Genomic DNA, 71,745 nt, shown 5'->3' with positions numbered 1-71,745 from the left:
GAGCCATGATCTGGCTCTACTCGTGAAGAAGTTCCAAAAGTTCTCAAGACGTGGTCGCCTTGGAAGATCCTCAAGGAGCAATGATTCTTCATCCAGTGACTACAAGAAGAGGCTCTGTCACAAGTGCAAGAAACCTGGACATTTCATTCAAGATTTTCCTCAGTGGGAAAAGGAATCAAAGAAGAAGAAATACAAGGATTACAGTTCTGATGATGCAAAGAAAAATAAGAAATCCACAAAATCCTCATCATCAAAATCCTCAAAGCCTTCATATCACAAGAAGAGAAGCTCCAAGAAGGCCAGGGCATTCATTGGCAAGGAAATGGACTGTGAGGCTGAATCTGAAGAAAATGAGGAAGAGGAGTCATCTGAGGAGTCCGAATCCGGAGTGGCGAGCCTTGCTCTCGCCACTGCATTCGTCAGCAAGTCTATCTTTAACATTGAGGAAAATGACCTCACCAACAAGGATGATGAAGGGGATGATGACTACGCTCCCACCTATTGCTTCATGGCAAAGGGTGCCAAGGTACTCAAATATACCTCCTCTGAATCAAGTGAGAATGAATCTGATGAAAACCTTAAGCCCAGCTATTCTAAACTTGCTAAGATTGCTATAAAACAACAAAGGGCTCTAGAAAAGGTTCAAAACATGCTAAATAAAAGTGATGATATGTTGGGTGAAGAAATGGATCGCACTGAAACTTTGACTGAAAATCTTCAGAGACTTCAGTCTAAGCTTGACAAACTTCAAAGTCATCATAACACTCTCTTATCGGATCATGAGAAGCTTTCTTATGAATTTCTTCAAAGAAAGCAAGACCTTGAGAAGCTAAGAGTAAGTTATGAAGATCTTCAGAAGGAGCGCGATTCATTACTTGCTCAACAAATCAGCGCATCTCAGGAAGAATTTGTTCCTCCATGCTTGAAGTGCATTGAACATGAATCTGCTAATTCTTCACCTGAATGTTCAAATGCTGCTAATGTTTCAAATTCTTCACATGCCTCTGCTATCACTAATTCCTCATCTGAGGACATTGCTAGTATCACTGACAATGCAGGGCTGAAGGAATTGTACACGACAGGCATGTACAAAAGCCTCAAAGGGCATCAGGCTCTTTGTGATGTGCTTAAAGGGCAAATCCTCAACAGGAACCCTAGGAAAGAGGGTATCGCCTTTGAGAGGAAACTCAATGCTGATGGTACATATTGGAAGCCTGAGAAGTACCCCAAAACTACATGGGTTGCTGCAAAGGGACCTCCAGTTGATCCATCTAACTTATCTGGATTTGCATGTGAATCTCCTCATTCTGATGATGAGTCAATTGACTCCAACTATAAGCTATTCAAAAATCAGAATGGTGAAGTATTTGCTAGATATGTTGGCACTAACTACAGGAACGGCTCCCCTGTGAAGAAAATCTGGGTTCCCAAAAGATGCCTTGAAAATCTTCAGGTGAATGTCATCATGACGCCACCTGTGAAGAATAGGAACCCCAAATCAAATTCTTCATATTGACCAAATTCTTCATATGGATCAAAGTCCTCATATGAACATCATCGTGCTAACCCGTCTGTTTCGCAGGGAAGATCTAAGGATTATGGCTATGTGCATTATTCTTCAAATCATTATGTCCATAAGTCCTCGAAGAATTTCTCTTCTTACTCTTATGCTTACTCTAACCCCTCTTATGTGAAACGAAATGGACTGGCTTCTATGCCATCCTTCTCGTATGGAGCTCGCAGAATGATGAACTCTTTGCCGCCCCTTCAGATGTGGGTGGTGAAGAAAAAGAACTAATCTCTTCTGCAGGGTCAGGTCTCCAGACGCACGTAATCGTCTGAAGAATTTGCTGGAGACCTAAGCATGCCTGAAAGGACGCAAGCTAATCATGAAGAAATGAACTTTCATTTCTCACGTCCTCATATTGCTTTATCAGTTCTTTTACTTGATGAAATTGATCTGATGAATTGATGTCATATTCTTCACTGGTGAAGTATATGAGTTTGTAAGCTGCACTAATTCATCTGCAGGATGATCAACCCATAGCCACTGAGTGGGTCCTCGATAGTGGATGTACAAACCACATGACTGGTGACAAGAATCTATTGATGGATGCTCCATTATCACCGTCACATCTGAAGCATATCATCTTTGCTGACAAAGGCAAAAGTCAGGTATTGGGTCTAGGTAAGGTTGCGATTACAAAGGATCGACACATGGAAAAAGTCATGCTTGTTGAGTCCTTAGGATACAACCTTATGTCTGTCTCAATGCTTTGTGATCTTGATATGGTTGTTGTCTTTGGCAAGTACCGTTGTGTTGTGGTTATGGAAGCTGACAATTCCAAAGTCTTCAAAGGCTTTAGGAGAGGAGACCTGTATATTGTTGACTTCTCTACAGGACCACAACCAGCCGTGTGCTTACTTGCAAAAGCTTCAGAAGGCTGGCTCTGGCATCGACGACTTGGTCATGCAGGCATGAGGAATTTGCACACGCTTGCAAAGAAGAAGCATGTCATTGGCATCGAGAATGTCAAATTTATCAAGGATCACCTATGCGGAGCCTGTGAAGCTGGGAAGATGACCAAGGCCAAGCATCCAGCGAAGACTATCATGACCACCACTCGCCCATTTGAATTGCTTCACATGGATCTCTTTGGTCCTAATCATTATTCTTCTATCTCAAATGAAGCATCTCAATATGGCTTTGTTATTGTTGATGATTATTCTCGTTACACATGGGTACACCTTGTTACTTACAAACATGAAGTGCAGGAAGTCTTCAAACGATTTTCCTCGAGGGCTTCAACCAACTTTGGTGTGAAGATCAAGCACATCAGAAGTGACAATGGCACTGAGTTCAAGAATTCTGGTCTCGATGACTATCTTGATGAACTTGGTATTACTCATGAGTTATCTGCTCCTTACACCCCTTAGCAGAACGGCGTCGTGGAGCGCAAGAACAGGACTCTTGCTGAGATGGCTCGCACTATGCTTGATGAATACAAAACGCCTCGTCGTTTCTGGACTGAGGCAATTGATACCGCGTGCCACATCATCAACAGAGTATATCTTCACAAATTCTTCAAAAAGACTGCCTATGAACTCCTCACTGATAAGAAACCCAATGTAAGTTATTTCAAAGTCTTCGATGCTAAATGTTGGATTAGAGATCCTCATCATAACTCAAAATTTGCACCGAAAGCACATGAAGGTTTTATGCTTGGTTATGGAAAGGACTCGCACACCTACAGAGTCTTCAACAACGTTCTTCACAAAGTTGTTGAAACTATAGATGTGCGGTTCGATGAAACTAATGGCTCGCAAAGAGAGCACCTACCTACTGTGATAGATGAACCAGCACCTGAGGAAACTATCAAGTTCAAGGCTACTGAGGATGTCATTCCTACTAAAGAATCTGCTGAAGAATTCATTCCAGAACATGAAGAACATCGAGCTAATGCACCTGAAGAAAATGGTGCTGAAGAAAATGCTGATCAAACTCTTCAACGACAACCAGCTCATCCTCGCATTGCAAAAGAAGTGCAAGTTGAAAAGATCATCAATGACATCAAAGCGCCAGGTCCTCTCACACGCTCAAAAGCTTCACATTTGTCTAACTTTTGTGGGCAGTATGCTTTTTTCTCTATTACAGAGCCCACTTAGATGAAGCATTTCTGGAGCCTGAGTGGATTCAGGCCATGCAAGAAGAATTACATCAGTTCGAGCTCAACAATGTCTGGGAACTGGTCAAACGTCCAGATCCTCTCAAGCACAATATCATTGGCACAAAGTGGATCTACCGCAACAAGCAAGATGAAAATGGCCTTGTTGTGAGGAATAAGGCACGGCTTGTAGCTCAAGGCTACACACAGGTTGAAGGAATTGATTTCGATGAAACTTTTGCACCTGTTGCTAGACTTGAGGCTATTCACATATTACTTGCTTATGCTAACCATCATGATATCACTCTATATCAAATGGATGTGAAAAGTGCATTCCTCAATGGTAAGCTTGAGGAAGAAGTATATGTTGCTCAACCCCCAGGTTTTGAAGATCCAAAGAATCCCGACAAAGTCTTCAGACTCAACAAGACCCTCTATGGCCTCAAGAAGGCCCCACGGGCTTGGTATGATACTTTGAAGGAACTCTTCATGAAGAAAGGCTTCAAACCCGGTTCACTCGACCCTACTCTTTTCACTAAATTTTATGATGGTGAATTGTTTGTGTGCCAAGTATATGTTGATGATATTATCTTTGGCTGTACTGACCAACGCTATAGTGATGAACTTGCCTATATGATGAGTGAAGAATATCAAATGTCTAGTATGGGAGAGTTGAAATTCTTCTTGGGTCTTCAAATTCGTCAACAACACAATGGCATATTCATATCTCAGGAGAAATACCTCAAGGATGTAGTGAGGAAGTTCGACATGCAAGATTGCAAAGGCGTCAAAATTCCTATGCCCACAAATGGCCATCTGTGCACTGATGAAAATGGTATTGACTTCGATCATAAGGTATACCGCTCCATGATAGGTTCCTTATTATACTTATGTGCATCTAGGCCAGATATAATGCTTAGTGTTTGCATGTGTGCCCGATTTCAAGCTGCACCGAAGGAATCACACCATAAGGCTGTGAAGCATATTCTTCGATATCTAGCTCACACACCAACACTTGAATTATGGTACCCCAAGGGCTCGGCTTTTGATCTTGTTGGATATTCTGACTCTGACTATGCTGGTGATCGTGTGGATCGCAAGTCAACATCTGGTACATGTCATTTCCTCAGACGATCTTTGGTCTGTTGGTCCTCGAAGAAACAGAACTGCGTATCACTATCTACTGCTGAAGCTGAGTACATTGCCGCTGGTTCTTGCTGTGCCCAATTGCTATGGATGAAGCAAACTCTCAAGGACTACGGCGTCAACATGAAGAATGTGCCTCTCTTATGTGATAATGAGAGTGCCATCAAGATTGCTCACAACCCAGTTCAGCACTCGAAGACAAAGCACATTCAGATTCGTCATCATTTTCTTCATGATCATGTGTTGAAGGGCGACATTTCTATTGATCATGTGAAGACTGAAGAACAGCTAGCCGATATCTTCACAAAGCCCTTGGATGAGAAGAGATTTAGCCAGTTGCGGTGTGAGCTAAATATCCTAGAATCTTCGAATGTTCTTTGAAAAGGACACTCATCCTAACACTTATGCAAAATTGATGACTTAGATGTGCAACACATGAAGAAACGTTTTACTTCAATCAATGAAGAATAACACTCTTAGTGTGAAGAAATTAATGAAGAATTCGATTCTCAGAACCCTACGATAATTGTACGCGGTGTCTGAAATCATCATTCTTATACGGTGGGTCACGCCACCACCAAAAGTTGAAATTCCTCAAATTATTCATATTCTTCAACTTTGCATAGTCTTCACTGGTTCCGTTGTTTTTCTTCATTGGCTATATATATATGAGTTTATGTCCTCTACAGCATTCACTTATTGCTATTTCTTCAAGTTGGTTTTCTGCTAAGTGAATGTGATCGGACCCTTCCCCTCTATGCTATACTCAACCCAATCTGTTCACAAATTCTTCATGTGCGTTCTATTTGAAACTCGTTCAAAATCCTCACTGTGTCCTTGTCAGCTGAAGAAATTGAGAACGGAACTTTAAAACTAATCTTATCCAAATTTTCGGCTTTGCCGCTCAAATCATTCCGCATCCCACAATAAATTTTTTAATTCACCCACGATCTTACACGATCTCCACTACACAGTACGTGGGTGACACATGTCATGCGAAGGAAAAGGGTCAGGGGCATGTTCGTCCCAAATCTTCGGGCGAACAGTTTTTCACTGCTACTATAAATACCCCCTCATCCCTTCCTCACTTCCTTTACTCCGCTCGATCTCTCTCTCCCACTCGAGCTTCCCAAACCCTAGCGCCACCGCTACTCCATCATCACCGGTGAGGAAGAGCTTCACTGCCTCGACCTTGTCGTCGTCGTACTTGCGCCGACCACGGAAATCTTCACCTCCGCTGCCGCCATAGATGTCTTCCTCCGCCAAGTTAGGGCGTGGAAGATCTACACCGACGAACTCCACTGTTTCACCTCACTGTTCGTCGTGTTCTTCATTCAGGGTAATTAAAAGTTACTTTTACTGCCCTCTTTGATTCGAAGTTTCTCTATAAAATCTTCAAAGGTGTTTTATTCTTCAATCTTCACACAATAAACACCCCACATGTCATCTGTTCTTGATTCGTTTCTCTAAGCATCATTTTTCTTCAAGATTCCTCAATTGTGTGGATCCTCGATCTATACAACTCTGGAACCTAAGACAAAAAAACGCTTAGTGAAAATCTTCAAGACTCATCTGGTCAAATTCCTCAAACTTGTTCTTTTTGAAAAACCTTCTGAGAACGCATATGACCTCTCCAAATTCCTCGCAACTATACTCTATTCAAAGGTACACATGTCAGCTGTTGAATCACTAGGTTCTCATCAACTTAACTCATTTGCAGCGTTCCTCGAAGAAAAGTTGCATACTTCTTCAGAGAATTCGATTGTTCAAATTCCTCAACTGAAGAAAATGGCTGATGGTAAAAGGCCACAGAAGGGAGGAAAGAGGCGTGAGGTAAATACAGCGTTTGAGATCCCTGATGACATATATGCTGGGTACTGCACACCTACTGAGGAAACCAAGAATGAGCGCAAAGCGCGCAAACAGAGGATGGAGAGGAGATGGGTAAGAGAATGGAGGGAGTACAGATATGTCACTCCTAAGTACATGAGAAATTCGCACTCAATCCTCCATGCCCAAGAGCTCCATTGGCACCTGGCCAAGTAGCAGATCCCACTAGCCTTAAGCGTGGTGAGGACTATCTTGATGAATGGGCCAAGCGCCAAGGCAAGTTGGCCAAGCAAGCCAGAGAAGCAGTGAGGAAATTCAATGAAGACTCTGTTGTGGCTGCTGCTACCTCTACTGAGGCCTCTGTCAAAGGACTACAGGCATCTCCATTGCCTCTGGTGTCTCAGCAAGCTCCTCAGCTGCACCAAATTCTTCATCTGGCCCCACTCTGATGAAGACCAAGGCAACTGCTGGACGAGGTCCTCGGCCAAGTCCTCAAAAGAAGCAAGTCGCTTTCCAAGTGCCATCTGAAGAAGATGAAGCTGATGATGATGAACTTGCAGAAATCATCAGAGACAGACAAGTTAGGGCCGCTAGAGCCAAAGGCACACTTGTGCCACTGCTTTTGGATCCCAAGTTGATCCTCGACTACATTGATCTCTGGCACAAGGACCCAAATACTCCTATGCCTGACTTCAAGCTGACGCCTGGTCAAAATCACATGCTGACTCATTTCATCCAAGAGGATAAATGGAAATATGATCAGGCCAGACAGATCATGAAGGCCCAGTACAGAAAGGAGAAGTACCTGAAGAACAACGTTGTCACTATGACCACTGATGAACTTGTAAAAATCCAATCTGAAATCAAAACCCTCAGCGATGACTTCCAAGCCTACTATGTTGATTGGCAAGGAGCCAAAGTTAGATTTGTAAAGATAACTGAACAGTTCACTTCAAATGTTGTTGCCCCAACGCAACAGGAAATTCCTCAGGCTGAAGCATCTGCTCAGCCGACTGAAGAACATGCCAGCACCGCTGATGACAATCAGGTTGCTGAAGAAAATGTGAGTTCCAGGGCTGATGACTGCATTCCAGCCACTGAAGAAATTTCCAGGGCACCCACTAGTGGTGTGCCTGAAGAAACTAAAGAACTCAGGGCAACTGCATCAGTTGTGACTGAAGAAAACCAACCAGATTCCTCAGCTGCTCCTGCACCAACTTCAACTGCAATCCTTCCATCTGCATCATATGTGAAGAAGACCAAGGCTGCAGAGCGTGCTACAGTGAAGAAAAGGAAAGCATCAGCTGCTTCAGATTCTTCAGCTCCGAAGAAAATGAAGCCTATGACAAGCTCATTTGCACATCCGATTGATGTTGTTCCCATCTCAACCAGGCCATCAAAGGACCTTGTTCCTTTTGATGAAGAATATGTGATCCCCAGCGGATCTGATGAAGAAACTCCTTCTACTGCTTCGTCTGAACCGTTGGGTGAAGAAATTGAAGTGGATGCGATCCCTTCAACACCTATCATCTCCTCGCCTATGCCTCAGTTCACAGCTGAAGAGGCTGGCATTGAAGAAATGGAAGATGAAGATGTGGACATTGGCTGCTCCACACCCGTAATCAGTGATGAATTCTGGAAAAGTCAGCATCCAAACTCTCCAATGTTCACCCCTCTACAGCAAATTCCTCAGCCCCCCACACAAACTGTTCACATGGGCTCTGAAGAAACTCATCCCACTGCATCTATCCATGAGGAAATTCCAGCCACTAGCGCTGAAGAAACTGCTGCTGCTGAACAACCAACTACGCAGACTGTCACTGAGGAAGAACCAGAAATTCCTCAGCCCGAAGAACCTGCAATTCAGATTCTTGAGGTCGTGATGCAACTCACTGACACTCCTCTGCCAAAGCCAAAGGATCCATTCTCACGCAAGCAAAAGTTCAAGGCTGATGATTTCTTCGGCGAGCACGTATTCTTCGAAGATTATAACCCATATGACTCTGCTCGCATTAGGAAGAGGCATTTCTGGACTGCTAGTCAAGCCAATTTCTATTCCTCAGTGCTGTTCAACAAGGAGAAGATTTTCTACCATGAGCATATTCCTCACGTGGATATGGAATCTCTGCCATGCTTCGCACCAGTCCTCAGTGTTCTTCACGATGCTGGACTGCTCAATTTTTGCTCTGACATCTGCGATTGGAATGAAGAACCGATTCTTCAATTCTATGCAACGCTGCACATCACCGGAAATCCTGAAGATGTGAATTCATGGGTGCTAGACTGGATGTCTGAAAACACTCACTACACTGCACCAGCCTCTAAATTGCTTCGTGCTCTACCACTCAGTCCTCCCCTTGAAGAAGCTCGCCGCATCTATAGTGAACCTGACCTCACACATCATTACATGCAAGTGCTGATGAAGCCTTTGAAACCAGGTCAGGCACCATGAACAAAATTCCTCGTGAAGGAATTGTTGTACGTGCCCAGAACTGTCTATCGTATTCTTACGAGGACAATCAGTCCTATCAAAGGCCATGACTCATCTGATGAGGAAATTGTTGGCATCATGAAGAATCTGGTATTCAACATCGTTCATGGCATTCCTGCCAACTATCACGATTTCTTCATGAGGACTATGGCAAATGTTGCACTATCTCCGTTTGAGCTGAAGCCTTATGCACCTTGGATCATGAGATTCCTCAGGACCAGGTCTTCACTCAACTACAAAGCTGATTTCCAAAATCATCTCAGCTACTTGCCCCCAATTGAAGTCCTCAAGCAGACATATTCCTCAGTTGATGAAAAGGGCAAGGCACCAGCTGTAATTGATGAAGGCATTCGTCCATTGGATGGTCAGTTTCGCAAAGCTGCATCTTATTCCACCAATGATGACTCTGCCACACATGACTCTGTCAATGCTCCCAAGTCCACTCCTCAAGCCACTGCTCCGCGCGTGATGACAGACCGTGAACTTCTGCTTAGTCTTCACCAGAAGGTGGATCGAAATCACAAATGGGTTAAGCATCAGTTTGGTTCACTTCTTCACAACATGACTGCCACACACAATGCAGTGAAGAAAAACCACTACTACCTCCATCAAGTCTTCGGTCGCACCTGGGCAATCCTGTCACATCTGTATGGTGAAGAAGATCTGAAGAACATGGGTCTTAATGAAGATTTTGACTGGTCTGCACCTCCACCGAAGAAATTCAAGAAGGTCAAGGTTCCTTCTCTGGTGGCCAGCTCATATTCTTCATCGCGCGACACTGATGAACATGAAGATTTAGATGACACTGCGGCAGGCCCTACATCAACCAACGACCCCAACAACGCTGGCGCTCCTTCATCAACTTGATTATCTTCAGGGGCGTTAGTTCTCAGTTTCGATCCTTTTGGTCATTTGATGACAAAGGGGGAGAAATTTGAGTTAGTCTTCAAGCGGGTCTATTTTATCGCCCATATACAACATTTTTTTTGCTAAGTTACAACTCTCGTTCTTCTGAAACTTTATTGGATCGAGTTGTAATCTTAAACTTGATGGTGCTCTGATAGTTTTGATGCACTATGCTCTGATACTCTTTTCTGCATGCTTATTCCTCGTTAATATTATTGCACGCATGCTGAATTTCATCAGGCACCATATTTCATCATGCATTTCAAATTCTTCATATTATATGTTAAATGCGTGTATGAATTACAAGATATAGGGGGAGATCTCCATGATTCAACTCTTCAAGTGTGCATTGCTTCAAAAGCAAATTCCTCACTATGCACATCTTCAGGGGGAGTTCTTCTATATCTTGCAATCAAATTCCTCAATATCAGTATTTACACTTCATATGTTTATCCCCGTTGAAAACTTAACCTATATTGTCATCAATCACCAAAAAGGGGGAGATTGTAAGTGCATCTAGTGCCCCTTAGTGATTTTGGTGTATTGAAGACTTATAGGTTAAGGGACTAATGCGTGTGTGAGTGTACACATGTCTATAAGTCTATGAGGAGTTTGATATTTACAGGAAAAGTCGACCCCTAAAAATGAATATCTTCGACTGAAGATTTTGGTATTTCTGAAGACCTTCATGAAGACTTTGAAAGTGAAGAAATTGGTGTGTCCGTGAAGACTTGATATTCATGCGAGGAATATGAAGCTTGAAGACTTTCATTTTCATAGTTTTGTTTTTCTCTTTCTTGAGTCATAGGAAACACCGTACTGTTAAAGGGGGTCGAGGAAATACTAAGGAAAAATTTCCATGTGATGCTCAACTCAAAATCCTACACCTACCAATCCCTTCGAGTGAAGCCATTGGAAATCTCATACAGTTCAGTCAATTTCTTCAGTGACAGAGGCGAAGTTCTTCTGGTCTCTGAGGAATTTGTCCTGACTGAGGAGTTAGGAATTCGCCTGTGCGGATTGCCTACACAGTGAGGAACATGATAGCCCTGAGGATTTTGCTACTCGAAATTCCGCCCGTTGCTGTGCTATGTGCCAGCTGTTCCAAAATATCTATCCACCTAACGGTCATATCATTGAAGGGCATTTATGTCTTATCATGTAGGGCTGCTCCCTAGGCTATAAATAGCTGCCCCCACAACCACTAGCTGGTTGGCTGCTCCAAGAGAAGCTGACACTTGTCATTTGAGAGCAACCCATCCTCCGAGGACTTTGAGCGAAAATCATCAAGTGAGGAAAAACCAAAAACCCAAAACCCAAACACCTACAAACCCCAAGTGATTGAGCATCACTGAAGAGATTGATCCTGAGTGGATCCGACGCTTGTTACCTTTGAAGACTATGCTTCTTCCAGATGGTTAGGCGTCATGGTCTAGAGCATCCAAGAGGAATTGTGGATCGCCGGGTGACCAAGTTTGTGAAGGTTTGGAAGTCGCCTAAAGACTTACCACGAGTGATTGGACGAGGTCTGTGTGACCTTAGTTCAAGGAGAATACAGTGAGGACTGGGTGTCTTGGACTAAGTGTCCTTGACTGGGTGTCCGGGACTGTGTGTCCTCGAGTTTAAATACTCAACCGCTCCAACCAGACGTACAACTGAGACAGCAGTTGGAACTGGTCTACCAAATCATTGTCTTCACCAAGCTTACTGGTTCTATTTCCTCAACTCTTTCATTTCCTCATAAATGTGATGTATGTTTGTTCATATCTATGTTTGAAGACTTTAACTGAAGACTTTCTCAATTTCCTCAGTTCAATTTCTTCAGTCTGTTTGTCTTCATCCTGTGTTATCCTGTGATTACGCTTCCTGTACTCTGTGCCTGTCTTCATTTCATCATGATGACTATGCTTGTATTCTGTTATGTTTACCTTTGAGTACTTATTCCGCTGCTAGTAGTTCTTCGCTAAGGAATTTCCTCACCGGCAAATTCCTCAGTGAAGAATTTCATAAAAATCGCCTATTCACCCCCCTCTAGTCGATATAACGCACTTTCACTTCTCGATCCCCATCTCACTCTCTCCCTCTCGATCCTGAGCACCTCCTGCAGCAGCCCTCGCACCCGCGCCTGGCCCGAGCGCCTCTCCTCTCATGCGCCTCGTCCCCGGCTCCGTCCAGCCGCACCGCGCCCCAAGTGCCCCGCCTCCCACCTCCCGCAGCCGTGCCCGAACCTCCATGGCACGCCGCCCCAAGCTCCGCCACCGGTCGCCTCAACCTCTAGGTCCGGCGACACCTCGGGGTCCATGCCGGTGTCCAGTTTCGTCCCCGACCTGGCCTCCTCCTCGACCTTGCTTCGCTACAGCGCCACCGGTGACCTGTCGGACGGGCAAAGAGCTCCACCACCATCTCCAGCCGCCTGCATCGTTGCCTTCCTCTGCCCCGAGTGGCTCCTTGTTGTGCCGCCCTCCTCCATGACGCCGGCCTCCTCCTCGACCGCGTCCCTGCAGGTCCTCCTTGCTCCACGCCAAGTCTGCCCGCCATGCCTCATTACGCCTCGGCCTCAACCGAGGAGGATGAGCAGCGCTGCTGCCTGCTCGATCACCCCGCGCGTTGTCCGTGTCCAGCTCCATGCCCGAGCGAGCACGCTCCTCTTCTTGATGCCCAGCATCGCCCAAGTCTCCTATGTTGCTGTCGCTGGACATCGAGTACCAATCATCGTGTTCCGTTTCGTCTATGTCAAGGCCGAGAGGGCGCCAGGATACCAAGTACGACGGCGTCGACGACTGTCAAGTTCAACTACATTGACTACGAACGGTGATGACCACGAACATCTACGTACGTGTACGACTATCGTTGCCGAAGAACCGCGGTTCACAAGCGCCGTGAACAACTACCGTCGCCGAAGACCTATGAACCAAAAACTTCAAGTTTGACTACCGTCACAAGGACGAGACCGGCAAGTCCGAAGACCCCAAGTACCACGACAACCTCGAAGAGATTCAAGTCCGTCAAGTTCCTCTACCGATGACTCGAACGCCTTCGAAAACGTGTACCACTGCCGTCGCCGAGATTGCGAGAACCTCTACCGACGACCTCGGAGCGTGTACGATGACCGTTGTCGAAGACCTTTACCTCGACCGCTTCCCGAACATGAACGACTACCTCCAATATGAACGTCCCGAGAACGTCTTCTTCCTCTACTTTGCACCGAACCCGGACCGCTCCGAGTATGCACCCTTCGAAGGTATAACCGCCGAGACGATGACCCGTGGAACGAATGCATATGCTGTATGAAATGCTCGTGTTTGCTCCGTGTCAGAGTTGTTCGTTGCACGAAGCCCCTCTTTTGCCTTGTCACCGTCATGTGGGACACCCGGTATCTGGGAGCACCCCATCTCCTTGCATGACACACTCACACCCACTTCCTTTTGCACTGGTATCCCCGTAAGCTACCGGATCATCGGAATGTTGCCGCGGCATCATTTCTGTTTCGTCGCTGTGGCACCCCTTTCGTTTCCTCCACGAGGACAAATGCTTCATAACATGCTCTTTTCAACATTTTCATAAACTTGCATAAAACTTGCACATGTCATCCGCATCATGATAACAACATCAAGAATGTTTAAATTGTTGTTTGCGTTAATTTGCTAAATGCATATGGGGATTTATCGGATTTGTTGTTTGTTATATACGACCCCATTTAAATTGTTTATATAGTATAGTTTTGTTATGCTTCACCTCTTGCCATGTTAACCAACATTTAATATTGGAGTACCTAACTGGGAGTGAACTAAATAATTGATGTGGTGTCTCGTCAATATGCAACTCGTTGCATATTGAGCTCCACTTAACTTGTAGTTTTGTTTGTGCACTTTGCCATGCCATGCATATTTAAAACCGGACATGCATCATACTTGGTTGTGTATCATGCCATGTTTATGTGATGGTTGTTTACCATGTTGTTTGCTTCTTTCCGGTATTGCTTCTTCGGGTTAGTTCCGATAACGTCGCATTTGTGAGGATCCGTTCGACTACGTCCATTTGTCTTCTTCATGGACTCGTTCTTCTTCCTTGCAGGATTGATGACCATACCCTCGAAATCACTTCTATCTTTGCTTGCTAGTTGCTTGCTCTTTTGCTATGCTGCGATACCTACCACTTGCTATATCATGCCTCCCATATTGCCATGTCAAGCCTCTAACCCACCTTTCCTAGCAAACCGTTGTTTGGCTATGTTACCGCTTTTGCTCAGCCCCTCTTATAGCGTTGCTAGTTGCGGGTGAAGTTGAAGTTTGTTCCATGTTGGAACATGGTTATTGTTGGGATATCATTATTATCTGTTATTTACTTTAATGCATCTATATACTTGGTAAAGGGTGGAAGGCTCGGCCTTATGCCTGGTGTTTTGTTCCACTCTTGCCGCCCTAGTTTCCGTCATACCGGTGTTATGTTCCTTGATTTTGCGTTCCTTACACGGTTGGGTGTTATGGGAACCCCTTGACAGTTCGCTTTGAATAAAACTCCACCAGCAAGGCCCAACCTTGGTTTTACCATTTGCCTCACCACCTACTACTTTTCCCTTGGGAGTCGCTCTCCCGAGGGTCATCTTTATTTTAGCCCCCCCCGGGCCAGTGCTTGTCTAAGTGTTGGTCCGAACCGAGTAGACTGCGGGGCCACCTCGGGGAAACTTGAGGTTTGGTTTTACTCGTAGGATGTCTCATCCGGTGTTGCCCTGAGAACGAGATATGTGCAGCTCCTATCGAGATGTCGGCGCATCGGGCGGTTTTGCTGGTCTTGTTTTACCATTGTCGAATGGTCTTGTAACCGGGATTCCGAGTCTAATCGGGTCTTCCTGGAAGAAGGAATGTCCTTCGTTGACCATGAGAGCTTGTGATGGGCTAAGTTTGGACACCCCTGCAGGGTTTGAACTTTCGAAAGTCGTGCCCGCGGTTATGGGAATATGGGAATTTGTTAATATCCGGTTGTAGAGAACTTGACACTTAACTTAATTAAAATGCATCAACCGCGTGTGTAGCCGTGATGGTCTCTTTTCGGCGGAATCCGGGAAGTGAACACGGTTCTTGTGTTATGCTTGAACGTAAGTAGTTTCAGGATCACTTCTTGATCACATCTAGTTCACGCCCGTGCATTGCTTCTCTTCTCGCTCTTATTTGCGTATGTTAGCCACCATATATGCTTAGTGCTTGCTGCAGCTCCACCTCATTACCCCTTTCCTACCCATAAGCTTAAATAGTCTTGAGCTCGCGGGTGTGAGATTGTTGAGTCCTCGTGGCTCACAGATACTTCCAAACAGTTGCAGGTGCCGATGATACCAGTGCAGGTGACGCAACCCAGCTCAAGTGGGAGCTCGATGAAGATTGTGTTCGTTGTGTTGTTTCGTTTTCAGTTGATCAGTAGTGGAGCCCAGTTGGGACGATCGGGGATCTAGCAATTGGGGTTTTCTTCTTTTATTTTGGTTCTATAGTCGGACCTTGATTGTATTCTGGATGATGTAATGCTATATTTATGTATTGTGTGAAGTGGCGATTGTAAGCCAACTCTTTATCCCTTTCATTTCAGTACATGGGATGTGTAAAGATTACCCCTCTTGCGACATGCCTACTGTGCGGTTATGCCTCTAAGTCATGCTCCGACACGTGGGAGATATAGCCGCATCGCGGGTGTTACACAATGAGTGTTGAGGCTCGCGGCGGGTATCATTATTTTGTGACCTTCACAAATGATTTGAGCAGATATGGGTATATCTACTTAATGAAACATAAGTCTGAAACATTTGAAAAAGTTCAAAGAATTTTCAGAGTGAAGTGGGAAATCATCGTAACAAGAGAATAAAGTTTCTATGATTTGATCGTGGAAGCGAATATTTGAGTTACGAGTTTGGTCTTCATTTGAAATAGTGTGGAATAGTTTCGCAACTCACGCCACCTGGAACACCACATCATAATGGTGTGTCCGAACATCGTAACCATACTTTATTAGATATGGTGCGATCTATGATGTCTCATACTGATTTACCACTATTGTTTTGGGGTTATACATTAGAGACAACTGCATTCACGTTAAATAGGGCACCATCTAAATCCCTTGAGACGACGCCGCATGAACTATGGTTTGGCAAGAAACCTAAGTTGTCGTTTCTTAAAGTTTGGGGCTGTGATGCTTATGTGAAAAAGCTTCAACCTCATAAGCTCGAACCCAAATCAAAGAATGCGTCTTCATAGGATACCCAAAGGAAACTGTTGGGTACACCTTCTATCACAGATCCGAAGGCAAGATATTCATTGCTAAGAATGGATCCTTTCTAGAGAAGGAGTTTCTCTTGAAAGAAGTGAGTGGGAGGAAAGTAGAACTTGATGAGGTAATTGTACCTTCTCCCAAATTGGAAAATGTTCATCACATAAATTAGTTCTAGTGATGCCTACACCAATTAGTGAGGAAGTTGATGATGATGATCATGAAACTTCAGATCAAGTTACTACCGAACCTCGTAGGTCAACTAGAGTACGATCCACACCAGAGTGGTACGGTAATCCTGTTCTGGAGGTCATGTTACTAGACCTAGATGAACCTACGAACTATGAGGAAGTGATGATGAGCCCAGATTCTGCGGAATGGCTTGATGCCATAAAATCTGAGATGGGATCCATGTATGAGAACAAAGTGTGGACTTTGGTTGTCTTGCCCGATGATCGGCAGGTCATAGAGAATAAATGGATCTTCAAGAGGAAGATGGACGCTGATGGTAGTGTTACTATCTACAAAGCTTGACTTGTCGCAAAAGATTTTTGACAAGTTCAAGGTGTTGACTACAATGAGATTTTCTCACTCATAGCGATGCTTAAGTCTATCCGAATCATGTTAGCAATTGCCACATTTTATGAAATCTGGAAAATGGATGTCAAAAATGCATTCCTTAATGGATTTCCTAAAGAAGAGTTGAATATGATGCAACCAGAAGGTTTTGTCAATCCTAAAGGTGCTAACAAAGTGTGCAAGCTCCAGCGATCCATTTATGGACTGGTGCAAGCCTTTCGGAGTTGGAATATACGCTTTGATAGTGTGATCAAAGCATATAGTTTTATACAGACTTGTGATGAAGCCTGTATTTACAAGAAAGTGAGTGGGAGCACTACAACCTTTCTAATAAGTATATGTGAGTGACAAATTGTTGATCGGAAATGATGTAGAATTCTCTGGAATCCATAAAGGAGTGTTTGAAAGGAGTTTTTCAAAGAAAGATCTCGGTGAAGCTGCTTACACATTGAGCATCAAGATCTATAGAGATAGATCAAGACGGTTGATAAGATTTTTCAATGAGTACATACCTTGACAGGATTTTGAAGTAGTTCAAAATGGAACAGTCAAAGAAGGAGTTCTTGCCTGTGTTGCAAGGTGTGAAGTTGAGTAAGACTTAAAACCCGACCATGGCAGAAAATAGGAAGAGAATGAAAGTCATTCCCTATGCCTCAGTCATAGGTTCTATAAAGTATGCTATGTTGTGTACCAGACCTATTGTGTACCTCACCATGAGTTTGGCAAGAGGGTACAATGGATCACTGGACAATGGTCAAAATTATCCTTAGTGGAATAAGGATATGTTTCTCGGTTATGGAGGTGACAAAGAGTTCGTCGTAAAGGGTTACATCGATGCAAGATTTGACACTGATCCAAATGACTCTAAATCTCAATCTGGATACATATTGAAAGTAGGAGCAATTAGCTAGAGTAGCTCCGTGCAGAGCATTGTAGACATAGGAAATTTTCAAAATACATACGGCTCTGAATATGGCAGACCCGTTGACTAAACTTCTCTCAGAAGCAAAACATGATCACACCTTAGTACTCTTTGGGTGTTAATCACACAACGATGTGAACTAGATTATTGACTCTAATAAACCCTTTGGGTGTTAGTCACATGGAGATGTGAACCAATCACATAAAGATGTGAACTATTGATGTTAAAACACATGACGATGTGAACTAGATTATTGACTCTAGTGCAAGTGGGAGACTGAAGGAAATATGCCCTAGAGGCAATAATAAAGTTGTTATTTTATATTTCCTTATATCATGATAAATGTTTATTATCCATGCTAGAATTGTATTAACCGGAAACTTGATACATGTGTGGATACATAGACGAAACACAGTGTCCCTAGTAAGCCTCTACTAGACTAGCTCGTTAATCAAAGATGGTTCAGTTTCCTGACCATAGACATGTGTTGTCATTTGATAAACAGGATCACATCATTAGAGAATGATGTGATGGACAAGACCCATCCGTTAGCTTAGCATAATGATCGTTAAGTTTTATTGCTATTGCTTTCTTCATGACTTATACATATTCCTCTAACTATGAGATTATGCAACTCCCGAATACTGGAGGAACACCTTATGTGATATCAAACGTCACAACGTAACTGGGTGATTATAAAGATTCTCTACAGGTGTCTCCGAAGGTGTTTGTTGGGTTGGCATAGATCAAGATTAGGATTTGTCACTCTGAGTATCGGAGAGGTATCTGGGCCCTCTCGGTAATGCACATCACTATAAGCCTTGCAAGCAATGTGACTAAAGAGTTAGTTACGGGATGATGCATTACGGAATGAATAAAGAGACTTGCCAATAACGAGTTTGAACTAGGTATGATGATACCGACGATTGAATCTCGGGCAAGTAACATACCGATGACAAAGGGAACAACATATGTTGTTATGCGGTTTGACCAATAAAGATCTTTGTAGAATATGTAGGAGCCAATATGAGCATCTAGGTTCCGCTATTGGTTATTGATCGGAGATGTGTCTCGGTCATGTCTACATAGTTCTCGAACCCGCAGGGTCTGCATGCTTAACGTTCGATGACGATTTGTATTATGAGTTATGTGATTTGATGAACCGAAGTTTGCTCGTAGTCCTAGATGAGATCACGGACATGACGAGGAGTATTGAAATGGTCGAGACATAAAGATTGGTATATTGGAAGGTTATGTTTGGACACCGGAATGGTTTCGGAAAGGTTCGGGCATTTTCCGGAGTACCGGGGGTTATCGGAACCCCCTCGGGGAGTTAATGGGCCTTCATGGGCCCTAGTGGAGAGAGGAGGCGGCGGCCAGGTGGCGGCGCACCCTCCCCCCAAGCCCAAACCGAAGTGGACTAGGGTTGGAGGGCGACCCCCCTTTCCTTCTCTCCTCCTCCTTCCCTCCTTCTCCTAGTGGGAATAGGAAAGGGGGGGGGGGCGAATCCTACTTGGACCGGGAGTCCAAGTAGGACTCCCCCCATGGCGCGCCCCCTTGGGCCGGCCACCTCTCCTCCCCCCTTTATATACGTGGGAGGGGGGCATCCCAAAGGCACACCAAGTCTTCTCTTAGCCGTGTGCGGTGCCCTCCTCCAAAGTTACACACCTCGGTCATATCATCGTAGTGCTTAGGGGAAGTGATATGTCTCCATCATATCTACTTTTCCAAACACTTTTGCCCTTGTTTTGGACTCTAACTTGTATGATTTGAATGGAACTAACCTGGACTGACGTTGTTTTCAGTAGAATTACCATGGTGTTGTTTTATGCGCAGAAAACAAATATCCTCGGAATGACCTGAAACTCCACGGGAGGTCTTAGAAAAAACAATAAAAATCCTCGCCAAATATGAAGACCAGGGGGCCCACACCCTTTCCATGAGGGTGGGGGGTGCCCCCCTAGGGCGCGCCCCCTACCTCGTGGGCCCCATGTTGACCCTCCGACGCCAACTCCAACTCTATATATTTGCTTTCGGAGAGAAAAAAATCAGAAAGAAGAAATCATCACGTTTTACGATACGGAGCCGCCACCAAGCCCTAAAACCTCTCGGGAGGGCTGACCTGGAGTCCGTTCAGGGCTCCGGAGAGGGGGATTTGTCGTCGTCGTCATCATCAACCATCCTCCATCACCAATTTCATGATGCTCACCACCATGCGTGAGTAATTCCATCGTAGGCTTGCTGGACGGTGATGGGTTGGATGAGATTTATCATGTAATCAAGTTAGTTTTGTTAGGGTTTGATCCCTAGTATCCACTGTGTTCTGAGATTGATGTTGCTATGACTTTGCTATGCTTAATGCTTGTCACTAGGGCCCGAGTGCCATGATTTCAGATCTGAACCTATTATGTTTTCATGAATATATGTGAGTTCTTGATCCTATCTTGCAAGTCTATAGTCACCTACTATGTGTTATGATCCGGCAACCCCGAAGTGACAATAATCGGGACCACTCCCGGTGATGACCATAGTTTGAGGAGTTCATGTATTCACTATGTGCTAATGCTTTGTTCCGGTTCTCTATTAAAAGTAGGCCTTAATATCCCTTAGTTTCCAATAGGACCCCGCTGCCACGGGAGGGTAGGACAAAATATGTCATGCAAGTTCTTTTCCATAAGCATGTATGACTATATACGGAATACATGCCTACATTACATTGATGAATTGGAGCTAGTTCTGTGTCACCCTATGTTATGACTGTTACATGATGAACCGCATCCGGCATAATTATCCATCACTAATCCGGTGCCTACGAGTTTTCCATATACTGGTTTACGCTTATTTACTTTCCCGCTGCTACTGTTACAACCACTACAAAATACCAAAAACATTACTTTTGCTGTCTTTACTTTTGTTGCCGTTACCACCACTATCATATTACTGTGCTACTAAACACTTTGCTGCAGATACTAAGTTTCCAAGTGTGGTTGAATTGACAACTCAGCTGCTAATACTTGAGGATATTCTTTGGCTCCCCTTGTGTCGAATCAATAAATTTGGGTTAAATAATCTACCCTCGAAAACTGTTGCGATCCCCTATACTTGTGGGTTATCAAGACCTTTTTCTGGCGCCGTTGCCGGGGAGCATAGCTCTATTCTTTGAGTCACTTGGGATTTATATCTGCTGGACACTATGAAGAACTTGAGAGATCCAAAAACCAAGATCTATCCCTCAACTACGAGGGGAGGTAAGGAACTGCCATCTAGCTCTGCACTTGATTCACCTTCTGTTATGAGTAAGTTTGCGACACCTACATCTGCTTCTGCTATTCGTTCCGATATGTCGCATGTTATTGATGATGCCACTTCTACTATGCATGATACTTATGATGAAACTGCTTCTATGCCTGATACTACCGTGCCCCTTAGTGAATTTCTTGAAGAACAAATTGCTAGGGCTAGAGAAAGAGAAATTGATGAAACTGAATACGATGATGATAGTGATGATGAAAATATGCCTGTTATTCCTGAAGGTTATGTTTTTGATAAAGATTCTTCTTTAGCTATTTTAGCCTGCAGAGATAGATACGAGCTTAAGAGGTTATTGATTAAATGGAACAAAGAATCACTTAGAGATAAAATGAAACCTGATCCTGCTTTTGCAACTTCACCTATCTGTGTTCCTGATAAGGATTATGAATTCTCTGTTGATCCATATATAATTACTTTGGTTGAATCTGATCCTTTTTATGGCTATGAATCTGAAACTGTTGTGGCACATTTTACTAAGTTAAATGACATAGTTGCCCTATTCACTAATAATGAGAGATCACGTTACCTCTATTTACTCAAAATATTTCCGTTCTCATTAAAGGGTGATGCTAAGATATGGTTTAATTCTCTTGATCCTGGTTGTGTGCGTAGTCCCCAGGATATGATTTATTACTTCTTTGCTAAATATTTCCCTGCTCATAAGAAACAAGCTGCTTTGAGGGAAATATACAATTTCATGCAAATTAAAGAAGAGAGTCTCCCACAAGCTTGGGGGAGGCTTCTCAAGTTACTTAATGCTTTGCCTGATCATCCTCTTAAGAAACCTAAAATACTTGATATCTTTTATTATGGACTAACCGATGCTTCCAGAGATTACCTGGATACTTGTGCTGGTTCTCTTTTCAGGGAAAGAACACCGGATGAAGCTGAAATTCTATTGAATAATATGTTGACAAATGAAAATAATTGGGCACCTCCTGAGCCAGATCCCGCTCCAATTAATGATCCTATTCCTAAACCAACTCCGAAGAAGAGAGGTGTTCTATTTCTCAATCCCGAAGATATGCAAGAGGCAAAGAAATCTATGAAAGAAAAAGGTATTAAAGCTGAAGATGTTAAGAATTTACCTCCTATTGAAGAAATACATGGTCTTAATATACCGCCTGTTGACGAAGTATATGATCTTAATCCTTTATTCATTGAAGAACCTCTCGATATCCCGACACAGGTAGTAAAGGTAAATTCTCTCTATAGATATGATAAAGCTGAATTCCCTCCTACTAAAATTGCTAGTCCGTGCTTGGATGAGTTTGATGACTTTATGTTTAAGCAAGACGACTTCAATGCTTATTTTGGTAGACAATTAAAAGAGAATGCTTATAAGATTAGATGCTTGGGTGATTATATGGCTAATATTAGAGGTGAACTTAAACTTGTTAGCAAACATGCTTCTATGGTTACGACTCAAGTATAACAAGTACTTAAAGCTCAAAAAGAATTGCTCCATGAAATGAATAGTAAGAAAAATGATTATGCTGTTAGAGTGGCTACTAGAACTGGTAAAATGACTTAGGAACCTTTGTATCCTGAAGGCCACCCTAAGAGAATCGAGCAAGATTCTCAAAGAAATAATATTGATGTTCCTAGTTCTTCTAAAAAGAAGAAGAAGAAAAATGATAGAACTGTGCAAACTTCTAGTGAACCTATTGCTGAACCACCTGATAATCCAAATGATATTTCTATGTCTGATGCTGAAACACAATCTGGTAATGAACATGAACCTAGTAAAAATATTAATGATGATGTTCATGATGATGCTCAACCTAGTAATGATAATGATGTAGAAATTGAACCTGCTGTTGATCTTGATAACCCACAATCAAAGAATCAACGTTATGATAAAAGAGACTTTGTTGCTAGGAAACATGGGAAAGAAAGAGAACCTTGGGTTCAGAAACCCATGCCTTTTCCTCCGAACCCATCCAATAAGAAGGATGATGAGGATTTTGAGCGCTTTGCTGAAATGATTAGACCTATCTTTTTACGTATGCGATTAACTGATGTGCTCAAAACAAATCCTTATGCTAAATATATGAAGGATATCATTACTAATAAAAGAAAGATACCGGAAGCTGAAATTTCCACCATGCTTGCTAATTATACTTTTAAGGGTGGAATACCAAAGAAACTTGGAGATCCCGGAGTACCTACTATACCTTGCTCCATTAAAAGAAATTATATTAAAACTGCTTTATGTGATCTTGGAGCCGGTGTTAGTGTTATGCCTCTCTCTTTATATCATAGACTTGACTTGAATAAGTTGACACCTACTGAAATATCTTTGCAAATGGCTGATAAATCAACTGCTATACCTATCGGTATTTGTGAGGACGTGCCCGTTGTGGTTGCAAACGTTACTATTTTAACGGACTTTGTTATTCTTGATATTCCCGAGGATGATAGTATGTCTATTATTCTTGGAAGACCTTTTCTTAATAATGCAGGGGCTGTTATTGATTGCAACAAAGGCAATGTCACTTTTCATGTTAATGGTAATGAGCATACGGTACACTTTCCGAGGAAAAAACCTCAAGTTCATAGTATCAACTCCATTGGAAAAATTCCATCGATTATAATTGGAGGTTTTGAATTTCCTCTTCCTACGGTCAAAAAGAAATATGGTATACTTATTATAGGGGATGTGCATATCCCCGTTGAGGTAACTTAGTGTTATTTGAAATTTCTCTGGTTTTGTGATTATCGGAATGAATTTGTTAACAAGACGTGATCAACCTTGTTAGTGGATTCTTTTTTATGAGCATGAGATGGATGAAACTAGAAGCACAACCTTCTGTATCCTCTTTATATTTTCTATTAATTAGTAGAAATAAAGTAAAATTAGTATTTTTCTGTCTGTTTCCTGGCTTATCCGTGTAATATAAAAATATCCCGAAAATAAAAGTCCTCAGAATGCCATGCCAATTTAATATGATTTTTTCGGGAATATTTGAGGATTTACTGTGCAAAAATTACCACGGGAGGAGCTGCCACCTGGCCACGAGGGTGGTGGGCGCGCCCCCCTGCCTCGTGGGCCCACAGTGGCCCTCCTCCACTTATCCCAGCACCCATCTTCTTCCTCTGCCTCACACAAACCCGAAAAACCAACTCAAGCGCGAGTTCCAGCCACTTTTGCTGTGATTTTCGATCTCCTTGCTCAAAGCACCTCTCGCAAAACTGCTTGGGGAGATTGTTCCTTGAAAATGATGAGGAGATTATTGAGGGGCTCATCGAGCCAAAGCTCGAAGGAAAAGGCACCGAAGCCTAAGTATAATTTGCCGCACACCATGGAGATTCGGGCGTGTGAATGGCCTTCTGATGATTTCTTGAGAGTAGCCGGTATCTATGAAGATTTTCATGAATTAGCTCACAATGCAGGCCTCACCGCTTTCCTCCACAACCAATGCGATCAGTATCTCTTACTCACAAATACCTTTGTGCAAAACTTTTATTTTCATCCTAGGAACTCACCACCTACGGTGGAATTTCATTTATATGATGAGCATAAGGAGATGTCACTTTTTGATTTCTGTCGTATTTGTTTAGTCCCTTTTGAGGGAAACACAGAAGAACCACACCATGATGATGTGGAGGGATTTATTAATAATATCACTGTAGGAGAAACCAGGAAGGTTTCCGATGCACGAATCACTAGCATACATTTTCCTGTTTTACGTTACTTTGCATTATTTGCTAGTCGTTGTTTAATTGGACCCGGAAAGTGTGGAAACCTTAGTATCCCTGATATAATTATTCTACTCCAAGGTTTATACAGTGATAACACTTTTAGTATGGGCGGTATTATTGCCAAACGGTTAAATATGAACCGTACTAAGGGCCCCATCTTTGGAGGCATTTATGCTACACGCATAGCCGCACATTTTAACATACCTATTAGGCATGCTGAGAAGGAAGAAAAGGTGCTGCCCCGTGTTTATCTAGATCATAAAAGTATGGTAGCACATGATTTTATTGTTAAGAATAGGGCAGGGGAGCTTAGATATCAATTGTTCTTTAATAAACATCATCCTGAGACTATCACCCTGCCTGCTCCTTCTTTGTTTGATTTGACTGCAGGCACATACCTTGTTCCGTTGACGGCTATTCACGCCTACCGGAACCCTGCACCTACCGAGGAGCCAGAACAGGAACCACACGATGAGCCTCCACAACAATCTGTTTATTCTTGGGATCCGGAGATGACTGTCAGCCAGTGGCAGTCAGAGTCTTCATCTTCAACACAGTATGATCCCAACTATTCCTCCTCATCACAGTACGACCCCAACAACTATTATTATGGATATCCGCCAGGCCAGCCGTGGCCATAGACCAACTTAGGCCAAAAGCCTAAGCTTGGGGGAGTACGTATTTCTCACTGACATTACATTTATGTTCACACACACTCTTTGCTAGATGTCGGTGCTCATACTTTTTCACTGTAATATCCATGCTAGTTTATTTTCCTTTTCCTGCTTTCTTCTTGTGTGTTTGTTAAACCTTAAGAAAAACAAAAATATTAGTAGTAGTTTATTTTTTTGTTGTAGTAGTAATAATCAAAAAGAAAACCCAAAAATATTTTCCGTTCTTCTTTTGCTTGTTGGGAGCTTTCCCGTGTAAATAGTTTTATTTCTTTTCTTTTCTTTGGGGGTCAGTAGGAGAAGACCATAATTAAATTGTTAAAGTGGCTCTTATATGCATTATTGTTGAATTAACCAAAGAGCCCGTATTGCCTTGTCTTCTCCTGTTTATTGAATGCCTGCAGATTCCAGCTTAGTCCAATGCACGTGCACTCTTATTATTATTCACACCGTTCGGTCATGCAAGTGAAAGGCAATTATGATGATATATGATGAACTGACTGAGATGAGAAAAGCTGGTATGAACTCGACCTCTTTTGTTTTTGTAAATATGATGAGTCCAGCGTTCTTGATTCGGCTTATTATGAATAAACATGTTTGCAATGACAATTAGAGATCAGAGTTGCTTGTGCCATGCTTGATTAGCTATGAGTTATAATGATTTACCTTGTGTGCCAACATGCTATTAAGATGGTTATGATGTGGTATGATGGGGTGGTATCCTCCTTTGAATGATTTAAGTGACTTGACTTGGCACATGTTCACGCATGTAGTTGAAACAAATCAACATAGCCTTCACAATATTTATGTTAATGGTGGATTATATCCTACTCATGCTTGCATCCAATGTTTATTAATTTTAATGCATGTACATGGCTGTTGTCGCTCTCTAGTTGGTCGCTTCCCAGTCTTTTGCTAGCCTTCACCTGTACTAAGCGGGAATACTGCTTGTGCATCCAATCCCTTAAAACCCAAAGTTATTCCAGATGAGTCAACTATACCTTCCTATATGCGGTATCTACCTGCCGTTCCAAGTAAATTTGTATGTGCCAAACTCTAAACCTTCAATTAAACATTCTGTTTTGTATGCTCGAATAGCTCATGTATCAACAAAGGCTGCCCTTATCTTCCGTGTTAGGCGGGTTATTCTCAAGAGGAGTGGACTCTGCTCCTCACTCACGAGAAAATGGCTGGTCACCGGGATACCCAGTCCCATGCTTTATGCAAACTAAATCAAAATAACTGCAAGCAAACCTCCCCCTGGGACCTAACGTATGTTGGAGGCACTCGTTGTTTCGAGCAAGCCATGGATTGATGCTTGTTGGTGGAGGGGGAGTATAAACTTTACCATTCTGTTTGGAAATCGCCTATAATGTGTTTAGCATGGAAGATATCGCCATCTCTTAGTTGTTACGTTGACAATGAAAATATACCGCTCAAAATACAATTTATCTCTATTTCAAAACCGAGCTCTGGCACCTCTACAAATCCCTGCTTCCCTCTGTGAAGGGCCTATCCATTTACTTTTATGTTGAGTCATCACCCTCTTATTAAAGAGCACTAGCTGGAGAGCACAGCTGTCATTTGCATTCATCACTATTAATCTATGTTGGGTATGACTATGATTGGATCTCTTTTACCATGAATTACAATGTCTAGTCAGTCCTTGATCTTTAAAGGTGCTCTGCATTTATGTTTTGCGGTCTCAGAAAGGGCTAGCGAGATACCATCTTGTTATATCATACTATGATTGTTTTGAGAAAGTGTTGTCATCCGAGATTTATTATTATGACTTGCTAGTTGATTATGCTATTGATACGAGTAATTGTGAGACCTGAGGATTATTGCAAATGTGGTTAGTTATGATCTATGTTGAAAACTTGAATGCTGGCTTGACATAGTTACAACAACAAGAGCAAACAAAATTTGTAAAAGTTTTTCTTTCTTTCTTTCAGTCTGTCAACTGAATTGCTTGAGGACAAGCAAGGGTTTAAGCTTGGGGGAGTTGATACGTCTCCGTCGTATCTACTTTTCCAAACACTTTTGCCCTTGTTTTGGACTCTAACTTGTATGATTTGAATGGAACTAACCTAGACTGACGCTGTTTTCAGCAGAATTACCATGGTGTTGTTTTATGCGCAGAAAACAAATATTCTCGGAATGACCTGAAACTCCATGGGAGGTCTTAGAAAAAACAATAAAAAATCCTCACCAAATATGAAGACCAGGGGGCCCACACCCTTTCCACGAGGGTGGGGGCGCCCCCCTAGGGCGCGCCCCTACCTCGTGGGCCCCCTGTTGACCCTCCGACGCCAACTCCAACTCTATATATTTGCTTTCGGAGAGAAAAAAATCAGAGAGAAGAAATCATCACGTTTTACGATACGGAGCCGCCGCCAAGCCCTAAAACCTCTCGGGAGGGCTGATCTAGAGTCCGTTCGGGGCTCCGGAGAGGGGGATTCGTCGTCGTCGTCATCATCAACCATCCTCCATCACCAATTTCATGATGCTCACCGTCGTGCGTGAGTAATTCCATCATAGGCTTGCTGGACGGTGATGGGTTGGATGAGATTTATCATGTAATCGAGTTAGTTTTGTTAGGGTTTGATCCCTAGTATCCACTATGTTCTGAGATTGATGTTGCTATGACTTTGCTATGCTTAATGCTTGTCACTAGGGCCCGAGTGTCATGATTTCAGATCTGAACCTATTATGTTTTCATGAATATATGTGAGTTCTTGATCCTATCTTGCAAGTCTATAGTCACCTACTATGTGTTATGATCCGGCAACCCCGAAGTGACAATAATCGGGACCACTCCCGGTGATGACCATAGTTTGAGGAGTTCATGTATTCACTATGTGCTAATGCTTTGTTCCAGTTCTCTATTAAAAGGAGGCCTTAATATCCCTTAGTTTCCAATAGGACCCCGCTGCCACGGGAGGGTAGGACAAAAGATGTCATGCAAGTTCTTTTCCATAAACATGTATGACTATATACGGAATACATGCCTACATTACATTGATGAATTGGAGCTAGTTCTATGTCACCCTATGTTATGATTGTTACATGATGAACCGCATCCGGCATAATTATCCATCACTGATCCGGTGCCTACGAGTTTTCCATATACTGGTTTACGCTTATTTACTTTCCCGCTGCTACTGTTACAACCACTACAAAATACCAAAAACATTACTTTTGCTGTCTTTACTTTTGTTGCCGTTACCACCACTATCATATTACTGTGCTACTAAACACTTTACTGCAGATACTAAGTTTCCAGGTGTGGTTGAATTGACAACTCAGCTGCTAATACTTGAGAATATTCTTTGGCTCCCCTTATGTCAAATCAATAAATTTGGGTTAAATACTCTACCCTCGAAAACTGTTGCGATCCCCTATACTTGTGGGTTATCAGGAAGCCCTGCGCCGGTAACTTCATCATCACCATCGCCATGCCGTTGTGCTGACGGAACTCTCCCTCGTCCCCAACTGGATCAAGAGATCGAGGGACGTCATCGAGCTGAACGTGTGCTGAACGCGAAGTTGCCGTACGTTCGGTGCTTGGATCGGTTGGATCGCGAAGACGTTCGACTACATCAACCGCGTTACTAAACGCTTCTGCTTTCGGTCTACGAGGGTACGTGGACACATTATCTCCGCTCGTTGCTATGCATATCCTAGATAGATATTGCATGATCATAGGTAAATTTTTTGAAATATTGCATTTCCCCAATAGATTTATCATGTAATTGAGTTAGTTTTGTTAGGGTTTGATGCCTGGTATCCACTATGTTCTGAGATTGATGTTGCTATGACTTTGCTATGCTTAATGCTTGTCACTAGGGCCCAAGTGCCATGATTTCAGATATGAACTATTATGTTGTCATGAATATATTTGTGTTCTTGATCCTATCCTGCAAGTTGTAGACACCTATTACGAGTTATGATCTGCATACCCCAAGGTGACAATAATTGGGATTCTTTCCGGTGATTATCGTAGTTTGAGGAGTTCGTGTATTCACTAAGTGCTAATTCTTTGTTTCGGTTCTCTATTAAAAGGAGGCTTATATCCCTTAGTTTCCATTAGGACCTCGTTGCCATGGGGAGGGTAGGACAAAAGATTTCATGCAAGTTCTTTTCCATAAGCATGTATGACTATATACGAAATACATGCCTACATTATGTTGATGAATTGGAGCTAGTTATGTGTCATCCTAGGTTATGACTGCTACATGATGAATATCATCCAACACAATTATCATTGTCGATCCAATGCCTACGAGCTTTTCACATATTGATCTTTGCCAAGTTACTTTCGTTGCTACTGTTGTTACAATCACTACAAAACTGCTACTGTTACTTTTGCCACCGTTACCGTTATTTCCATATTGCTTTGCTACTAAATACTTTGTTGCAGATATTAAGTCTTTCAGGTGTGGTTGAATTGACAACTCAACTGCTAATACTCGTGAATATTCTTTGGCCCCCTTATGCCGAATCAATAAATTTGGGTTGAATACTCTATCCTCGAAAACTATTGCGATCCCCTATACTTGTGGGTTATCACTTCTTTGCTTGAAAAGTATGAAAAGTGTGATCATGCTATTTACAAATCTGAAAATCTTGCCGTACTTAAATATTCCTATGAAAATCATGAATACAGTGCTCATATTAACGAATTTATTGAGAAAATGCATGTTGCTTTGGAAGAAACTAATATTTTGCAGACGTTTATGAAAGAAGAAATTGCTGAAACCGTGAGCACATTAGATGAAAAAGATGAGGAGGAGAGCGAAGAATAAAAAGAAGGAAGAGTGAATTAGCTACCCGTGCCCACCTTCTGATGAGACTAACTCTTTAACTCATGCATTGTTTAATTTCCCTTTATGCTTACTGGAGGATGAATGCCATGTTGATAATTGCTATGATCCCTTGGATTCGTTTGAAATATTCATTTTTGATGAACTTGATGCTTGCTATGGATTATGGCCATGATGCCACTACTTATGAAGATGAACTTTCTATAGTTCCTTATGTTAAAAATAAAATTGTTGACATTGCACCCACACATGATAATTCTATTATCTTTTTGAATTCTCATAACTACTACATTATATCAAAAAGTTTGTGCTTATTAAGATTTATATTGATGGGTTTAATGGATATAATATGCATGTGCTTGCTTCTCCTACTTGCAATTATGGTGAGACATGAACCACATCTTCACCTCTCTATGTTTCTAATGCGATAAAATTACAAAAAACGTCACTCTATGTGCTTCAATGCAGCGTCACAACATGATGGTGAGCCTGCAGCAGGCGGACGTTGTAGCATGGGCAACACCTCGCTACTTCTAGCGACGGCTCGCAGCACTGGCGAGCCCTCGTTGCTTCCGGCGAGGACTTGCAACACGGGAGACTCACCAATCACGCCGCGTTGCAACACCGACGACGGGACTGAGATGGTGGCATGGGGACGCACAAGCAACTTTCGTGGAGGAGAAAGCTCATCTGCCGAGATCCATTAGAGAGAGAGGTAGGGGACTGTCGGTGTCAAAACCGGCGGATCTCGGATAGTGGGTCCCGAACTGTGCGTCTAGGCCGGATGGTAACAGGAGGCAGGGAACACGATGTTTTACCCAGGTTCGGGCCCTCTTGATGGAGGTAAAACCCTATGTCCTGCTTGATTAATATTGATGATATGGGTAGTACAAGAGTAGATCTACCACGAGATCAAGGAGGCTAAACCCTAGAAGCTAGCCTATGGTATGATTGTTGTATATGGAGTTGATTGCCTACGGACTACAACCCTCCGGTTTATATAGACACCGGATAGGATTAGGGTTACATAGAGTCGGTTACAATGGTAGGAGATCTTGAATGTCCGCATCGCCAAGCTTGCCTTCCACGCCAAGGAAAGTCCCATCCGGACACGGGACGAAGTCTTCAATCTTGTATCTTCATAGTCCAGGAGTCCGGCTGAAGGTATAGTCCGGCTACCCGAACACCCCCTAATCCAGGACTCCCTCAGTAGCCCCCGAACCAGGCTTCAATGACGACGAGTCCAGCGCCCAGATTGTTCGGCATTGCAAGGCGGGTTCTTCTCCAAATCTTGTGTACCTGTAGGAATAATGTCCGATTTTTGTAATGTAGTGCTCCTCGGCTTCCATGCCTAATAATGGCCGTCTTCCACGTGTCAAACGAATGCGAAAAGCCGGGGCGTTTTTACACCCACACCCCTAGCCGTATAAACGAGCCGCCTATTTAACGGGATGGGGATTTAGGTCCAAACCACATCTTCTCCTCTCCGCGAGTTATCATCAGAGCGCTTCCAGCAAAGGTCCATTCCAACATGACCACCCGTCGCAGCTCCTCCCCTCGCCCCTCCGGTCCCAAACCCGGGGACTGGGAGAGTTGCACCATCCCGCATAGCGAGTTAGTGTCGCTTCAGGCCAAGGGATTTCTCCCTCAGGCATACATGGTCCCGGTCCGAGCCGGTCTCACCACCTACAATGGCGGAAAACAAGCGGAGAGCACCCCCAATCCTTCTAAAGGAGAGCGGGTGTGCCTCGTCCCCTATCTAACAAGGGGACTGGGATTTCCAATTCATCCATTTCTCCGCGGGCTTCTGGAGTTCTACGGCCTCCAGCTGCACAATCTCACGCCCGCCTCCGTATTGCATATTGCGGGTTTCGTCGCCCTTTGCGAGCTATTTTTAGGCGTTGAGGCTCATTTCGCGCTGTGGAAGAGGTTATTCTGCCTGGTGCCCCGTTCTCAAGAGGGGTCTATATACCAAGTGGGCGGAGCCGAAGTATGGCGCATCGCCGGGACCGGATACCTATCCGGAACCCCAAAGAAGGCATCCGAGGACTGGCCTTCGGAATGGTTTTACATAGATGACGTCCCGCTACCGGACCCTATCCGGGTCGGTCTCCCTGAGTTCAACAGTGCTCCATTGAAGAAACGCTTGAGCTGGCGTCCGCGGAGCTCTCAGAGAGAAAGCGACAGAGACGTCCTTTACCTGATGGGCCGGATAAGACTGTTGGCTCATTCCGGACTAACCATGATTGGAGTCATGGCCGCATGCATTATGCGGGGGGTGCAGCCGCTTCAATATAGAGGCCACCCCATGTGGGATTTCAACGGGGAGGATGATGCCACACGTTACGGTCGTAAGGGGCCGGCCTCAGCCGCCGCCTTAGTAAAGATCTTATCCTCTTTGTACAAGGGAGAAAAGGAGGAATTCCTCCGCGTCAACCCGCGGGCCGGATTCAGTATGTACGATCCTCCAAGTTGGGTAAGTGAACAATTGCGCTTGCCCGTTTGTTTTATACTCCCATGGTTAGATAGGTAGTCTAACGACTTCAATGCAGGAACTGCGACAGGAGGTAAAGGATATAAACAGCCGCCCTCCACAGCTCGAGGACCCAGAACGGTCCCTCAATCCGGACTCCGAAGAGGATCCGGACATATCGGTGGAGTTTATCGACGGGGTGTTCCATCAGCTAAGCAAGGACAATACCTTGGTAGCCATTACGGCGGATTACCCAGGGTTAATCCCGGCCTCCCAGGTGACAGAAACCGGGGTCTTTATTCCCTTGAAAGAGATTCCACCCTCACGTAGCCCGGTGTTTCTGACGACAGCCGTGTTTTGCAGGGGAGATTTCCGAGGCAGGAGGCCGAACCTGCGGCGGCTAGCCAACGAGGGGCCGCAGGGCCCCGTGGGGCAAAAAGGAATGTAGTCCGGACTGAGATGCCGACGCAAAGGTATAGTGCACCCTTTGTTTCCCTGGAGTTTTTCTGTCAGGGCATATTAACGTTCGTGCTATCTTCAGAATGAAGAGACCTCGCCGGACTACATCCGGAGAGGTTGCCAATCGCGCCTCCACCAGCCAGGCTCCAACGTCTGGCCAGGAAGCGGAGGCGAGCACAAGGCGCGCACCGGACGCTCCTCCGACAGAGGATGCGGACAGGCTGTCTGCCACAAATTCTGAAGTGGAGAGTGCCATGAACCACAGGCGTCACCGGACAATTCTACGCGACGCTTGTTTCTCCCAAGAGGCTTTAGATGCCTTTAATTCGGGAGATGCGTACCTCCGTGCCGCTCAAAATGGTTTAGCCAGAGCCACGGAGCAGTATGTAAAAGACATACGGGTAAGAAAATTTTGGTTAAATATATATATATATATATATATATATATATATGCCAGTAGCCCCCGAGACTTGAAGCAGTTAGAGCAACTGATTTAAGGATCATGTAATATGCAGCTTCTTACAGAGAAGAATACCGTACTGTCCCAGGAGCTGGAAAAGTGCAAGGCCCAACTAGAGGCCGCACTAGCCGCAGCAGGGGAGCCCAAAGAGACCCCCTTAGGTAAGATACACTTTGAAAGATTAGTATTATGCGGTGTGGGTGCAAATCTGACAAATCATTTTGCAGATGGCGCCGGGCTCGATCCGGACAAGCAACAACTCTTACGCCGGCTAAAGGCCGGTGAGAGTACGTTGACAAAGGTGAGGCGAGAGAAGAATGATCTTCAGGATGCCAACACCAAGCTGGACGTCGAACTTAAAGATGTTCGTGGCCAGCTGTCGGACTCCACGAAGGAGAATCAGCGGCTTCGACGCGGCATTTTTAGTAAGTGCTTGAACGAACTTTGAAAAAAAAAGTTCGGCGAGGAAGTCGACTAATAGAGTAATGTCTGTAGGTATGCTCACAGGTCGTCCTACAGAGGAGATGCCCGGTTCTACGGGTGACCTTCTTCCCGAACTCTTGCAACTGCACGAGCGAATTCAGCAGGCGATGCGGGGTATTGTCCAAGCCTTATGGCCTGCCCACTCCGTGCTCGAGGGCCTTGGAGAGCTTGCGGAGAAGCTGAAGGGAGCTCGGTGGCGCTTCCAGTTGTGGAAGATATCGGCCTGCCGACAAGGCGCTAGGGAGGCCTGGGCCATGGTGAAGACCCGTTTTACGAAGTCTGACCCAAACCACATGGCCGAGGTCGGACCAGTGGGGCCTGACGGGAAGGAGATCCTTGTAAGTTTAGTATACGGCCAAGTAGAGTTGGCCGCGAAGTATTCCCAGCAGGACTGTAAATTAGACAGCCTGTTAGATGGTATAGAAGAGGAATACAATCAGTCAGAATGACTGTGTAATTTTGAAATGACATGTGTAATGCCTTCTAGCCGGATTGTAGATCGTTTGTCGTTGCCGACCTTTTCGCTTCAACCTCGGGACCTAACGGTCCGGAGTGTGTCCGAATACCCTAGCGGTTATATAAGAACCGGGGTATGCGTGGAGACCAGGCGTAGGGGTCATCAGTGCTTTATCAGACAAGTGCCCAACTAGTTATGTTATATTACATGGTTAGTAAGAAACATCTTCTAGAGAGAATAGTTCCGTTAAGGGTTCCTTTCGCTGGGAGGCATGCCCTAAGGTGCATGTCCGGACTGCGTGAAGAGAAGCAGAAAAAAAGCATTTGGGGGCGCATAAAATGAGTAAAAAGATCATCTTTTATTTCACCGATCGAATATTCCCTTAAGAACGCTAGCTTTCGGCTTCACCCAGTCTGAGGTACACATCCGGCTGACCCGGCAGTAACAATCGCAGAGGTGCTCCCTTTACCGCCTAGCCGAACAATCGGGAACGTAGGGGTAAGCACAGGAGCCAGGCAACCCAGCTTGGCCAAAACTTAAGTCATATCGATGCATATAATGGTGAAGAAAAAGGGTACATGCGGAAGTTTGACGCATGTGTTGGGCGTGAAGCCCGTATAAATAAGCTTCTGTTAAAGAAGCCCCCAGGTTTAATGAGCGCGAGTGGCGCGTCACTAGATGAGCCTTTAAGGGCTATGAAAGAAAAAAATGGGAAGGAGAGAAATGTAAGACAGAAAAATACAAAAAGGGATGGACAGAGGAACGAGACGAACACAGAGTCCGGCGCTAGGCATAGAATCTTTGGAGATGGGTGGCGTTCCACGGGTTCGGCTCGAGTCGGTTGTTCGACGCATCTCGCAGGTGATACTCCCCACCAGTCAGGACTTGGTCGATTATGAATGGACCTTCCCACTTGGGCTTGAGTTTGTCCTTTTTATTATCCGGCAGGCGTAGAACTAGTTCACCAACATTGTAATTTTTGGCCCGTACTTCTCTGCTTTGATATCTTCGGGCCTACTGTTGATAAAATGCGGAACAGGCTTTTGCCACATCGCGCTCCTCCTCTAAGGCGTCCAAGTTGTCCTGCTGATCGAGCTCGGCTTCTCTTTCTTCGTACATGCGCACTCTAGGTGAGTCATGAATTATGTCGCAGGGCAGAACTGCTTCTGCGCCGTACACCATAAAAAATGGTGTGTACCCGGTGGTGCGATTTGGCGTGGTCCGCAACCCCCATAGCACGGAGTCGAGCTCCTCTACCCAGTGCATGTTAGATTCTTTGAGGGACCGCACTAGTCTGCGTTTAATGCCGCTCATGATAAGACCATTTGCACGTTCGACCTAGCCGTTGGTTTATGGGTGATAGACGGAAGCATAATCGAGCTTGATGCCCATGTTTTTGCACCAGAGTTTTACCTCGTCGGCGGTAAAGTTTGTACCGTTGTCGGTTATGATGCTGTGGGGGACGCCATAACGGTGTACAACCCCGGATATGAAGTCTATCACAGGTCCGGATTCGACCGTTTTAACAGGCTTGGCTTCTATCCATTTGTTGAACTTATCCACCATGACCAGTAAGTATTTTTTCCTATGGGTTCCACCTTTAAGGGGTCCGACCATGTCAAGCCCCCAGACCGCAAAAGGCCAGGTGATGGGTATAGTTTGGAGTGCAGTGGGTGGCATATGGCTTTGGTTGGCAAAAAGTTGGCAACCAGCGCATCGTTGGACTAAGTCCTGAGCGTCTGCTCGGGCCGTCGGCCAGTAAAAGCCTGTACGGAAAGCCTTGCTAACAAGGGACTGAGCAGCGGCGTGGTGACCACCAAGTCCGGCATGAATTTCAGCCAGGAGGTTCCACCCTTCCTCTTCGGAGATGCACCTTTGAAGGACTCCGGTAGTGCTTTTCTTATAAAGTTCTCCCTCATGGACTCTATAGGCCTTAGATCGCCGCACTATGCAGCGGGCCTCGTTTTGGTCCTCCGGGAGTTCCTGCCTAGTAAGGTAGGCTAGGAATGGTTCTGTCCACGGGGCGATAACCGCCATTATTACGTGGGCTGAAGGTGTAATTTCGTTGGCAGAGCCTCCAATTGTGCCAGATTGTTCGGCGTCGAGTGGTGCGGCTGGGTTCGGGCTGTTATTTGCGGGTTCCCCCTCCCATGTTACGGATGGCTTGAACAATCTTTCCAAAAAGACGTTGGGGGGGGACTGCATCGCGTTTTGCTCCGATGCGTGCTAGGACGTCTGCGCTTGATTGTTTTCTCGGGCTATATGGTGAAACTCCAACCCTTCGAACCGAGCTGACATTTTTAGGACGGCGTCGCGGTAAGCTGCCATTTTTGGGTCCTTGGCGTCGAAGTCTCCATTTATTTGGGATATCGCGAGGTTTGAATCCCCGCGTACCTCTAGGCACTGGATACCCATGGATACTGCTATCCGAAGGCCATGTAGGAGGGCCTCATATTCGGCTGCATTGTTGGAATCCGTGTACATGATCTGGAGCACATATTGGACTGTGTCTCATGTGGGGGACGTCAGGACGACGCCGGCCCCCAGTCCGGCCAACATTTTGGAGCCGTCGAAATGCATAATCCAGTTTGAATATGTGCCGTACTCTTTAGGGAGCTCGGCCTCCGTCCATTCTGCGACAAAGTCGGCCAAAACTTGCGATTTAATAGCTCGCCGTGGCTTATAGGTTATATCGAACGGGAGAAGCTCGATGGCCCATTTTGCAATCCGGCCCGTTGCATCGCGGTTGTTGATAATATCGTTTAGTGGCACTTCCGAGGCTACTGTTATGGAACACTCTTGAAAGTAGTGTCGTAGCTTCCGGGATGCCATGAATACCGCGTATGCAATCTTTTGATAATGCGGGTACTGTGATTTGCATGGAGTGAGGACAGTGGACACATAGTAGACCGGCCTTTGAAGGGGGAATTTGTGTCCGTCAGTTTCCCGCTCGACAACGAGCACTGCGCTGACAACTTGGTCTGTTGCTGCAATGTACAATAACATTGGTTCGCCGGTGATTGGCGCGGCCAGGACTGGGTTTGTTGCCAACATGGCTTTTATTTCATCAAGTCCGGTCGTGGCGGCATCCGTCCACTCGAAGTGTTCGGTGCGCCGAAGGAGGCGATAAAGGGGTAGTGCCTTTTCTCCCAAGCGGGAGATGAAGCGGCTTAAAGCCGCCACGCATCCGGTTAATTTTTGTATTTGTTTAAGGTCCTTTGGGACATCCAATTGTGACAAAGCTCGGATTTTGGCTGGGTTTGCTTCAATTCCTCTACCGGATACAATGAAGCCCAAGAGCTTTCCGGCTGGAACGCCGAAGACGCATTTTTCTGGGTTGAGCTTGATGTCATATTTTCGGAGGTTATCGAATGTAAGCCTCAAGTCGTTTACTAGGGATTCGACATGTCTTGATTTGACGACCACATCATCCACATACGCCTCCACTGTTTTGCCGATCTGGTTTGCCAGACATGTCTGGATCATGCGCTGATATGTTGCGCCGGCGTTTTTTAGCCCGAAGGGCATTGTGTTGAAGCAGAATGGGTCGTATGGTGTGATGAATGCTGTTGCAGCTTGGTCTGATTCTGCCATCTTGATTTGATGGTAACCGGAGTATGCGTCGAGGAAACACAACAAATCGTGTCCTGCGGTGGCATCGATAATTTGATCGATACGGGGGGAAGGGATCCTTTGTGCAAGCCTTGTTTAGGTCTTTAAAATCGACACACAGGCGCCAGGATTTGTCCTTCTTTGGTACCATCACCAGGTTTGCTAGCCAGTCTGGATGTTTTATGTCTTTGATGAATCCGGCCTCTAATAGCTTGGCTAGCTCCTCTCCCATAGCCTGTCTCTTGGGTTCGGAAAAACGCCGAAGGGCTTGTTTGACAGGCTTAAATCCTTTTAGGATATTTAAGCTATGTTCGGCCAGCCTGCGTGGGATCCCTGGCATGTCTGAAGGGTGCCAAGCGAAGATGTCCCAGTTCTCTCATAGGAACTCTCGCAGTGCGGCGTCTGCATCAGGGTTCAGTCGTGCCCCGATGGAAGCTGTTTTATTGGGGTCCATTGGATGGACCTGGAATTTGACTATTTCGTCAGCTGGCTTGAAGGACGTGGATTTGGATCTCTTATCGAGTATCACATCATCCCTGTTAACCATGGAGCGCAGCGCAGTCAGTTCCTCGGCCGCTAAGGCTTCGGATAGCGCCTCAAGGGCTAATGCGGCCGTCTTGTTTTTGGCGCGGAGTGCTATGTCCGGATCACTAGCTAGAGTGATAATTCCATTCGGCCCGGGCATCTTAAGCTTCATGTACCCGTAATGGGGTATTGCTTGGAAGATTGTGAATGCTTCCCGCCCTAGTAAAGCATGATATCCGCTCTTAAACGGGGCCACCTGAAACGTGACTTCTTCGGACCTGTAATTATCCGGCGTGCCGAACACCACATCTAGTGTGATTTTTCCTGTGCAGCGCGCTTCCCGACTGGGGATTATTCCTCTAAAGGTTGTGCTGCTTCGCTCGACGCGGTTCCAGTCTATTTCCATTTTTTGAAGGGTTTCCTCATAAATGAGGTTCAGTCCACTGCCTCCATCCATGAGCACCTTGGTGAGGCGAAAGCCGTCCACTATGGGACTGAGGACCAATGCGGCTGGTGCTCGGGCTGTTCGGAATCTAGGTTCATCACTTGCGTTGAAGGTAATGGCAGTGTCGCTCCATGGATTTATTGTTGCAACTTGATAGACTTCGGCGAGGCTGCGGAGTGTTCTTTTTCGCACATTGTTTGATGCGAAAGTCTCGAAGACTGTGAGAACGGTACTGGTGTCCTTGGGCTGGCTTTCTGCGGCCTTCGGAATTAAGAGGTCCTCGCCGATTTTGGCCACCTGCCGGAGTATCCAACATGCTCTAAGGCTGTGAATTGGTGTGGCGTCCTCTGTACTGTGAATTCTACAGGGTCCATCAAGCCATCTTTCCAGTACGGTTCCATGCCCTGTAGAGGGTTTTGGCTTTTTGGTGTTTATCCCGGGTGTCCTATGATAATGCACCCTCTTAGTTCGGACGGGATTACTATTCAAGGCCGGATTATCCCAAAAATTTATTTCGGTTTTCCAGGCGCTTTCCATCGCACAGTATTTTTGTACTATGGATGCCAAGTCAGCGAAGCGTGTGATATCACGACGACTTACGGCATTAAGGATTCCCTTGTCCGTGTAATTACTGCAGAAAATTGAGATTGCGTCTTCCTCGCGGCAATCCTTTATCCTATTCATAACCAGGAGGAATCTGGCCCAGTAATGATGTACTGTTTCCTCGGGCCTCTGCCTGATTTGGGAGAGATCGCTTATGATCGGGTGGGCGGGTGTCGTTGAATCTGAAACCTCACCCAATCCAAGATTCGGAGGCCGAAGAGTTTCCGAACTCTGAAGTTTGGATTCTTGGATGTTGTCCAGTGAATCTGGCCCGTTGCCTGATCCTAAGCTTAGGTCTTGAGTTACATCTCCCCCTCCGCGGGTATCCGGCTTGGAGGGGTCGGGAATTCGGACGTAACTAGTCCTTAAAATAGATGAAGGGTCGCCGCATTGCGTCTCTACCACGGCAACGTGGTGGGTGACTTGGGGAGAGTTAATTTCTCTTAGATCGGGTTTAAGCCCAGCCTGGTCGTAATCCGTAGCGACCCCCAGGGCGGCGATGCGATCCAAGAGCTTGTTTACGGAAGAGAGCTCCATTGGATCTAGCTGCTCGACGAGCTCCGAGCTGACGTGTAGGTTGCTTTTGATGACCCGAGAGGTCACCGTCGGCGCAACAGCCGAACAGGCGGTCATGAGGAAACCACCTAGCCGGAGGGTTTGGCCGACAGCCAAGGCTCCCTTAGCAACGACGCCGTCTTTAAAGACGGGAGGAGGCATCCTTCCTGATTGTGACGGCACAGAGGAACTCTCAATGAAAGCACCAATGTCGGTGTCAAAACCGGCGGATCTCGGGTAGTGGGTCCCGAACTGTGCGTCTAGGCCGGATGGTAACAGGAGGCAGGGAACACGATGTTTTATCCAGGTTCGGGTCCTCTTGATGGAGGTAAAACCCTACGTTCTGCTTGATTAATATTGATGATATGGGTAGTACAAGAGTAGATCTACCACGAGATCAAGGAGGCTAACCCTAGAAGCTAGCCTATGGTATGATTGTTGTATATGGAGTTGATTGCCTACGGACTACAACCCTCCGGTTTATATAGACACCGGATAGGGTTAGGGTTACATAGAGTCGGTTACAATGGTAGGAGATCTTGAATGTCCGCATCGCCAAGCTTGCCTTCCACGCCAAGGAAAGTCCCATCCGGACACGGGACGAAGTCTTCAATCTTGTATCTTCATAGTCCAGGAGTCCGGCTGAAGGTATAGTCCGGCTACCCGAACACCCCCTAATCCAGGACTCCCTCAGGGACGATGAGGTCAAAGCGGCGGTGAGGAAAATATGTGGCTATGAAGCTGCATGGAGAGAAGAGGATAAGCGGCCGATGGGGCCCACATGATATGTGTTGCGCGAGGGATGCGACTGATTTGTCTAGACATCAACCGGTTGGTTTAAACACTTTTTTTAATTGTTGTTGTTGCGTAGCACGTTTCGCTTCATAGAGTACACCACAACATTAATAGTTGCATATATCTGCAACTTTAGAAAGTTTGAGCGTGGATATTCCTCTTTTTGAGATAGAAGGGCAGTAGTGTATTTTCCCCTTCTATATCCCAAAAAGCTAACAATAGGAATACAACACCGCAGCAAAATTCGTGGTATTGCAAGGGGACGGACGGACCGACCGGCCAAGAGGGTCCAATACCACACTGTGACGTCGTAGGTTGTTTGGGCCATACCAGGGAGAAAAATAGCCGTGCGATCCAAAAGAAGGTACACGTGGCAACAGATCCCTCTTTCACCGATTGTTCTCATCTTTCATTCCTTAATTTTCCCCAATTCCTCCAAATCCCTAACTCCCCAATCTCAAAATTTCCTCAAACTGTAGAAAATTTTGTCCCAAATCGAAATCTTCTGGCGGCGCTCCCCGATCGGCACCACGGTTCTCCTCTCTCTTAGCATGTGCAATTCTTGGATCTGTTCTTCCGTTTCGTAATTATTCGATTTTTTTTCCTCTCGCGTGAAATCTAAGCAGAGAAATCTCGGGATATTTGCGCCGCGAATGTCATGGAGAAGGAGGTGTGTGAAGAGATGAGTCCGCCTCCTCAACCTGTTGATTTGCCAGATGCCACTGCGCCCTCTGCGTCCGATCCCAGCCAGAAGCCTGGTTTGTTTTCCCCCCATTTCGTTCCCCTGAACTCCTCGTTTGCTTGTGCTGGATTTTCCTGATCTTTTTGCGCTGTGTTCATCTTGATAGCGAAAAAGGCGACGCGACAATGGGCCGCATGGACACGCCAAGAGGAGGAGAGTTTCTTCAATGCTCTGCGCCAAGTAGGAAAAGTAAGATGCATAATTTCCGGATGCAATGTTACGCCGTGGTTTCCAAACTGCTTAGTTGATAGATGGATAACATCTTGTCTTTGTTGTTGGTAGAATTTTGAGAAGATTACCCTACGTGTCCAGAGCAAAAACAAAGATCAGGTACATGTTCTTGGATTTTTAATATGCTGTACATAACTAATTAGGAATTTGGAAGGACAGGAAAATACATCTGAGACCGTAAGTCAAACTGTGCACGAACTTCCCTAAAGGATTCTCAATATTTATGAGAAATAGAATTGGGTAAGCACATTTTATGTTTAGAATCTGGAAGCAAGGCATAAGGGAAATCATTTTTATTACCAAGGCCTTTGTTATTAGTTCACATAGCACCACTATCCCCTTGGTATAAACATATGAAGCCATTATTGCTTAAGCTGCTCTTGTGGTAGCTGGGGAAGGGTTGCAGGGAGGGAGAATCACAAGCTTCATCTCAACAATCCAATGATGATGAGCTCCTTTCACTTGCAGCCGATGTCCCCTCCTTACAGCCACTCACCCTCCTAGCCTGCAGCTGATTTCACTTCCTAATTTTACTTCAACTTTTGTGGTTGGACAACTTCAAACCCCAGGCCATGAGATTTAGAAACACCCCACCATGTCACTTATTATTTTCCTGTCCTAATCACAAGCGTAATATCTTTTGCCTTTTATTTTCCCTTATTATTTTCCTGTCCTAACCATGTTTGGCTACGAGGTGCATGCCTCAGTATCTTAGCATCTTGTGCGGCGAGTAGAAAATGCACAAGCCTCATCGAAGACGCTACACCTAGAGCACCTTGAGGCATTTTGCAATGCTGCACGCTGCCCTAGCAAAGCGTGTTAAACTGGCCATTCCCAAGAAGACAAGTTTGGCTTTCTAGCTTTCTATGTTGGCAGATGCTTTGTCCTCGCGTATTGTCTTACAGATCACAAGTCTGACATAATTATAAAAATTCATGAACCAGTGAATATATTGTACTTCGCCATTAGCCTGAAGGTTCAATATTTATGTTGCAATACAGGTCAGACATTACTACTATCGCCTTGTTAGACGCATGAAGAAGCTTCTGGGTCCTGGGTTCTCACTTGATGCACGAAACTCCAAGGACACGATTGCTGCTATGCTCCGCTGGTAATTGAATGAGCCTTAATGATGTGCAATTAATCTGATGGGTTGTAGTTCAAACTACTATTTATTTATGCAAGTTGCATGATAGAAAAAAATAGTACGTAGTTGATTTTGCAATGTTTCTGTGCTATATATTTCTGACATTGTTTTTCTAGGATGCTTGAACTTTGGATAGTCATTCTAACCTACAAATCATGCGGTATATTTTCCAGCAATGCAGATTACACCTCTGGGGTATTAGTGTTTAGGAGCTAGAACTGTGAGGCCTTTATAGATCAATTGTGTTTAGGAGTGTTTTGTTGTTTTCCCCAAAATGTAAGACCATTTTTGACACTATGTTTTGGGACAGAGGGAGTATGACATTGTATGATTTCTGTTCTGACTAATCAATCAAAATGAATTTTATGAAAATTTATAAGCTTCTCTTACTCCTGCATTGCATAATAACAATAACTGGGTGCGGATGCTTGGGACTAGGAGGGTGCTTATTGTTCATATATTGACACGCAAAATGCTCTTTTTTTTCTACGTGTAAGAGGGAGAGGACACTGCCTGTTGCTAATAATCGTCGCTTTTCATTTGATCCTGTGTTGTTTCTTTTATATTGTATGGAAAAAAATACTGAGATATTAACTGAGTTTTATGCAGGTGGTCTCTTCTCGAGAAATTTAGCTGCAGTGCTTCAAAGCTACATCTGAAGCCTCGGAGATTCAAAACATTTGTAGATGCATTGGTCCGTTCTCTTCAAGATTTTACCCCAATATAAAGGTTGTTTATTTTGAGTATTTCTGTTTCTCATGCAACATATCCTATTTTATAGGGAAATCAACTGCTAAAGGATAGAAAAAGAACGAGAAGAAAGTGTTCACTAGGGGATACACGTTTATCTTCTTCATCTCCAGTTCTCAGCAAGACTCCAGGAAATCAATCTTTCGCAGTAGGACTCTTGCCCATGGATGCACAAAACGGTAGCAAAGGAGCCTCCTCTAAAGGAGCGTTTATGAAACGGGTTGCAGAACCTAATTCTAACAAGTCAGGAGTAATCAGAGGAGACCTCTCTGCCACAAGAACTGTGAGACAAAAAAGGAGAGCAGGTGATCACTTCTTTTCATCTGTTTTGAGATGATGTATCCTTAGCCTCACTCATCTTTGATCGTATGAAATCTGCATGTTTGACCAGTCTTGCTGGCCCAATTTATCATATGGGGGATTCTATAGTGTTAAACATTCCTTGCATTAGTGTTGATAGCTGATGATTTGTGTTGTAGGGGGTGCTGGTGCATGTGCGGCATATAAGAAATGGGAGAGAGCTGCCATGGCTGGTGTTTCTTTAGTTGCTGATGCAGCTGAGGAGCTTGAACGCAAAATGACGACCCAGAACTTGTCATGTAATGCGGATGCAACTGTGCTAGCTTCATCACCCAACAACGTATCTACTGTTGATGGTATTGTTTCTAGTCTTTGTTCTGTAGTTCATGTAATTACTGGACTTAGATTAAGTCATGCTAACTCCTGATATTTTTATTCTGTATTAGCAGATGTGGGCACAAATCATATGAAAGAAGCAGATCCGCAAGCACCTTTAAAGCTGAAGCTGCAGTTATTTCCAATAAATGAAGCCACACGGAAGGCATTGGAGAAGGTAAATGTTTCCTTTTGCTAGCGAGCTAAAAAACCAATCACATGTTTCCAGCAACAGCTACACTTGATACATCAGTTATTACTGCTTATTTGGTTAACTGTTAGCCTTAGATCCCTCTAGTCGGCAAAATATTCATGATATATGAAACATGAAGCACAAATAACTTTAGTAGTGCTATTTACATTGTGCGTAAGCTTTTTTCTGCAGTGGGCATGCTGCTGGGTGTTGCCTAGTGCTATGGCTGTGCACACACTGAGATATTATGTTCTTTTCTCATATTCTCAAACAGCACGAGCATGTTATGACATCCCTATCTCCTCTATAACAGGATGATCATAATCCACATCTGCAGCTCACATTAAGTTCCAAGAAAAAAATGTCTTCTGTTTTAGAACATCTGAATCGCAAGTGGGGCAACTCAAACATTGCATGTGGAGAGCTTGTGCTTTTCCCATATTGTGCTCATCAAGAGGATTTAGCGACCTATCAGAGGTGGACAACTCAAGATACTGTTGCAGTGGCTGATGTCTTTTTTTCTGTGAATAGCCCCTCTATTTTCCGATTAAGGTACGGTGTTTCTGTGCTGTATAAAATAGTGATGTTCTAGACCATTAGTGGCCAGCCATATGATTGCTAACTGCTGTATGAACTTTTTGTTGGTAAGGTATGGCTGGTTCTCCCTTGCTGAGCTTGAGGCAGGACTAAGTGAAATATCGTTGACCCGCTTTGAGAATTGCATGATACCAGAAGACATTCAGGTCAAATCTTCCTCAGAGGCCTGTGTGCAAAAGGATGGCACTTTACCCAGTGACTTCACTTCTGAGCAATCATCTAATAACTCAAAAGATCAGTCGGCATTATTGCTTGGTACACCATCTAGTACAGGCAAGAATGCTGCGGAAGAGCCTTCCATTAATACCTTTCCCTCTCAGTCTGGCGATCACAATCAAGAACAAGTTCCTGCAAACCAACCTTTTGAGGTCCTTATTCCTGTTTTGTGCAAACTGTCTTAAGTTAAAATTCTTATGGTTGATCTGTTATCTCTAATCTGTTCTATTATACTTCAGGTTGATCCTCAGATGGATTGTCTTGCAATATCGGAAGTAGATTGGGCAGATACCCTCACTGATATCAGTGTTGGATACTTGCTGACAGAAGCATCCAAGGCTGCTAATTTGGATTGTGAAGTGACCTCTATTGCCAAAAATCCTCTTTTCGATGAGAATCCGTGCAGCTATGACTCGTTTGATGCTGCTGTTGCCCTACATGCTTCTCGTTATCAAGCGGCAGAGCAGCCAGCTCAAACATCCCATTCCACCATCTGGGGTGCAGAAGAAACATGTGATGAGTTCAGTTTTATGTTGGCCACAGCTAGGAAGCAACAAGGTTTAAACACTTCAGCTAGCAGCCCTCCTGATAGCGACAATGAAGTTCACTCTTCAAATTCAGAAGGGTTTCAAGGTTTTCTTCAGGTCGGTTGTCATTTTCAGGTTCTCAACAAGTTTTTACCTGTTCGACACTGTTAATTTACGTTCTTGTTGTAGGACTTGGCTGGAGGAGATACTCTTGGTAATCCTTGTGCTGATGATGTCAAGGCAATGGAAGAACTTTGTGCCAGATCACCACCTCAAAGTGACAATGATTTTGGATTGAAAGATCAGCCTCTAGATGACGCATTCTGGGTATTAGACGAATGCCCTAGCAGCACTTGTTATCTTTGCTGCAAACTAACCAAACTAGCTATGCCGAGACTTACATTTTTATCTTTATTTCTTTTTGCAGCCCGAATCACTTGGACCACTGGACTTGGATATACCGCCAATAAGATCCCTAGCTGATGAGTTCATCTTAGGAGACAGTCAAAATAGTTGGAGTCGGATGATGGAAAATAGCATGGATGCATTTCGAAACATGTCGTTCTTCGTGTCCGATAACAACGACTCAGTTCTTCCACCCATCATGTAGAGTTGTGGATGCTGGCTATGTTTGGCTAGGAAGGATACTGCCAATCAGGCATCCCGCCGAGGAGGAGGCTTTATATTGTCCAAGCGGGCTGCTTGTTGCTAATACAACATATGCGGACTTGCTGTGCCTTTGCAGTCAAGAGGGACGCATGTTGTTGTAAGGTTATAACATAAAATCTTGTACTATGTAAATCGGGTTGTTCCTGTACAAAAGGCACATACAAGCGCTTGGTTACAATAAAGCCTCTTCATCCGGATATTGTGAAATGAGCTTGGGTCAATTGGAGTTTGTTTTTTTATATATAATTTTTTGACAAAAACATATTTGAAGTTAAAAATAAATCTTGCTTTTTGTCAACAAGTACATATACATTCATACGACGTACCTGCAAATTTCATAAATCAATGTGTTTATTTGAGGGGGGCAGGTGGTACCTCAGAAGAACATTTTTTGATATTTGGGGTCAATGTTTTAGATGGATGGTGATGTTGATGAAGATAAGAACCATTGAATCAAAGCAGGTTGGATGAAGTGGTGCTAAGTTTCTGGCGTTCTCTGTGAAAAGAGGGTGCTAGAAAAGCTAAAAGGTGGGTTTTATAGGACGGCGATTCGACTCACAATGTTGTATGGTGTTGAGTGTTAGCTGATAAAAATGTGATATGTTCAATAGTTAGGTGTTGTGGAGATGTGCATGTTGCAATGGATGTATGGCCACAAAAGAAAGGATCAGACATGGAATGTTGATATACGCGAGAGAGTTGAGGTAGCACCAATTTAAAGAGAAGTTTATCCAACATCGTCTGAGTTGGTTTGGACATATGCAAGACAAGCCTTCATATGCTTCAATGCATAGCAAACGGTTAAAATGTGTTGATAATGTCAACAGAGGTCAGAGTCAACTACTAAATGCATCGTAACCAAGGCCCCTTTAGATAGTGTGTGGCTTGGCTTATGTCCATTTTTTTAGGTAGCTGATTTCCAGTTTGGCATCAATCCATCCCCCCTCCTCTCCCCCTTCGGTTTATCCTAACCCTTGCACGCATGGCAATGAATTAAACATATTTCATGTCTATTTAAGGAAAAAACTTGTTTGAGTAATATTGGTTTATTAATTGAGTAAACTTTGACACACTAACACGCTAACACGAGGTACTAAGAATATAATGATCCTAACATAAATAAATTTAAATATAATGATCCTAATAATATTTTGATCCTTATAGTAAAAAATAATAATATTTTGATCCTTGAGGAGACACTCCTTTGAAAGATCTTTTACATTTTTTAACCTCTGTTGAAATATTCGCTTCTACAGTTCACTGAGAGCACCGATATAGAGTCCATACGTAATACTCGACCAGTCCATCTCTTAAATTTGCAGAAGTAAAATAGAGAAAACAAGAATTGCAGTCAATGGTTACAATTGGATATATCATACAATTTTTCATATGAAAGACAATACTCTTTAACATATACCTATCTATTATAACCTCCCTGCTCCTTAGAAATGGGGAGTGATGAGTGCTCCGAGCTTTGTTTTTGTGTTGTCCCCTTGTCAGTTGACGGGGAGCGATGATTTGATCTAGGCATAGCCATGAAAATTATATGAGCATTTTTATTTTATTTTCGTACCTCCATAGAAGAGCCAAGCTTGTGTTTCTAGGAATGTTAGTATTGTCTACAACGTTCATATTCCCTAGACATGGGGAGCTGTGAGTGCTCTGGGCATTGTTTTGGCAGTAGATCCCACATGTCAATCCGTGGAGAGTGATGATTTGATCTGGGCATAGTCGTGAAAATTCATATGAACAACCTTTTCTTTTTTGTACCTCCGTCGAAGAGCTAAGCTTTTGCTTCTAGGGAATGCGACATTGAGTTATTATTTGGGTGTCTTATTGTAATATGTTTAGGATCCTGGCTCTGTGTGTTGTCTGCAGAGAAACACGGTTAATTTTGGGTTTGCTTTTTCATTAGTGGATTATTTTTTGTATAATCACTCGACTATTTATTTGTGAAATCGGTGAATTTGTCTACTCCACAGTTGCACTTTCAATCTTTTGGTAACGTGCAACAATATTCATTTGTTTCTTTACTTGCACATTTGATGTCCCAAAATTGTATGATCTATTGCACTTAATATATACCGGTTTGACCACCACGAAACTGTGGCATGCCACACTTACGGCATAAAAGTGTGTCAAAGTGAGGAGGGCAACAAGAAATGTAGTAAAGATCATTTTCTCTTTGATAGCTTATATTCTCCATATTTATTAATTCGGTTGCTTTTATTCGTGATATTAGTCGACTAATTGTTTTTGAATATTCAGCCAACTGGTCACCACTTAGAGCCTAGACATTTACATCCTTTTAGGTTTGACACCTGAAATTCACAACACAAAACATTATATTTACATATAAATGGACATATATGAGATATTTTATGTGCTCAAGTCATGATACCCTCACATGACATCAAAATGAAAGAAAAATTGAAGAAACATAGTAAGCCTTGGTGTATTAAAAAATCATGTGAAGATAAACTAATGAAATTAATATGTAATAACAATAAACATGGTAATATCAAGAAAAAGAATATTGCATACCCTCAGAAGTTTGCATTGTATACAGGAGACTCTTGAACTCACCTATTATTACAGACTGAGCAATTACAAATAGTTTTGCCTAAGCAAGGCTATGAGTTCTAGTATTCAAGTACTCCTACAAGAGAGTTTCCTGGTTAATTTGAAAATAAAGGGGCAAAAACCATTAAATAAACATGTGAAAAAGTACATGCAAGAGGATGTAAACATAGTTAGGCTAGGCAAAACACATAATCAGGGGACATCATCTGACCAACACTATAATCGCATGTAATTTAACTGAATTTGCAACTTTTTTGGGTAACTCGATTTTTTGGGAGAAGGAACGGTAGGAGGAGAAACAAAAATGGATGAACGAGAGAGAAGGACGGTTATCAGATCTTAATTTAATGGCCTAGAAAATCAACATATCCAAATTAATACTCAGATGACTCACGTATAGCCAGTCCCAATTTTACAAATAACATTAGTGAAATAAACTAAATCAAATTATGATGCCAGACAAAAACTGCATAGGCACCTAAACACCCATCAAAGTAGCAGGAAAGAAAACCGCTAATGACCAATGGAGGCCAAGCTCCATGGAGCTCAGTTTCAAAATATCATTTTTGTACACCGCAAAAGAATTCAAATCTTTTTACGAAGATACATAGACATGTATACTATGTATGTGTGAAATTTCATAAGATTATACTTCCACACGTGGGGTGAAAAAAAGACAAATATGTATTTCCAAAATGGGCCGACTTTTTTTTTGTTGGGCCAGAATATTGTCTTTTTTGCACAGCATACATAATCATAATATTTTCAAACGATTTTTTACATGTTCGTGCGGAAAACACCTAAGTTTCCACGGATTTATTTCTTTTTTTTGAAACTTTAAAATGTGATTTTATTTATTTTTTAAAAACAGACTCCATGGAGCTCGGGCACCAAAAATCCGCACTCGAAAGAAAACGTCATCTTGTGGCTTATCTATGTACAGTACAACATAGCTATATTACCGAACGGCTCCTAGATTAGTGTCAATAAGAATGGACGATCAAACTCTCCTACAAAACAGCCACCCCATTTCCATCCAATATCTAAACGAAGGGTCGTAGGCCAGTCAAGAACACAAGATCATTATGGGATCAAATCTTAACAAACTTCAGTTAACGCAGGTGCCGTGCCAGCTGGCCCCTCCCCTCCCCTCCCATCCCGGGTGTCCCTCCTCTGCCGTCTCACCCTCACCCGGCCGCCGCCCCTCTCCCACTATATAAACACGCGGTGCAAGCCCTCGTCCAATTCATTCCATCTCCATTTCCTCAAATCCCAGCAATCCAAAACCCCAGAGCAATCGAAGCTTACAAGCCATGGATGCGCGCGACCGCAAGGGGAAGGGGGTAGCCCCAATCCAGCCGCGCCGCGCCGCGCCCTACCCCGGCGGTGGCCGCGGGGAGGCCTCGTCGTCGTCGACGCCGCCGCCGCCACCGCAGCAGCAGCAGCAGCGCCCGATTCCGCCCGTGCTGCTGGGGCGGATGCCGCCGACCCCGCCGGTGGGTCTTTTGGACGAAGCGCTTCGCGTCGCGCCCCAAATGCGGACGATGGACGCGCAGACGCTGTACTTGCCAGGCGTGCCACGCGTCCCCGCCTCCGTTCCTCTGGCGGCGCCACCGCCGCGGATCCCGCCGCCGCACCAGCATACGGTCGCACCAGCAGCGAACCGCCAAGCTCTACTCTCCGGGCCCCGCCCGCCGATGGCGCCATCGCCGCATACGGCGAACTCCAGCACCAGCGAACAACTGAACGCCATGGATCCGCGCAACCCCCCCGCGCCCCCCGGCCTCCATCCCCAGCACCAACTTCAACATGATGGCGCGCAGGGACCCGTCGTCGTCGTCGAGGCAGCAGCCGCTGCTGCAGCAGAGGTACGCGGCGCCGACCTGGCCGTAGCCGCCGCAACGCTACGCGAGGAGGGAGCCGCCGATTCAGTACGCTCGAGGCTGGAGGAGGTCCGATCGCAGCTGCGCGAGGACCCGATGGTGCTGGAGGAGCTGGCGATGTCCCCGGCGTCCTCGCCGCTCGTGGTCCAACTGCTACTGCACCAAGAGGGTGGCGACGACATTCGCCAGCGCGTGCTCGACGGATTCGTGAACTACGCCGCGAGCAGCATCATGGGGAATGAGCAGGGTCATGCCGTGTTCGCCGCGCTGCTGGGCAGCTTCATTGGGCGGCGCATCGAGCTCGAGGCCATCGTGGGAGCCGTGCCCGACTTCGTCTGGATGTCCGACGATGGGTACGTTCACAGATCAACGAATCCTCCCTGCTATTTCAGTGCTGACAGTTTGATCTAAACTAATTTACCATTGAGATTCGCATGTCCAAATTAGAGCACTAAATTAACATCTCCATCTATGGCATAGACGGCTAGCTAATCAACCAAGCAATTTCGATCGCAACACCTGCTGTGATTCTGTCGCGATATTATTACTGTGGGTACAAGAAACAAAGTATGGTACTAGAGCTGTGCCCTGTGGGTGGTGAACCTTGCTGCTGAACTTGTGTTGCCTTCATCTGCATGATGCAGGATCGCCTCTCTGAAGCTGCTCATCACGGCTGTGGGCCGGCGACCCGGACTGCGCGAGCAGCTCGTCGGTCGCTTCGTGCGTGAAGGCGTGATCCATCGCGGCCGTGGGCACGAACTGATTGTCCACTGTTTCACCAACATGGATTACGAGGCGTCCAAGGTAAGTCCTGGCCGCAAGATCAGCAACCACTGGGATCAGCGATATGGAATTGCGTGGACGCACCATAGATATGCTTGGCTAGCATCTGCATTTTGTAAAATATACTCCATGAAAATTCTTTTAGTGTGTGCGCTACTTAGTCCTACTAGATATGATGTCGGGTCCATGAAAAAAATTCCACGCAATTCCATATATATGGTCGTGTACATGTCTATTGATCGGGTTAGTGTCCTTTCAGCTCCTGATCAGGCACGCCCTGCGCACCACGACTAGGTTTTTCTACCGGTGCCGGTAGGTACCGGTGTTAGATCCACCGTTCCTCACTTTCGTCAAGATCTATGCCGCCAGCGTCCGTATAAGTTAGTAATCGCAGCGGTAAACTTATACAATGGGAATACAACTATGCAGTCTGACAGGTCATATAGAATATAATCTAATGAAGCCCACCACTTGGGGATATTTATTCTTCTTATCCTTCTCGTCCAGACCTCCGTCTCCTCTGTTTCCCCCATTAATATTCTTTCTCTCTCCGTCGCCATTGTTTCTCCTCAAGTTCTTGCCGCAGTGTATGAGTAGATTGGTGAGTCAAGTTCTCTCTCTCTGCATGGCCATTGGTTCTCCTTAAGTTCTAATAACAACTGGTTTGTCCTCAAGTTGGGAATCTTAGGAATCTTATGCGTCAATTTGGTAATCAGATTTGAAGCCATGAAGCTGCCGTAGCCCAGATAAGATCTGATTGGAGATTGGAATCGTATAAAGCTACTTACTGGGATCTCTAGGTCCCTCTTTTTTCCAATATCTTAGCGGGCCATCAATCTGTTCGACGCCGGGGAAAGCAAAAAAGGTTAGTTTATCCCCTGCTATTTGACAACTTCCTTGTAGGATATTGATCCTTTTCTGCTGTGTTATAAATTAATCCCCTGCTATTTACTATTATGCAAGTTTATTGAATTATTATAGCACGGTCATTCTTTTATCTTATTTGGTTGGAAAGTAGGAATATTAATTTAACCTGTTGGAAATCCGTTGAGGTTGTAGGTTAATATGGATAGTGAGAGGGACAGCATCCCGGGCTGTTTTATGGCACTACTAAACATGGTTGAGCAGCCAATGTCAAATTTGAATCAACAGTAAGTTGACATACTTCATAATAAGTTTTAATATGTTTGCACCTAACTTTTAAATTTATTATTACAAATTTTGCTTATGTAGTAACTAATTCATTATCAATTTAGGAACAATCTGAAGTCATTACCCGAAGATAGTTCTTGCTTTTCTGATAGACCTTATTGCTCAGAAGACAATGATGTACTTTCGAGACCAAATTTAAGGTAAAATACATAAATTCCATTATGACAACCCTTCGATGTAGTTTACATAAAATTATTGATGTACATGAACTTGTAATCATGATTTCAAACAGGGTGGACACTTACGATTATGCTGATGACTCAAATGAAGTTCAGTCCCGTCTTGAATGTATCAAAGACACCGTTGAAATTACAGATATGATATCTGGGCCTGAAAATCTAGATCAGGACTACTTATTTTCTGCATACAATGTTCACACTGAGGAGTCTGATTCTAATGAACGATACCTTGAGTAAGTAAGAACTTTTTAATATATTTTTTCATACTTAATATGTATTGGGAGTTTGATTTATAGATGTATATTTGTTTTGGATAGAGGAGGACAAGTTGGAGCTGTTGAACACGGAATTAGAAGTTTTTGTGAAGACACTTCTGTTCAAATGTTAAGGCCGGTTGTTGGTATGAAGTTTTCATCAAAGGCAGAAGCATATGACTTCTACAATACTTATTCTTGGGTGCTTGGTTTCAGTATTAGATATGGTGATAATTTTATTAATTCCAAAGGCGTACAAACTATGCAGGAATTAATTTGCCAACGATTCGTAAGTAAATTTGTTAAAAATGATCATATTGTACTATGCTGGATTTTTAAAACATAATTGTAGAATGTATTACTATTTTTAATGACATTCAATCTGATACATCAATTTACTGTGCAGGGAATCAACAAGACTACTAAATATGCCACTACTAGATGTGGTTGCAAGGCAACACTCAGGGTAAATCTTAATGATAATTCAGAATGGTATGTCAAAGTTTTTAGGGAGGAACACAATCATTCCCTTGTGGAATCTTGCAGTGAGAAAAAGCACCTGCATTCACATCAACATATTGACAAGCCAATCAGAGATTTAATAAAGAATCTTCGGGAGAATAATGTATCACTCACAAGGGTTAATTCTATAGTAGCAGGTTTCTATGGATCAACAAAGAAAGTACCATTCTGTAAGCGCAAGTTGCGTACTGTTTGTTCTCAGATTGCAAGTGAAACCCTTCAGGACGACATTGCTAAGACACTAGAGAATTTCCGTGATATGATAGCAATGGACGATAGATTTGCTTTCTGTGCACAGGTGGATGATGACAACAGGCTAAAGTCACTAATGTGGACTACTGGGAGGAGTAGATCATTATATAATCACTTTGGAGATGCAATAACTTTTGACACTACTTATGGAACAAACATCTACAAAATGCCATTTGGTATGTTTGTAGGAGTTAGTAACCACTTTGAGAGTGTAATATTCGCTGGAGTGTTCTTGACTAATGAGAAGGAAGAGAATTTCTGTTGGGCTTTTAAGCAATTTGTTGCTATGATGGGTGGAAAACACCCAGTTACTATTCTTACAGGTAAACAATACTTTTGAAAGACCTTTACGTCTAGCTTGTTTATTTCATGTTTAGTGTATGAGATTCTTCACAAACTAAATTAAGTAATTTGCTAGGACTAAATTTTGCAATTATATGTTCTTAATACATTATTTTCCATCATACTTTATTTCAGATCAGGCTAGAGCAATTGGAAATGCAGTCCGAAAAGTTTTCACTCATGCAGAACATAGATGGTGCAAATGGCATGTTCTTAAGCGGGCTCATGAACTTCTTGGTGCTGTCTATAGCAAGCACAAAACATTTGCCGATGATTTCCATAAGCTAGTGAACCACATGCTAACTGTAGAAGAGTTTGAATATGCCTGGAATTTTGTTACGGTAAAATATTGTTTGCAGGAACATCCTTTTATGACTAGAGCCTACGAGTGTAGGCATAAATGGGCTAAACCATATTTTAGCAAAGTTTTCTGTGCTAGAATGTGTAGCACTCAACGTAGTGAGTGTGCAAACTTTATGCTGAAGATACATACGGTATGCAATTCTTCAATAAATGCATTCATTACCCAGTACACTAAGCTTATAGACGATCATGAGAGTTGTGACGCAGATGCCAAAAGGAAAAACAAACAGGTGAAAATTTTGTAAAATCCATTTTTGTACTATTTTACGATAGTAATTTGTTGCTATATGTATGTTTTGTTAAATTTTTTTGAAATCTAATTTTCTGTAAATAAATGCAGAAAATAATTAAGGTCCATTTTGGATATCCAATGGAGAAGCATGCTTCAGTTATCTATACTGCAAAGGTTTATAATCTATTCAAGAAGGAGCTCATTAAGTCAACATCATACCTTGTGCTTCCTAGCATGGAGGAACATACTTTTGTTGTGAAGCACGTCCAGGCCGAGTCTAGGGAATCGTGGTCGAAAGTAATATACAAAATCAAAGTAGATGAGTCTATTGGATATTACACTTGTGAATGTGGACTTTACGAACATTTTGGTGTTCTTTGTAGCCACGTCCTAGCGGTATGAATCTCAGAAATTTGAATTGTTAAATATGATGTTATATCTGAAAGCAACTAATTTTGTTCGTTGTTGTTCTTTGTCCCAGATTTTTGTGCACCGAGGTGTCTGCAAAATTCCAGATTGTCATATAATGAAGCGGTGGACAAAGCAAGCAAGGTCATCTAGTTTCAATAATAAGTTGGAGAAGTATATCAGCGACACGAACAAGGAATCAAGATCATTTAGGCACAAGCTATTATATTTTGCTGCAATAGATATAGTTAATGAAGCTGAAAATGATCAAGATGCTTTTGCAATTGCAAAGTCTAATTTTACTCGCTGCAAGAAGGAATTACATGAGCACAGACTTTCAAAGACAACTACATGCCAGGTCGGATATGGATCAATCCCTGAAGATGAAGTAACTACACATTCTGGTGTTCAACAGCAAGTCAATGAAGTTGCTGATTCAGGTCTTCAAATTGTTGATACCGCAAACAATATTTCAGTTCCAGTTTCTTCAATTCTTGCGCCTGCTATAATGAAGAAGAACGGTAGACCTTCAAATAAGAGGTACATGTCTAGCATGGAAGCAAACATCAAGAAGAAGAAACGTGGGAAAACACCGGACCAGAAGACCAAACATCCGGGTGGTGTGTTGGGTGCTGTCCAGTCAAGGTTTTGCAGCAAATGTCGATCGCCAACACACACGATCAAAAATTGTCCTCAGTTATATTTACCTTAATGTTATTTCTTTTCGTTTTGTTGTTGCAATGAAACTACTAATGAAGTGTGTACTGATTGCAAACTTAAATGTATGAATCCCTGAACTAATTTTCTTGTCCTTACCGTTGTTATTTATAATTTCCTTAGTAGTGTGTCGTTAATTAAAGTTTAACACATCATACATATTTGGATTAACTTGAACGTTTTATTGGTGTGCTTTGTTTTTTGAATGATTTGTCATTATGCTATAGCGCCAATTATTTCAAATATTGAACTATTATGTACTGCATTAATTCTTTGTTACATTGCTGCAAACAGTATTAATCTTTTACTAATGTACAATTCCTTTTGTTAAGATTTTGTATTATGCATTTTGAATATATTTTTAAGATTAACTATTAATAAGTATGTGTTCATTACTGTTTTATAAGGAAACCATGAATCATATATATATTTTGATCTAGTTTTTGTTTATATCACATTTATAAGGTGCTTATTAAGTTTCATATTTGAATAAAATTAATTTCCGTATACTTGTTTGTTTCGTATTTCACTTAGATTGACTTCATTTCACTTATAGGGATTGATTTCTTGTAATGTGAAATGAACTAAAAACTTCAATTTCAATTATCACTTATAAGAAAAATCTTCTTAGGGCTGACATTCCTGAGGCCTGATTTTGACATCTATTAATATTTATAATATGTCATTACATTTATTTTTACCTTACGAGCATAAATAATTTTGTCAATAAAAGCTAATTCAATAAAGAACTACATTAATTAATTCCTTATGAAAATAACAAATAATTTCAGCAGCCGCAGATACATTTATTTTAATTACAATTATGCGTTTAGTTATGAATATTTTATAGTTCTGTTGGAAAATTGCAAATGGATATGAAATAAGATTCGAATCTGGAATGTTTTCACATTGTAGTACGTAGATTTTACTTACCTCTAATTGTAGTATGTACATTTACATTTATGAGTCAAATTGTTCAATATTAGCACAATTTCACAAATCATAAGTATTGATATTTTCTAACTACATTGCCAATTGAAATATGAAATACATGAGAACATACAATTATTTAATTCATTTCCTACTTGCCGGGGTTTCTGATCCACGGGCACCTATGGGACCGGCGGACCGGGTCCCTTTTGGTTCGGCGGGGGGCGGAGGTTGCGCAAAGAGCAGATCGAGGCGAAGCAAGCGAGCGGCTGGTCGTGCGAGGAGTAAATCGAGGCGAAGCACGCGAGCGATTTACCCAGGTTCAGGCCGCACGGATGCGTAAAACCCTACTCCTGCTTTGTGGATTGGTATTGATTTCTAGCTCGGGAGCGAGCATGGGTGTGTGGAATTGCTGAACCTCGCGAGGGCTCTCCAGATGGCCGACCCCCTCTACGTTGCACACGGGCCTCCTTTTATACTCAAGGGGTTACCGACATAGAGCAACGGGGGCCAAGGGCAAAAATGGAAAGGGTGCCGTGGGTAGGCACAACTAGCTGCTACAGTGTTATCATACCTAACCCTGACGGCAGGGGACAAGGGCATTAAATGCCCGTCTGTGTCGCCTAGACAGCACCGAAAGGGACCGCTAGGGACGCCACCGTCTTGCCACGATGGTTGTCTTGTCAGCGCCTGCGTGCCACCGCACACCCCTAGCTGCACAACCTCCTGCCATGTGCGCTCGGGAGGGGCCCCGGAGCGACACGTGGGTGGATGTGCTAGAGCGCGGGCGTGGAGTGGGGGCTTGCCGCGGCAAGCGCCTTGCCGCGGCCGTCGACTTGTCGCTTTCGGGAGCTTGTCGCTCTCCGGGCCTTGTCGGGGCGCGTAGCGCGCCGCGGCAAGTTCCTTGGAATGCCTCGGACGGCCTTCCCGGCAAGCGCCTCTTGCCGGGGCCTTGGAACGCTTCTGATGGCCTTCCCGGCAAGCTCCTCTTGCCGGGGTCTTGCCTTCTTCCCGGCAAGCTCCTCTTGCCGGGGTCTTGTCTTGAGTACTTTGTTCTTGAATGGTCTTCAGAGGGACCACGGGGAATCTTGGCGGTGACCTGGCAGGCCTTGCCGCGGGGCGCTGCGACTGCCCGTGCACAAGTTCGGGGTACAAGGGTACCCCTACTCTAGTACACCGACAGGAGCCCCCGGGCCTGGGCCAGACACGGTGCCGAGCGCTGTTGGGTCAGGCCCAAAACAGTGCACGGGCACGCGCGGCCTAGGTCACGTCGCACGTCCCTCTGCTTCCCCCGCGCCCTCCTCCCGAACGGCACGCGTTGAACGCGGCGTCGTGGGGGAGGTCGTGGGGGTTCCTTCTCTCGAAATACGGAACGTCCGCCCCCTTCCCCTTTTAAGAGCAGGGGAAGCGGGGGCAGTTGGCCCATTCGCCCATTGCCGTTCCCAATCTCGGAAATCTCCGCCGCCCTCTCGCCTCCCCAAAGCAGAGAGAGAGAGCAGCGCTCCGCCTTCCACCGCCGCCAGCACCACCAACGCCATCGACCCCCTCCACTTCTTCCGCCATGGCTCCGAAAGCCGACAGGGGGAAGACCGTGAAGACGACCGAGGCGCATCGGCTCGCGGCGCTGCGGAAGACGCGGGCTGTTTTCCCCCCCAGGCTCGGCGCGAAGGAGCTGAAGGCGGACTATTCTCTGTTCTGGTCGGCGGAGACGCGCGCGCATCCGCGCACAAGAGTTCTCCCCGTCGCCGCCTGTAAGACTGCCCCAAATGGGTACGCCTTCTTCGCGTTGTTCTTCTATTGCGGGCTCTGCCCGCCCTTCTCTGATTTCTTCTGCGATGTCATGAACACCTATGGGTTCCACCTCCTCGACTTCACCCCCAACGCCGTTCTGACGATGGCAGTTTTCGCGCATCTCTGCGAAAACTTTGTCGGAGTTCTTCCCAATGTGGCCCTCTTCCGCCATTTCTTCACTCCTCGAGTAGAGAGAGGAGAGCCTCTATCCAGCGGGATCGCTTGGATCTCGAGGCCCGGCAAGAAGGAGACCTATCTGGAGGGAGAGTTCCGCGGCAAGTGGGAGGAGTGGAGGGCTGACTGGTGCTGGATTGTCGAGGAGAGTCCGCAGCCCTTCACCACCCGGCGCCAAACCCTGGTGGCGCGCGGTGACGACTGGAGCGACCTGGCCCCGGAGGACGACAGGCTGGGGATCGCCGTCACCAGGATCCTGCGCCTCCGGAATGCCGGGCTCACTGTCGGCGCGGTTGGCGCAGACTTCCTCCGCCGCCGCATCGCCCCCCTGCAAGAGCGGGGGAGGCCAACTTGGGAGTTCAAGAACGCGGCAGACATCATGAGGCTGCGGCCAGGCCTCAACTACAACTTCACGGTTCTGGAGCTCCATGCGATGCTGCAGGAGCTGTTCAGGTATGACCCCCAGCATCCCGAGGTGTTCAGGTTGCCGGGGGGCGTTGTGCCTTTGTGCAACAACTCCGTGCTCGACCGCATCCGTGCAATGATGCCGGAATGCGACTCGCACGGGATTGTGCCAACTTGGCAGGAGCCTGCCGATGAGGTCGTGCAGCACTTCTTCGACAACTTGGTGGAAGTGGCCGTCCACCCCGACGAGAAAGACGGCCTCACCCGTGACACCACTAACGCGGAGATGGCGCGCATTGCCACCAGGCTGGAGGAGGCGGCGGCAGCCGCAGCCACGGGTGAGTTTGCGTTCACCACCGCGGAAGCAGACGCAGCAGAAATGGCGAGCTGTGGCGAGCAAGGGGAGTCTGCCGGCAAGGAGGGGCTTGCCGGGCAAGATGCTGAGCAGAGCGAGCCTACCAAAGATACGGGCAGCTCGCGGCAAGTCGACTCCTCTTCCTCCTTGCCTCCGGACGGCCCACCAGAATCAGAGGCCCCAACGCCGCCCAGGAGGCGTCTCCGTAAGGCTGGCGATGAGGCGGAGCGGCAAGCGGGTCAACAGTCGCCACGCCGCGTGACGCGCTCGACCTCGGCAAACACCGTTGCCGCGGGAGCGCCTCATGCTACGACGGCAACTGGAGCGGGGTCCAGCCGGACCACCGCTTCGGTCCCTGCCGCTTCCCGTGCCGTGCCGCCAGCCGGAGCGGGGTCTTCTCAGACCACCACCACTGCTCCCGCTAAGCGGCCAAGGGAAGCTTCTCCTCCACCTCCTCGCTCTGGGAGCGCGTCGGGCTTCGACTTCTCCGTGCTGAGCTCCGACGAGGAGGATGAAGAAGAGTAAGCTTCTCTTGCTGTACTCGCATTTCTTCGGTTTTTGTTGTTGTTCTTGCTTTTCAATTGCTTTTCCCTGAGCCTGCTCCTTTTTAGGACTCTGGCCCAGAGAGCGGCAAAGAGAGCTAAGGCCCCGGTGGTCATCGTTGAGGACGTGCCCACTGCGACAACAGGTGGCGCGCCCTAGACAACTTTGCCGGACTTGGCGACTTTCCTCCATGGCAGCCCCCAGCGTAAGTGTGTGAACTTTTCGCCGCGGTGAGACGCACATGGGTACTTGTCTTTACTGATATCCGCTTGTTGCCTTGTGTAGGAGCAGAGCAGCCTCACCAGGAGCGTCCGGAGACAGCCCCCGGCATGCCATCTGCTTCAACTACGTCGCCCAGGGAAAATTCTCCGGCAAGAGATTCATCGGCAGGGGGTGGCCCTCCGGCAAGGGGAAGCTCTCCGCCAAGGGACGGCGCCAGCATCCCCCCAGCGGCAGAGACCATGGCCACCGAGCCCAGCGCAGGTAATCTCCTTGCTTCAAATCTTCCCTTGGGTTCTTCTTCTTCTGGTCTCTTTGATTTTTTGGCTGGATCTTGTTTGACTCTTTCCCCCTTCGCCGGCCATCAGACCCATCCGCTGCGGAGCGGATGGGGACCGAGGTCGCCGCTGAGGACGTAGCCGGTGGCGGCGACGCCGCCAGCGCCGAGGCCGCCGAGGCGGCTGGCGAGGGATCTGGCGATCGTACTGACGGCCCAGAGGCCGCGGGAGCGCCAGGCGCTGCACCGACCGACGAGCCGTCCGCCGAAGCTGCGGCGCCAAGCATCGAGGAGCCCCAGCCGGGCGTTTACTTGAAAGCCGGCGAAGGCGTCTTCATCAACCTCCCCTGGGCATCAAGCTCCAGGGCGCCGGTCGAGGGGGAGGTCTTCGACGGGGAAGTGCTTGCCTCCGCGGGTCTGAAGCTGGTCGACGCACCGAGCAGCAGTAGCAATGAGCCCGAAGAGGAGCGGCTGCTGCGCAGGTTGATGTCGCTCTACCGCGCGCGACAAGCCAAGCTGGAGTCCCGCGAGGCGCTTGTCGCGAAGGCGGGAGCAGACATTGAGAAGCGCGTAGACGAGCTCGCGGGTTTCCATCGGGAAGCCATCCGATCCTTGGCAGAGGAGCGGGAGCAGCTCGCTGAGGCGAAGAAGGCCTTTCTCCTCGAGAAGGCCGAAGCCGAAGAGCTGCAGCGACTTGCCGCCGTGAAGCTAGCCGCGGAAGTGGGCGAGCAGGCGCAGCGGAAGGTCAACCTCGACGCTCACGAGGAGGAGCTTTCCGCACGCGAGGAGAAGCTGGGCGGGGCCCTCAAGCAAGCGGAGGACGCTGCCGCCACTGCCGAGGCCGCCAAAAAGGTGCTGGAGATGAAGGTGGTGCAGCTGGAGGCTAACCGCAAAGCATATGGCGAAGAGCTCAGCGCCGCCAAGGATTCCAACGCCGCCCTCGAGTCGAGGCTGGTCGCTTTGACCAAAACGCTGGACGGCGCCAAGGAGCGGGAGGCGGCCTTGAAGAAGGAGATCGATGCCGACAAGGAGTTGCTGGAGAGTGCTGCCACCACCCAAAACGCCTTTAGGGATACGGTGGAGCACTGGACAGAGAGCCTCGTGAACGCCGCCGGGGACATCGACAAGGAGCTGGCGCAGCTGGGGGTGGAGGACTTCGGGTACTCCACCGACGAGAACCTCCAACCTAGCGCCAAGCTCACTATGTTCTTCCAAGGCGTGGCGACGGCACTCCAGCGGCTCCGAGATGAGATCCCGAAGCGGCTGGCCGACGAGTCGCGCGAGATCTGTGCGGGAGCCCTTCAGAAGGTGTTGATGAAGGTTGCCTTCCGGAATCCAGGCCTCCGCCTCCACAATGTCCTCAGATCCTTGCCGCCTGATATCGATCAGGAAGAGCTCAAGGCCCTTGTCGCACCCATTGTGGACAAGGTGAGCGGGATCAAGAGGGTCGAGGGAGACCGCGTCGACTAGGCCGCCGGCTTCCTTCTTTCCTTGTCGCTGCTAGCTATGTCATAGAGAACATTTATTAGAGCTGCGACAAGCTATTTTTGTAATATAACTTTCTTCTGGATAGCCATTGCAATGTTATTCCCTTTACTTGACTCCTCCCTTTGTATGTTTTCGCCCTACGCTTTTAGGGAACTTGCCGGTGCAGGCATCCAGTCCGCGAGCGCTGAGCGCGGAACTGGCGGTGCCGCTACCGCCAAGAAACCTTGTCGCAGCCAGTTGCAGCTCACTTAAGTTGCTGAGCGGGGCTCGAAGCAAAGTAAGGGCGCGGCTAGTGTAGCAACTAGCCGCAGCTAACTTACGTTGTTGAGCAGGCTCAAAACGATGCAAGGACGCGGCTAGTGTAGCAACTAGCCGCGACTCACCTAATGTTGTTGAGCGAGCTCGAAACAACGCAAGGGCGCAGCCAGCTACGAGTTGGCTCCTCCGCGCACAGGTTTCCCATACAAAGTGCAATCGTTCAAGGGAGATAACTTAAAATTTAAAAAACTTGGCTGCTCAAACTTGGGCAACTTAGCTTTTCTGTCGTTTGCTCCCCGGCAAGGCGAAATTTTTGAACGACGCCTGGTCCATACCCTTCTCTTCTCCCTTCCCCCCCGGCAAACTTGTGGGCGAGGGGTCCTTTATTTCCTTGGAAGAAGGAAGAAAAGAAAGAAGAGAAAATAAAGATATAGAGTCTAGCAGCTCGTTGTCGCTTACCGTGGGGTTGGTGCTGCACAAATGTCAGATCATATATGCTAGAAAATAGAAAGCATAAAATCGACAGAATGTGCGGAGCACACGAGCTTTACTGCGCACGGGATCTGCGCCCGGCCTCATACAAAGGATCACATGCAACAGCGGCAAGACTTTGTACAAGAGGTGGTTGCCGGAACGGGTTCCGACAACCGCGCCTTACGGGTAAAACTTACGAAGATGCTCGATGTTCCAGGAGTTGCTCACTGGGATGCAATCTTCGGTCTCAAGGCGGACAGCGCCGGGCCCAGTGACTCGTTTCACCCGGTAAGGGCCTTCCCACTTCGGCGTCAACTTTGTATGTTTTTGCCCTACGCTTTTAGGGAACTTGCCGGTGCAGGCATCCGGACCGCGAGCGCTGGGCGCGGAACTGGCGGTGTCGCTACCGGCAAGAAACCTTGTCGTAGCCAGCTGCAGCTCACTTAAGTTGCTGAGCGGGGCTCGAAGCAAAGTAAGGGCGCGGCTAGTGTAGCAACTAGCCGCAGCTAACTTACGTTGTTGAGCAGGCTCAAAACAATGCAAGGGGGCGGTTAGTGTAGCAACTAGCTGCAGCTCACCTAATGTTGTTGAGCGAGCTCGAAACAACGCAAGGGCGCAGCCAGCTACGAGTTGGCTCCTCCGCGCACAGGCTTCTCATACCAAGTGAGCCGATCCGCGGGGAATAGCTTAAAAATTAGAGATCTGGTTGCTCAGGCTTTGGCAACTTATCTGTTTTGGGTGTGCTGATGTGCATGGTGGTCCTGGGCGCTCCGAGATCCACCAGCTCGATTTGGGTCCAGCGAGCGCATGGTACCGTGAGTACCATGACGCTGCCGGTCCCGCGCCTCCTGAGATGGGCGCGGTGCATGCACGGACGCCGAGGTCTTGGAGTGCGCCCGGTCGTCGTGGGAGCCGGCTACGCCGCCGGCGGGCAGCGCAGCCTTGCCCTGGGACCTGGCAGCACCGCAAGTTCCCTCGTCGACGCGTGTTCCTCCGCCGGCGCCTGCCCCACCATCCGTTTGCTCCGACGGTGGGTGGCTCGGCGCGGACGGAGCAGCCGCCTCCGAAACTTTCTTCTTCGGCGGCATGTTGACGAAGATGGTGAAGATCGATGAAGAGGATGAAGATCTAGCTCGCAAGAACACCGGATCTGATTCACACCACTTCGACGCCCCCTACCTGGCGCGCCAGAGATGCCGGGGTTTCTGATCCACGGGCACCTATGGGACCGGCGGACCGGGTCCCTTTTGGTTCGGCGGGGGGCGGAGGTTGCGCAAAGAGCAGATCGAGGCGAAGCAAGCGAGCGGCTGGTCATGCGAGGAGTAAATCGAGGCGAAGCACGCGAGCGATTTACCCAGGTTCGGGCCGCACGGATGCATAAAACCCTACTCCTGCTTTGTGGATTGGTATTGATTTCTAGCTCGGGAGCGAGCGTGGGTGTGTGGAATTGCTGAACCTCGCGAGGGCTCTCCAGATGACCGACCCCCTCTACATTGCACACGGGCCTCCTTTTATACTCAAGGGGTTACCGACATAGAGCAACGGGGGCCAAGGGCAAAAATGGAAAGGGTGCCGTGGGTAGGCACAGCTAGGTGCTGTAGTAGGCACAGCTAGCTGCTACAGTGTTATCATACCTAACCCTGACTGCAGGGGACAAGGGCATTAAATGCCCGTCTGTGTCGCCTAGACAGCACCGAAAGGGACCGCTAGGGACGCCACCGTCTTGCCACGATGGTTGTCTTGTCAGCGCCTGCGTGCCACCGCACACCCCTAGCTGCACAGCCTCCTGCCACGTGCCCCGGAGCGACACGTGGGTGGATGTGCTGGAGCGCGGGCGTGGAGTGGGGGCTTGCCGCGGCAAGCGCCTTGCCGCGGCCGTCGACTTGTCGCTTCCGGGAGCTTGTCGCTCTCCGGGCCTTGTCGGGGCGCGTAGCGCGCCGCGGCAAGTTCCTTGGAATGCCTCGGACGGCCTTCCCGGCAAGCGCCTCTTGCCGGGGCCTTGGAACGCTTCTGATGGCCTTCCCGGCAAGCTCCTCTTGCCGGGGTCTTGCCTTCTTCCCGGCAAGCTCCTCTTGCCGGGGTCTTGTCTTGAGTACTTTGTTCTTGAATGGTCTTCAGAGGGACCACGGGGAATCTTGGCGGTGACCTGGCAGGCCTTGCCGCGGGGCGCTGCGACTGCCCGTGCACAAGTTCGGGGTACAAGGGTACCCCTACTCTAGTACACCGACACTACTGCAGCCGAAAAATGGTGTGACAAGTTTATTTATTTTAGTGAAATACATTACATAAGAATTAGCAGAAATGTTATAGAAACATTTACATATGAAGAAGCTGAAATGTTATAGAAGCATTTCATATTGAGTCATTTCATTACACTCAATTTTCTGGACATAACGTTCCAAATGTAAGTACTTCACAATCCAAAATATGGTCTAATTGAAACCGAAGCTTAAATCCCCACAATGTTGACACACAAAATGACATTAGAAACACAACTAAGATCTGAAATTTCAATGTCCCACAGTTAACTATCGTTTCTTCTCCTCTTCATTGATATTACATCCGTGCCGATCCTACGCAACTAGGAATGTTTTGATATTAAAAAATGGTTCCATGACGGAATTCGACATTGTAGTACGTAGATTTTACAAGTATTATAATGCAGATAGATAAACTAATTTCACAATTAATTGAAATCTGGAATGTTTTGCATATTTTTGTAATTTACATTTAATAAGTTTTACAAAGAATACTTGTCCTCGCGTCTCACTGAAATAAAATACATAAATATCTCATACAAAATATTGAAATAGCACGTTCTTCCAATTGTGCAATTCAACTCTGGTGCTATTCACCTAATCGTCAATTGTTTCTATGTAGGAAGTTGGAACCGTTCCATGGTTTCCTTTAATGGACAGCAACTCATACAGCAACAATGGCTTGAATGACATTAGGCTTTCCTGCACAAGAAGGAACATGTAATTAAATATTAGTGTGGTGCAACATATGGACAGAAGTTTTCTGTATTTTGATAATTACCTGTGTGTGGGTTCCAATAATGTTTTCTCCATGGAAATCACGAATTGATATAATTGTCACCAAACCAGAGTCATCACTGTAGTAAATTTTCATAGTACTAAACCCTTTACATAAATAGTTTTTGTAAATGCATTAGGAAAGTTCAAGCAATAGTACCTGTTAGCACCGTGAATAATAGGCTTCAAGTAATTTGTGTCCCATGTGGTAAAGTCAACTTCCCATCCAGAGTAAAGCTCTTTCACAACTGTTGTCATTGCGAAAGAATTTTCTTGACGTTTGAATCATGCATCTTCTTTAGTTCATTTTCATTTGATCGTACATACGTTGGGTCAGCAACATGTACACATTTAAGCATCATGTCAAGGAAATAGGAGCACCATGTAACATTAACTAGAGCAGGAACTATAATCTGCACAGAGATTAATAGTTTACTTAATATGACAAAAGTTTGTTCCTCAGCAACTACTTTACCTTGTAAATATTAAGCTTGCACACACACACACACAAACATAAACACATAATGGATGTGAAATTTTTTACGGTTCTGCACTCTGATATATCATATAATACTGCAATCTTCCTAAATTGGTCAAGCACAGAACGGCTGGACATAACATTCTCGTTTGCTAGGACCATCATCTGCATTCATTTTATGAAATTTCATTACGTATTTTATAATTTGACAAGATCAATGATTATGACTAATAATATAATGGTAATATATATAATTGTTTTTTTTCGGGAACTTAAAGCGAAGTCAGACTCCAGTATATGCCTACACCTTTGCTTCTTTGAAGTGCCATACATCAACCTTTCAAGTTGAACAAATCTCCTTATACATAAATCAAATACTTCGTAGCTGAATGTTCTGAAGAGTACAAGTGTATCCTTCAATTCATTGCCTGTGACCTCGATGTACCTTGGTTCGTAATGTATTATCCAGCACCTGTTGTATAGAAAATGTGAGTATTATTGATAATTATTTATATTATGTATATGCCATTCTTTAAATGAAGTATACTTACACTTCATTTTCCTCTTTCTTGCTTTGTAGTACCCAATTTGATAATGTAGCTAGCATGGCTGATGATCTTTTTAGCATATTACTACCTACAAGCACATGATTAATTGCCAATGGACCGTTGCTTACTTTAATTTTATCAATAGGCGAGTCTGTGAACTCTGCTTCCAGTGCTCTTGCATTTAAGTTCAGGATATCTTCTCTCTGAAACAAACGGAATGCAACAGCTGTTTCGGACATCCGACTAGCCACTGTTGCTGGTGAAAGTTGATTTGGTGGTGTTTGCACATTTTGAATTTCTGCACATGTATTAGAACATGTTTTTTGTACTGCATTAGTTGGTGTTGTTGTTGCATCCATATTTCCTGAAAGAAATAATGTACAGAATGAAAGAGCTTAAAATTTAGATATAAAGTGGAAACAACATATGTTATGACACCAAATGAATTATAGTTTATATAGTTGCACATATGTGACAACAAATTTTTATATGAACCAGAGAAGTAGGTAACTTGAATATAATAAGTACAAAAAAATAAAACATATATCAGTTCTTAATAATGCAGTATGACTTCCTATCTCTTACCAGTAATTCCAATTTCAAACATTTAGCTTCTAGATGAGTCCAGTTTTTTGGAAGTGCCTGCAACATTAATGAAAAAAACTGTTAGCATGTCTTAGTCAGTGCAGCACCTTGTTGTTTTACTTCAGAAGTACTTACAATCACTGTTAGAAGCAGCTCCACTATATTCACTTCCAGAATGCTTTATACTGTTTCTGGACTTGGGTGGACCTTCAGATTGAACTTCTGTCGCTGGGCTGTGTTCATGAAGCCTCTTCGCTAATTCAAGGTTGTCATTTAAAATGATTTCCAATAGACTGTCTATCTTTGTAGACAGATTTTCCCTTCCTGATTTCGCTAATTCATGGTTAATAACATGACCGCCCAAATTACCAATTGGCTGTGTAAGGGATTTAAACTCAGTCATATGTCTTACAATCCTAGCACTGTGCCATTTAAGATCAATTATTTGAGGAACGGTTAGCTGATCAAATAAATAGTGTTAGCAAATATAGTTGTTGCCGTAGAAATATTCACATTTTTGCAATTGTTAGAAATTCATACCTTCTTCGGTGTTGTTCCTTGTACATAAGAATCAAGGTAAATATTTAGTGGGCGCTTAGCATGACTTGTATTGTGTACTGCTGTAGGTTTGCTTGAAACTATGTTTGGTATAAATGGAGGTTTCTTCATGGGAAGAGTTGCAAATTTTGATGTACGTGCAGCTTGTTTACAAACAATATATTTTCTGTTCTTCAAGGACTTTAGCTGAGAATCATACAAAAACAATTTTGATTATTTAGACAAATTCAGAGAAATATATGTGATACGTAACTACGCAACATGTTTGTCATACTTTAATACATCTTTTCTATCTTTATTAGATTGTAAATTAAAAAAATTGATTTCAACAGAGAAGGAATTTACTTTCTATTTCATTTCATAATAAAATATAAATTTTATGCGATACAACATGTGTCTTGATTTCATAAATGTGAAACGTTTGTTCATTTTTCATAATTCATATAACATAATGCATGTTAGTGAAAAAGGTGTTTGTTTATACTCCTAGAATATTGAATATGGTAAGTATTAAAGTATCCCATATTAGTGAAACATATTTCATATTCCATATTTCACATTAAAAATAGAGAAGATATTAAGTTCAACAATACGAGTCTTTTAAATCATTTAGTTAGTTATACATCTTTTGGAAAGTTGAATATGCTAAGTATTTGATATGTCATTTATTTGATATAGTTAATATGCAACACTTTTATTACAAATTGAATAAGTTTTCTACTAACAGTTTAAATTTGAAACATCATATTTCAGTTCAAAGAAAAGATTCATATTATATTTTCAATTATGTTGCAATCACTTGTATTGATATTAGTATTTCATCTTTTGCAAACTTTAATACTGAAATTCATATTAAAGATATCTGACAAATCTAATATCAAAAGTATCATATTTCATTATTTGCATATATATAGAATGTATGTATAAAAATTTGATATCAATATAGAAGGAATTAAGCTGAGAATGATAAAGAAACAATTTTTATAAGTAAGACAAATTCCGAGAAATATATATGATACGTTACTAATTATATTATAACCTCATTTGATCCGAATGAATGATCATCAGCCTTCTGCCTCACAAGTTCTATCGTCTTTGACATCTTCTCACAGTCAAATGCAGAAATAGTAGGCACTACATAATCAGGTATGTTTAGAATTCCAAGATTTAGAATGTCCAAAACGAAAGCCTGTAATATATTTAATAAAGTACAACAATTAGTTTCCATGCATTAATAAATCATCAGACGCAGAAAATAATATAATATTTCATAATCATGCTTCTTTCAATTACATTACTCACCTGCAAAAGTAGTGCGCAACTTGAAACATATTTCACACATTTTTTGGTCTTCAGTTCATACTGAGCTTTTCTGGCTGCATTCATAATTTCATCAATTACTGCTGAGCAAAAGTTGTATGATGGTATTTCATTTGGTTTTAGTAGTGAACCCCAGAAATCTTTAGCTCCGTGATTTGCACTGCTGCGAGCTATTAAGAAATATCCCATTATGAAGCAAACAAAAGAAGTCTTGAATTGGTCAACTTGTATTGCATCCATACCATTTGGGTACTCCCTGGTTATTATTGTTTCAGCCACCTTCAAACTGTTTATTTCTTCAGGGTCGTATGTAACAGATCCCATTGCCAGACGCAAGAATTCAATTTTCTCGTCTACTGATTGGCAGTCCAATCCTCTCAATACGTTCGGACCCTTTGGTATTCTTAGAATTCTGTGGACATCTTCATCAGTTATTGTGAGGGAAACTCTATCATTGATTCTTATTGTTCTAGTATCAGGTTCAGTGTTGCATAGCAACAGCACTGTGAACTTGCGATCTAACTTGTTTATTTGTGGAAGGTCCAACAAGCCTCCAAAATCCATATCTTTCACTATCTTCCTTTTACAATTGTCAAACTTGTTTATAATTGCGGCAACTTTTTTGCAAGAACTTCTAGGAGTTGCTGCATCACATTCTGAAGTGTCCGAATTTTTAGAATCATTGGACTTCCTATCTGAACTATGATCATAACTATGATCATATCCAGACATGTTCTACCAAATCCTACATACGCAGAGTAGGTACACGAGTTAATTTTACTATTATAATAATTTATCTTTTACTTTGAAGAAACTTTGTTTTATTAATTTCTTCAACTTGCTGTACTGCTATATGAAATGTAAAAAAATGGTTATAACATAATTTATTGTCCATATCACTTCTTTACCTATTGTTATACATGTTGAAGTAAAGTGTTTCTATATTTATATAACAATTTAATTCCAATGTGCAGCTAAATATATAATTTCACTAAATTTTGAAATGTATGCACACAACACATTTAGCAGTTAGTTACAAGAAATATGTATACATATCAGTATCTATGTAATTCGTAGTGTCTTAAATATATCCATGTATAATAATATAATTTGATTTGTACTCACTATAATAGTGAAATTTGATTTTTAAGTGACACACAAAAATATCAGACTTAATAATGCAAAACATGAAAACATATTCCAGCAAACGGTTCTAGTAGCTATAACCGAAACTATGCTAGTTAGCAAGAATTCAAGAAGTGTCCTTCCATGGTCCAACTACACATATTGGTATAGAAGAGATTGCATGATAATGGTAAGTGGTGGTCGTAGTAAACAGGAATTGCTTGGATGAACCGGAATAAAATTTTATAGATTGAACATCCTGCCTAACCTCTGATTGTTGAACAATCCACTCCTTTTTTAGATCAGTAGAAGAAGAGTTGACATACTAATCCCCCAGATGATGCAGTGGAGATTGGAAGAGAGCTAGAAGGAGAACATCAATGGCGATTGACCGAGAGCTGTGCGTGCTGATGCGGTGGAGAGCTAGAAGCAGAACATCAATGGCGAATGTCTGAGAGCTGTCCTAGTTGAGTGCTTCTCTGGCTGTGATATTGATTTATGGGCAGAGGTAGTGGGAGAGATGGCTTGCATAG

General features: G+C 44.7%; 3 protein-coding genes across 5 annotated transcripts; all 3 read left to right on the top strand.

The window, feature by feature from the left end:
* The first annotated feature begins 41,546 nt into the window (after positions 1-41,546).
* On the top strand, positions 41,547-47,126 carry TKI1 (TSL-kinase interacting protein 1). Of its 2 annotated transcripts, none has more exons than XM_048715899.2 (14): positions 41,547-41,705; positions 41,799-41,930; positions 42,021-42,103; positions 42,197-42,244; positions 43,147-43,256; positions 43,902-43,986; positions 44,074-44,347; positions 44,522-44,698; positions 44,792-44,895; positions 45,224-45,462; positions 45,560-45,875; positions 45,963-46,367; positions 46,440-46,577; positions 46,678-47,126. In XM_048715899.2, exons 2-14 carry the CDS (start codon positions 41,831-41,833, stop codon positions 46,858-46,860), a joined length of 2,262 nt encoding a protein of 753 aa, XP_048571856.2. In that variant the 5' UTR covers positions 41,547-41,705; positions 41,799-41,830; the 3' UTR covers positions 46,861-47,126. The 2 variants fall into 2 exon arrangements, with proteins under 2 accessions (XP_048571856.2, XP_048571855.2); XM_048715898.2 differs by having other exon boundaries at positions 44,789-44,895.
* A 3,646-nt stretch (positions 47,127-50,772) lies between these two features.
* Positions 50,773-53,018, top strand: LOC147976309 (uncharacterized). 2 transcript variants are annotated; one of them, XM_087518682.1, is made up of 3 exons: positions 50,773-51,738; positions 52,030-52,189; positions 52,885-53,018. In XM_087518682.1, the coding sequence occupies exons 1-3, from the start codon at positions 50,816-50,818 to the stop codon at positions 52,888-52,890; spliced, it is 1,089 nt and encodes a 362-aa protein (XP_087374808.1). In that variant the 5' UTR covers positions 50,773-50,815; the 3' UTR covers positions 52,891-53,018. The 2 variants fall into 2 exon arrangements, with proteins under 2 accessions (XP_087374808.1, XP_087374807.1); XM_087518681.1 differs by lacking the exon at positions 52,885-53,018 and having other exon boundaries at positions 52,030-52,468.
* Positions 53,019-53,211: 193 nt separating this feature from the next.
* LOC147976308 (protein FAR1-RELATED SEQUENCE 5-like) lies at positions 53,212-56,731 on the top strand. Its single transcript, XM_087518683.1, has 8 exons — positions 53,212-53,319; positions 53,425-53,520; positions 53,613-53,792; positions 53,877-54,102; positions 54,220-54,910; positions 55,065-55,522; positions 55,633-55,920; positions 56,006-56,731. Exons 1-8 carry the CDS (start codon positions 53,234-53,236, stop codon positions 56,642-56,644), a joined length of 2,664 nt encoding a protein of 887 aa, XP_087374809.1. The 5' UTR covers positions 53,212-53,233; the 3' UTR covers positions 56,645-56,731.
* The last annotated feature ends 15,014 nt before the right edge of the window (positions 56,732-71,745 follow it).

Source organism: Triticum urartu, chromosome 4A, assembly GCF_056163025.1.
Source record: "Triticum urartu cultivar PI428250 chromosome 4A, HENAU_Tu73, whole genome shotgun sequence".
Taxonomy (NCBI): Eukaryota; Viridiplantae; Streptophyta; class Magnoliopsida; order Poales; family Poaceae; genus Triticum; species Triticum urartu.
The sequence above is the reverse complement of the archived record's forward strand: the minus strand, read 5'-3'. Positions and strand labels throughout refer to the sequence as shown.

Bases quoted from the DNA above. Each gene is read 5' to 3' on its own strand.
- TKI1 (XM_048715898.2), top strand. From the start codon at position 41,831: ATGGAGAAGGAGGTGTGTGAAGAGATGAGTCCGCCTCCTCAACCTGTT. The intron at 44,348-44,521 runs GTGATCACTTCT...TTTGTGTTGTAG, and splicing joins GAGACAAAAAAGGAGAGCAG to GGGGTGCTGGTGCATGTGCG. The intron at 44,896-45,223 runs GTAAATGTTTCC...CCTCTATAACAG, and splicing joins CACGGAAGGCATTGGAGAAG to GATGATCATAATCCACATCT.
- LOC147976309 (XM_087518681.1), top strand. From the start codon at position 50,816: ATGGATGCGCGCGACCGCAAGGGGAAGGGGGTAGCCCCAATCCAGCCG. The intron at 51,739-52,029 runs GTACGTTCACAG...TGCATGATGCAG, and splicing joins GTCTGGATGTCCGACGATGG to GATCGCCTCTCTGAAGCTGC.
- LOC147976308 (XM_087518683.1), top strand. From the start codon at position 53,234: ATGGATAGTGAGAGGGACAGCATCCCGGGCTGTTTTATGGCACTACTA. The intron at 53,521-53,612 runs GTAAAATACATA...GATTTCAAACAG, and splicing joins CTTTCGAGACCAAATTTAAG to GGTGGACACTTACGATTATG. The intron at 53,793-53,876 runs GTAAGTAAGAAC...TGTTTTGGATAG, and splicing joins TCTAATGAACGATACCTTGA to AGGAGGACAAGTTGGAGCTG.